Source organism: Lactuca serriola, chromosome 5, assembly GCF_051521515.1.
Source record: "Lactuca serriola cultivar US96UC23 chromosome 5, Lser_US96UC23_V15, whole genome shotgun sequence".
NCBI classification, from domain to species: Eukaryota; Viridiplantae; Streptophyta; class Magnoliopsida; order Asterales; family Asteraceae; genus Lactuca; species Lactuca serriola.
The window spans coordinates 139,866,355-139,938,443 of NC_136412.1; the positions used below are offsets into that span (position 1 = coordinate 139,866,355).

The following is a 72,089-nucleotide window of genomic DNA, read 5'->3' on the forward strand; positions in this document are numbered from 1 at the left end:
TGACCAAAAAAGACTAATTAAATATATGGGTATTGATTATGTAAATCAATGATTCTTATAATGTGGGCCAATGATCAATGATTATTTAGGATGGCCTAAACCAATGTGATAGTCCATGGAGGTTTAACCCATGGAGCCTAAGTAATATGAAAGTTCATTAGGGTTTACAAGTTGTAAACCTAGCATTTGCTACACTATAAAAGCACACCCTAGAACCAAAATCTGTTACACCATCATTCTAAGAGTTTGATATTGATTTTGTGCTAAGTAACTTATTCTCTCAAGCCTCCCCTTGCATTTGGTGTTTGTGACACATTAGAGGCATCACACTAGAGGTGCTCAAGATTTCAAAGGTCAAGAACTACACCCTACATATAAGAGGTAATAATTTAAACTAGTGTTATGTTATATAGATTCAATTGTATACTAGTTAGGATGTATGCTTTGGAAAATTGAAAATGCATGTATAATTAGATAAAACATAGATCTAAAGCATCTAGGGTTGCATGTGTACCATAAGAGTGTTATAGTGCTCAAAACCCAACACTTTTGTCCCTAAAATTCCCACTGTTGTGCATGTTTGATTTTGGACGTTTTGAGTTGTCCTTCTACACCCTAGGAAGTGTCATTAGTTATAAAAATGAGGTCCCAATGGCCAGGAGTGTCTCATACATTTGGAGAAAGGTTCTTAATGGATTAAAACCTTCTATTAAGAACTTTTGGACGTGTAAACTCAAAAAGTTAGAGACTTTATGACTCTAGGGTGCATTTCGACCATGGATCTGTAATACGGGCTTAAGTGCTTAAGCCATTAAGCACTTAATGGAATTTTGGGATATGTGAGGGTATGCCCTGCGTAGGGCGGAGTACACCCTGCATACTCGGTCAGCTACCCTGATGGTGGACAATGTGAGGCTTGCATACGCCATGCATACATCCAGTGTATGCCCAATGTATGTCGTTTGTGGACTTTTGAGTTTGGGCTTCGAGTTTTGAGCCACCTTTTGGGCTTGAAGGTCTTGGGACCTCACTAGGATTTATGAGTAGGAGTGTTTCGGGTCATTCAGAGAGTTGGACAATAGGATAAGGCCCAATTACGAGTTGGGCCCAATTTGGAAAATTAGGCCAATTATGGGTCTTGAAGTAATTTGGTCCTGGATCAAAAATTGGACATTGGGCCTTGGCCCAACCAGGGAAAGGGTAAAGTTGACATTTACCCTAAGTATTGATCCTTAGTCAAGGATGGTAATCCAATTGTTAATTGGATGCTTATTTTGTTGTGATAGTTCAGGATTCTTCGTGAGCCAATAGTCGGAGGTTTTTAGTGTGGCTCGATATTGTGAGGTGAGTTTCTTCATTGTACTTTCGGGTCGAAGGAACCAAGGCCAACTCTTTGGTTTATTAACTTTATATAGTGGATATGTTGCATATGGAATTGATATTAATGCTAGTCATGATATGCTAGTTTGGTAGATCTGTAGGACTACATGTGATAATGTCTGTTTATTTGAATATGTTATTATGTATTATATGTCGACATATTGTGTGGGTTGGATTGAGGTTGTATTGCTACGTGTTATAGCCAACAAACCCTGGAGCATACCAGATATGAGTTGAGGGAAAGGGAGGGCATCCCAGATTCACACTGAGGGCTCACGAGCATTCCAGATTTGAGCTAAGGGTTGGGAAGGGCATGCAAAACTCATACTGAGGCCTTAGTGGTATTCATTCCGAGGACTGATCGGTCCGAGGAGCAAGCCATACATAATCCGTGGACCCATGGGGCAAGTGTCACACCCCAAAACCATGAACGGCGGAAACGTTCTGGGGCAGGGATGTCTTGTTCGGAATCACAACAATGCAAAGTAGTAAACAAGCAACAACATCATCCATTGCATTAATAATATAATTTCATACAAGTGTGTTCTGTCAACTTATATAGACACCAAAAATATACATCAAAATAAAAGTGGAGTCTTGAACAAGCTCCCTCTTCTCAAAAACCTGGCACCGATACCTGTCTACTGGTGACCTGAGAATACAAGTTATTTTGAAAGAGAGGATCAGCTTTAAAGCTGGTGAGATCATAAGTATATTAGTGTATGTATTTGTATGAAAGTATTTGTATGATGTTTTGTAAGATGTTTTGAACTCTCCTAGAAAACCCTATGTTTCCTACTAAAAGTAGTCTTCTACCAAGACATCTAGTGTCTGTGTGTGTGTCTCTTGTAAGAGTATGTATTTTCCCAAGTCTGACTATCATTTATCAAAATATAGTTTTTACATTACCGTGCATCGTGTGAATGTTCACGAAGTGAATGTAATGGGAAAATAATATAGTATTGTAGTATTGTAATAAGTAACTACTGCTATACTAACTACCTTAAACCAATTGTAATTTAAAGTAACATTTGATTGGCCTGTATCCTGCTACCGAATCTAGTAAAACGACGATGTAAGACGCCATAAGCAATGAAATTTGGCACTCGTAGACTTGCAAGTCCCACTGTAGCGAGCAACAAGGTGTAGGATAGTCAATCCAGTATAGATCTATATGCAAACTCATACGCTCCCCAATTAAGGACATTCTGGATACAAAAATGGTCATGGCAGGTAGTGCCATGCCCCGTTTAGTGGCTCACATAACTGCATGAATGTATATGTAATGTATGTGCTAGCTGTATTGTGTGTTCTTTCTCTGTCTAGCCTGTATGTATTGTAATGTTCTGCGTGTACTAGCTGTATTATGTGTTCTCTCTTTATCTAGCAAGTATTGGAATGTACTGTGTGTACTATCTGTATTGACTCATGAATGAACTAACTCTTTGTATGATTCATTGTTCTAGTAATAGTATTAGTGACTTCCTAAACTACGCCTATCGTAGTTTACTAGTGATATGACTTGTACGTATGAACATGAATGTATACCCTTGCTACCCAAGGGTATTGAATTGACTGATAGAACTTTTATGTCTATATATGTATACATAATATATAACTAATATTTAGACGACCTTCGGACGGATAAGCGATGCCTTAAAGCCACATCCAAACAAGGAAAATGAGATAAAGCGATTTAGCCTTCCTAAATCCTTTAAGCATTACTTATATAACTATACATACATAGGCATGCATTTGACAATATAAACGTATAAAAAGAGTTTAAGTAAAAGTATTTGATAGTAAAAGAGTTTGTAAAGTAGTTTGGAGCAAAACAGTTTGATAACACAGTTTGAAAAGTAAGAAAACCACTTGTTTGGTAGTTATTAATCACATGTGATTAATATAATAACTATAATAATTCAACTTGTATTCCCCCCCCCCCCTAAAAGCATTTAAAAACATTTAAAAGATTGATTAAGGGGTATGAACTCACCTGTAGTGAGTGGTATGGATGAACTGATGAAACATGATTGCTAGGTGTCAAGTGAAGTCTTGAACACACACAAGGATCCTAGTTAACATATAATATCACATATATGTATCCAATTAGTCTTTAAACAACAAATCAACAAATTTAAGACATCCTAGGACATGCTAAACACCTTATATAAGTGTTATAAGTCCCAAGGATTGCATCTAAGTGTTGTAGGACATTGCTATTGAGTTTAGGGTTCAAGGGAACCCCCTATATGAGTTTACGGTTTTGTGCCCATAACTCATTGAGTTTACGGTTGTAAACCCATGAGTTTACGGCCGTAAACTCATGCTCCTTTGACCACTTTGTGATTTGAAGCCTCATAAGTCCTTAGAAGCATTTCTACTTGAAGTATAAGCCTAAGGAAGGGATTAGGGCACCATTTCACTCCTAAATGGAGTTTACAGTCCTTAGACCATTTTCCTTTAGGTTTACGATCGTAAACCCATATGGTTTATGTTCTTTTGATGTTTTCAAGTCCTAAACACAACAAGGAAAGGGCCTAGGCTAGTTTCCAAGGCATAGAAGGGACTAGAGCACACCTTGGCACCCTAATTAGGGTTTACGGCCCAAGAACATCTTGGACCGTAAACACCTTGTTCTTGGTGTTTCTTGGGTGATTTCATGACATATGGAAGTGTAACAAGCCTTAAGATACTCTAGGATAGAAGTACTTACAAGATAGAGGCTTGAAAAGGTGCTAAAAGTCCAAGAACACTAGTGTGTGTTCTTGGTGTTATTGGTGAAACTTGAAGATCTAACCTTTTGGAATGATTTCACGGATGGAAGCATGTTAGATCACTAGATTAAGTAATATATCAACCTAATAGATCTAGAAACACTTAAAAGTTGAAGATCTTGAAGAATTGTTGGATGATACTGATGGGTTTTAGCCATAAGAACATCCTATGTGCTCATACAAACCCTAATGCTTGGATCTAGGTTTCTCTATTGTACATGCAATTCATCCAAGACTATAAACCCTAGATCTAGTATATGATAATCAATATAACATATGAATTAGGGTTTACATCATACCTTGATTGTTATGTAGTAATAACAATCTCAAATCCTCCTTGTAATGACTTTAGAAAGCTTAGAGTCACAAATGTCACTCCTATAATGGTTCACAAACACCAAGAGCAAGAAGATGAAGAATAAGGAGAGAGGAGACACCCAAAAACGTGTAGAAACCCTCAGGATTCAGTTGCCCACGTTTTTGGTGCCCAAGGGGTCCTTAAATAGTGAGGCTATTAGGGTTATCTAACAAGGAAACCCTAATTTGGATGCTTAGGCCCTAAGCAACCCATGTACTCCTTTCTTAAAAGCCTTTGGACGATTTCTAATGGGTTTCCCCATAGAATTCGTCCACCCCTTTAATATGGAGTCCATTATCCCAATATTCAACTATCACACAATTGACATTTCTAGTCCCTTAAGTTTAATTAATGTCTTTTAGCCACAAACTTAATTCTTATTAATTCTTGACTAACATTAATTAAACAATATGATTTCTCCTTTAATATATTATTCTTATAATATATTAATAAATCATATTTAATCCTTTCTCTCCATAATTCATCCTATCAAGTTGCTTTGGTGAAGGCCACCCAAAAGGACCATGCACCATCGGGTCAAGTACATACCAAAATAGTTATGGACTTAGACACTAATCCAACAGATACTTGAGAGAAAATTGAGATTTGGATCTTGATTTTGTGAAAAAGGGTAAATAATGACTAAGTGTCACTTATATAGCCCCCGATTTAGGGTTTACGACCGTAAACACCTTTGTTTAGGCCGTAAGCTCCAAACTCTTGGATCTTTGGGGTATTATTGTTGCACAATAAACCCTAAAGCATCCTCTCTCCTGATATCTCCTAAAGTGTTAATCCTAAAATGCTCAAACTTATTCCAAAAAGCATGAAAATTAGCAGCAATAGATCCGACTTCTATTGAATTGAAATGTTTTACAGAATAGAAATTTCGGGTTGTCACATCATCCCCCCGTTAGAAGGAATTTCGTCCCGAAATTAGAGTTTAAGAAATTAAGTAGTTACAAATAACTAAGTAAAAACACGAGGATATTTTAGTTTCATCTGATCCTCACGCTCCCAAATGAATTCCGGTCCTCGCGTGGCATTCCAGCGAACCTTCACTATTGGGATACGGCTTTGCTTCATTTGCTTGACCTCCCGGTTCATGATCTCTACTGGTTCTTTCATGAAGTTGAGGCTCTCGTTGATCTTGATCTCATCGAGTGGGATAACAAGAGTCTCGTCGGACAGACACTTTTTCAAGTTCGAGATGTGGAAGGTAGAATGTACGTTACTGAGTTCGGGTGGTAAGTTAAGGTTGTAAGCTACAGGGCCGATTCTTGCGAGAATCTCGAAAAGGCCCTATGTACCTTGGATTTAGCTTTCCATGCTTTCCGAAGCGTATCAAGCCCTTCCATGGTGAGACCTTCAATAGAACACAGTCGCCCACCTGGAATTCCAACGGTTTCCTTCGCTTATCAGCGTAGCTTTTCTATCGGTCTCTAGAGGCTTTCAATCGTTCACGAATCTGAACGATCTTCTCTATTGTTTCCCGTATGATCTCCGGTCCTGTGAGAGTGTGGTCAGGAACTCGTCCTTTAGCTAACTGGGTATCACCCACCTCAGCCCAGCACAGAGGGGATCTGCACTTTCGGCCATAGAGGGCCTCGAATGGAGCAGCCTTTATGCTCGTGTGATAACTGTTGTTGTAGGAAAATTAGACAAGGGGTAAATGAGTATCCCATGCTATCCCAAAGTCAATCACACAGGCTCGTAATATATCCTCCAAGGTTTGGATAGTTCTCTCACTTTGTCCGTCGGTCTGTGGATGGTAGGCTGTACTCATGTCCAGCCTCATTCCTAAGGAACTTTGTAGCGACTGCCAAAACCTCGAAGTGAACCTACTATCTCTGTTCGAGATAATGGATATGGGAACACCGTGCAGTCGTACAATCTCCCGTATGTAAGTTCTTGTAAGCTTCTCCATCTTGTATGTTTCTTTGATCGGCAGGAAGTGTGCAGACTTAGTCAATCTATCGACGATGACCCATATGGTATCAAGTCCACCCGTTGTCTTGGGCAACTTGGTTATAAAGTCCATAGTGATCCGCTCCCACTTCCATTTCGGTATTTCCGGTTGTTGTAGTAAACCAGAGGGTTTCTGGTATTCAACCTTGACCTTTGCGCAAGTAAGGCATTTACTCACGAAGGTAGCAATCTCTACTTTCATGTTAGGCCACCAGTATAAATTTTTAAGATCCAGATACATCTTATCTGAACCCAGGTGCATGGAATAACGAGTGTTGTGTGCCTCGGTCATGACCAAGTCTCTGAAGCCACCGTGTTTCGGTGTCCAGATCCGATCCATGACGTATAAGGCTCCGCCACCCTTGACTTCCAAATTCTTTTCCATCCCTCTCAGGGATTCACCCGCCATGCTTTTAGGTTTCAAAGCGTCGAGCTAAGCCTCCTTAATTTGCGTGGATAAGTGTGAATGGATAGTCATAGTCAATGATTTGACTTTACGACCAGAATATTCTTTCCGACTAAGGGCGTCTGCTACTACATTGGCTTTACCCGGATGATAACGAATTTCGCATTCGTAATCACTGAGTAGCTCGACCCACCGTCGTTTTCTCATGTTGAGCTACTTCTGGTCGAATATGTGTTGTAAGATTTTGTGGTCTGTAAAGATAGTTCTTTTCGTACCGTACATGTAGTGTCTCCAGATCTTCAGAGCAAACACAACTGCTCCTAATTCAAGATCGTGGGTCGTGTATTTGACCTCATGTGTCTTCAGCTGTCTCGAGGCATAGGCGATGACCTTACCTCGCTGCATCAGAACACATCTGAGCCCTTGATTTGACGCATCACAATAGACAACGAAGTCTTCTATCCCATCAGGGAGGGATAGTATTGGTGCGGTGCACAAGGCTCGTTTGAGCGTTTGGAATGCTCTCTCCTTGTTCTCTTCCCAGTAAAGGCCACGACCTTCTGGGTCAATGTTGTGAGAGGTTTTGCAATGCAGGAGATGTTCTGAATGAACCTGTGATAGTAGCTAGCGAGGCCTAGAAATTGACGAATTTCTATAGGCGTCTTCGGTGCTGACTAGTTCTCAATGGCTTTGATTTTGGAAGGGTCCACGTGTATTCCCTCTTCGCTAACCACGTGCCCTAAGAATTCGACTCTTCGGATACAAAATTCGCATTTCGAGAACTTTGCATAGAGCTTCTCCGAACGTAATGTTTCTAGGACTTGTCGCAGATGTTGGCTATGCTCCTCCTTACTACGAGAGTAGATAAGTATGTCATCGATGAAGACGATGACGAACTGATCCAAGTAATGACGACACACCCTATTCATTAAGTCCATGAATACAGTGGGCGCGTTTGTTAATCCGAACGGCATCACTACGAATTCGTAGTGCCCATAACAAGTTCGGAAGGCTGTCTTCAGAACAACCTCCCCTAGCACTCGTAGTTGGAAATGTTTCAAAATGACTAGAAATGTTTCAAAAAAAGTTAATCATGTGTCAGGAACCAAATTTGAACTGGTGACGCGAGGATTTCCAGTCCTCTGCTCTACCAACTGAGTTATCCCAATTACTTCGAAGCTTATTTTTATACTTTTTGTGCTCCTTAATGACCAAAAAATTGAATCTCTTATAATGATAATTAGCAAATTTATGTCGTTCTTTGCCACTCATTTTTCACAATATTCTTCAGAAAATTCCCTCAATTATTATATCCCTAACTACTCATAGTAAGTTCAATTTTTTCAAATATTAGAGATTTTTATATAATGATAGAAAAGGAGTTCTTTCATCTTAAAATCTGAATAATATTAGCTAGATATGGATAACGGGACATAGCATACATATGGTGAGCTACAACAATGGTTAAGGAGCCTAACATAGCTAGGTAAAGAGATAATTGAGTATGCCATGACGTTGTTAGGATCTCATGTAGGCCTTTATGGCCCTGACCCGTAAATGGACCTTTATGAGCTTCTAAAATATCTTTTTGTCACAACCAGAAATTTTGTGTCTTGTAACCACTACACTCAAGTAGGATGTTGAATCAAAAACATAAAAGCATGTGTGATGCTTATTATATGACTTTAAAAACTTCAATCAAATACACTATACAAGTACTACAAATAGTCAACTAGCAATTGGAAACCCTAGAAGTCCTTGTTTAGGTCCATTTTGGACTAGGACTTCCTTATTGGGTCCAAATGGACCAATAAGCTTCCAATTTGACTATCATGGGCTTAGAACCCTTAATTGGGCTCTAATTGGACCCACATTTATTTATTTCAATATTTTGGGCCATTGTGGGCCTAGAATGAAATGAATTAAAAGCCTTGATCCATAATTAACCTAATCTAGCTTAATGAAGAATAAAAATCACAATTATATTTTAAAGGGCCAATGATCACCCAAACTAACTCTAATATTGGGCCTAGAGGCAAAAAGCCCAAAAATCTTTCCTTCCCTCTCTATTTTCGGCCCAAGCCCAAGGATAAAGGAGGAGTTGACTTTGGATTGCCACCTCATTTTTATTCATTGGATATCCATGCATGGAACTCATACTTCCAAGCACCTATCTCATCAAGGATCACTTATCTTCTTTCTCCCTCTCTCACTTTCGGCCGAAACACACACACACACACACACAAATATCTCACAAATTCTCTCTAGATTACTCAAGAAAACATCCTCCTTCTTCATCAAAAATCTCGAAATTTGGCTAGTGTTTCAAGAGGATTTTCAAGATAATCATCATCATAGGTAAGTTTTTATTTATATCCATGGTTTAGCTTTTTGATTTCTTCAAAATCTCCTCTTAACCCTTTCCATTTCGTGAATCATGCATCTTAGATCCATCTAAGTTGTAAAGCTCCTCAAGTAGCTTGCTAGGGCCAAAAACCTCTTCACATCTCCATCAAAAACCGAAAACTTCAAACAAGGTGAGCTTCATACTCCCAATTTTCTGTTTTATAAGTTTTACGGGGGGGGGGGGGGGGGGGGGGGGGGGTAATACAAGTGAAAGTGTAGATCTATATGTACTTTGTATGCTTTGTATGATTTCTATGCTTATATGTGTGATTTTGTGTGTTTATGATGTTTATCTAGTCATAAACTCTTAAAAATCGAGATGTATTGTATGTTAAATGGTACTAGCATATACTATATTATTACATACAAAGTATCCTAAACAAAATTGCTAAATTGCTTCATAACATCTTCTTTGGGCTAAAAACACATTTTTTGGACACAAAATGCTAAAAAAATAAAGTTAAAGGGCCCAAATTGACAATTTGCGAATTCTGATGGATGAGAAGAGTCAAAACAGTTTCAATATAGTGTTTTCTGGAAATATAAACTTTTGGAGGATTAAAAATATAAATTTCAAGCTTAATGGGCTAAAAATGACAATTTTGGCCCAATAGGGCCCAATATGCGAAATTTTCTGTTTTGAGCGGCTAAAACTGTATTTTTCTGTAAAACAGTGGACTATTAGTGTTCCAAGTCCTTTTCTAAGGTTTAAAATGCTTTCCAAAATTTAAAAGGACCAAAGTTGCAAAAATTTTCCAATTTGGGCCAAAAGTGTAAAAATTGCGAAAAAAGGGGGTTACAACTGTGAAAACTGTATTTTCACGAATTAAAACTGTTTTCAACTAAGAATATGCTGAAAAATGTCAATTGTAATAAGTTTTGGTGTTAAATGACAAGAAAAACTTGTTTAAGGACTAAACCGGAAACTTATTTATTCCAAGGGTTGAAAAAGTAAATTTACCAAACAAAGAGGGGCTGATAACAGAAAATTTTCAATGTTAATGAAATACATCCATTGCGATTAAATAATGGCACTATGGCTATCGACGAATTACAATTCACAACAATACCAAAAATCGTTGTTAAACAATTGATTCGGTCTCGAATCAATAACAACCCGGAACTACTAACACGACGATAACTCGAGTCATACAAGTAACGTTTGCGAATTCAAAATACACGTGAGAGTGCACAGACGTCGACACACCATCTTTGGGCCCCAAAGTGTAAAATCTTGTTTGTTGGGCCTAGCTAGCCCAACGACCTGATCTTTAGGCCCGAAGACTCCAACCTTACGAGTTGTTGGGTCTTACATGATCCAACACAACGTAAAAGGACTTTCAATGGCTTTTTACTATTGGTCCCCAAGGGTCCTTTGGTACTGCTAGTAAAGTCGGTTATTCACATGCGAGTGGGCCAAGGGCCCTTCGTACTCATTCTATCCCCGACCGACTAATGGAGTTATCGAGGTCTTTGTGCCCTCTTTCTCTTCGGATGCGGGTCTACAAGAAGTCAGGGCAGTTGGATTACGTGAATAGTACGGACGACGCCTACGGGATCGTTTGTATAAATTGTAAACTGGTCATTTGCGTAACGCGTGTTTATAATAATTCACAATGCGCAATAATCCGACGTCGCCTGGAATTAATGACTTCACATGCCACGATGGTACACAACTACATGGAATTCAAAGTGTTAGGAAAACATCGGGTTTTCCTAGGGTTTTTCAATGCATACAGTTTCGAAATGTACACAAGTTTTATGAACAATTGTTTTTACAACTATAGAAACAAACAAGCATACTCATGGATCTTCACAAACCTTTTTCAGAAACTCTTTTCAGAAAATATCGGATTTTCTGGTGGATTGCAAATAATACAAAACGTTGATTTTCAAATACCGCTTATGAACTCACCAACATTTCATATGTTGACGTTTTTCAAAATACTTGTATTCTCAGGTAACAAGTAAACCGAAGAAATTTGTATTCAGTGATGGATTGCAGTTTGTTATCTACGATCGAACAATTTATTTTGGGAATGTAATGCTAAACAATGTACTCAGTGTAAATTTTATCGGTTGTACTATATTAATATATGGTGATGAACGATGTTATGTTTCATATATATTCAATGTTATGGTATTCAATTAAGTCACGACAGCCCTCGGACGTTTCCGCCGTCTGGTTCGGGGGCGTGACAGGTTGGTATTAGAGCTTTGTTTAGAGTGAACTAGCATATCTAGCCACACATTGATATGCAACTATAAACCAAAAAGAGGGACTAACATAACTCTGAACAAAACAAGTAAATAAAACACCCTTGCTTGCTTTAGAAATAAGAGCATAACGCCGAACCAAACATGATAATACTAGTATCCCGGTTAATTCCGGACTGTTCTTAGTGGTATCAAGGGGTGGATGTAGCCTGATCAACTACATTCCCTCCAAGGTATAACTAATGCATGTCCCGATGAAATCGTGATATCTAGGGAACCTAAAACTATACCCCTATAGCACCAAAAAGAGAACGTTTGTTTGGCTTATGCAATAGTCGTGGAACCTTAGGAATAATATTAGCGTATTTACACACTCTCGCAGACAGCATGGCTGGTTTTCACCATCCCGGGGATCCCTACTTCCCTAACCAGGGAAACAACGGATGGCTAGAGGAGGAGGAGCCTGAGGAGGAACCTGAGGAAGACCCCGGGGAGGAATCCGACGGGGAACCGGAGGCAGAAGTCGAGGGCGAGCCTGCCGAATCAGAGGAAGACGAAGGGAGCCTCGAGGAGGACACTGATGACAGTGAAGGGGGTGATTCGGACGCAGAGTCCGAAGTCATCGACCCCCCTTACCCGATCAGGGTGCCTGCCTATCGTGTAGGCCCCACTGGTCCTACACCTCCTTGGGGTATTGATCTTTGGAGGTGGAGCAGACAGCAAGGACAGCGACCCCCGTACGGCATGTCACGCGATTTCTTTGACCTGAGAGACGGAGGACCGGCTGATCGAGCCCTTCCAGTCATGGTGAGGCGGTTACGAAACACGGGCGACCTTGCCCAGGACACTACTGATCATGTACGCCAGTTGTGGACTAGGGTTGAGCGTGCGGAGCAGGAGACACGTGACGTCCTTCGGGAGTTTCACATGAGGCAGGTTCGGTGGGAGTCTCGACTTCAGGACGCAGAACGCTTGGTGGCTCGCCTTCAGGGAGCATCCACATCCTCGGAACCACCTCCGGACGCAGCTCATCGCGGTTAGGAATAGACTTATCTTAGTAGATCGTAGGAACTATGCTATGTACCCCGACTCTATGTTTAAGTGACTACACTACTCATAGAGCCGTTATTCTGTCGAACTAGTGTCACCCATGTATGCTCTTACGAGCAAAATTTTCTTGTATCAAATGCGGATAATATTAATAAACTTTTACGTGCTTTGTTATGATATTACAAATTGCTATGTGTTGAGGAATTATGATTGAATGTTCAATGGTAGTAGTGCTTAAGTTCGTACCATGCGCCTAGTCAGTAGGGTCACAACCTCACGGAAACCACATACACTCAACATCTTTCCGTTTCATGACAGAAAGATGCCTCTACGACCTACTCGCGGAAACCCAGGACCAACTCCACCTGAAGTTGACTCAGCCGCGTTTCAGGCAGCTGTATCTGCAGCAGTCACTGCAGCAATGGCGCAAATTCAGCAAGGGAACAACTGAGGAGTCAATGGACAAGGAGCCGGAAGTTCGAACAACGGAATGAATCAAGGACCCACCAAGACATGTACCTACAAGGACTTCACAAACGCCAAACCACGAACTTTTAACGGCACTGGAGGGGTGATCACTCTGAAGCGATGGATCGAGAAGGTAGAATCGGTATTCGAGATATGCGACTGTCCTGAGCAGATGAAAGTAAAGTTCGCAGCCTGCACTTTTGTCGATCAAGCGCTCACCTGGTGGAACGGACATGTGGAAGCCATGACGCTCCCTGTAGCACACTCTATGCCGTGGGCGGAGATGAAAGAAATGTTAATGGCTGAATACTGCCCGCGAGGCGAGATACAGAAGATGGAGCAAGAGCTGTGGAACCTCACAGTGCAGAATGCGAATATCGATGCCTACATATCGAGATTTAGTGAACTATCTCTATTGTGCCCGGGAATGATCACCTCTAAAGGGAAGAAGATTGAGCGATTCATCTGGGGACTAACAGCACCAATTCAAGGGAATGTGATAGCTGCAAACCCCGAAACATTTGATAGTGCGAAAAGATTGGCAAAGAAACTGTATGACCATGACAACAAGAAGGGCGAGAAGCTAGTGGAGGCTGAGAGAAAGAAGGAAGGTGATGGCAAGAAGGGGAAGAACAATAAGAGGAAAGGACGTCAGGGCCCCGAGACCTCTAAAAAGCAGCAGACAGTGGCGGTTAACGCTGTCACCACACCGGTCACAGCCACACTACATGCTCCAACCTCAGCTGCACCAAATGCTCCCAGACCTTATTCTGGTAATCTTCCCAAGTGCAATAAGTGCGGTCTCCATCATAATGGGGAATGCAAGGATTTTCAGTGCACCAGTTGCAACCGAAGGGGACACACTGCAAGGTACTGCAGGACTTACCCTCCCCAGGACCAAAGTCAGGGAAACAACAAAAATAACTATCGCAACAACAACAACATCACCACCGGCGGCAGCAATGCAGGACCTAGCCACACCTGCTATGGGTGTGGAAGGATTGGGCATTTCCGTCGTGACTGCCCTAACAACAACAATTCAGGAAACAGAGGAACAGGAAGGATGCTGACCATGGGTCAGGGAGAGGCGATTCAGGACCCCTCAGTTGTTACCGGTACGTTTCCCCTAAACCACACTTATGCATGCATCTTGTTTGATACCGGAGCGGAGCGAAGCTTCGTAAGCGATAAGTTTAAACATTTATTAAAACAACAACCCCAAAAGCTAAACGAAACCTATACGGTAGAAATGGCCAATGGGAAAACCAAATCCACTGGGGAAATCTACACCGGATGTACCTTAACCCTTAATCAACACGTCTTTCGAATAGATCTAATGCTTGTAGCAATTAGGAGTTTCGTTGTGATCATCGGCATGGATTGGTTAAGCCCCCACCATGCTGAAATTATGTGCCACGAGAAGGCCATTCGTCTTCGTCTCCCAAATCACGAAACCCTAGTAATTTACGGAGACAAACCTAGCATGAACCTTCGCCTCATCTCGTGCATCAAGGCGCAAAAGCACCTACGAAAGAAGGATTCGGCATTTCTGGCTCACATAGTGGATAAAACCAAGGAAGAGACTAACATTCAAGATATTTCGGTAGCGTGTGAATTTCCAGACGTGTTTCCTGAAGATCTTCCAGGAGTACCCCCAGAGAGACAGGTTGAGTTTCGAATCGACCTCGTACCAGGAGCAACTCCTCTTGCTAAATCACCCTATCGGCTGGCTCCTGCTGAGATGCAGGAATTGTCCAGCCAAATCAGTGAACTTCTGGACAAGGGATTTATCCGACCTAGTTACTCGCCATGGGGAGCTCCAGTACTCTTTGTCAAAAAGAAGGACGGATCCTTTAGGATGTGCATCGATTACAGAGAGTTAAATAAACTCACAGTCAAGAACCGCTACCCACTCCCACGAATCGATGATCTATTCGACCAGCTCCAAGGAGCTAGTTATTTTTCTAAAATAGATCTACGGTCCGGATACCACCAACTCAAAGTCCGGGAAGAGGATATTCCAAAAACCGCTTTCCGAACCCGCTATGGACATTATGAATTTGTCGTAATGCCCTTCGGTCTAACAAATGCCCCTGCTGCATTTATGGACCTGATGAACCGGATCTGTCGACCATTCCTAGACAACTTTGTCATTGTTTTCATTGATGACATTCTCGTTTATTCCCGAAGCGAAGAAGAGCATGGCCAACATCTCCGACAAATCCTAGAAACGCTGCGATCAGAGAAGCTATACGCAAAACTCTCCAAGTGTGAGTTTTGGCTCCGGAGTGTGAACTTCCTAGGTCACGTAGTTAGCCAAGAAGGAATTCATGTGGATCCCTCTAAGGTCAAAGCTGTTGAAGGGTGGGCAATCCCGACAACGCCCACAGAAATTCGTCAATTCTTGGGCCTAGCAGGCTACTATAGGAGATTCATTCAAAACTTCTCTAAGATCGCCAAGCCACTTACCTCACTCACGCAAAAGGGCGTACCATTCAAATGGACAGAAAAACAAGAGATTGCGTTTCGGACGTTAAAGCAAGCTCTCTGTAGCGCCCCTGTACTATCTCTACCGGAAGGAACGGAAGATTTTGTAGTCTACTGCGACGCGTCGAATCAGGGCTTAGGTTGCGTTCTCATGCAACGTGGGAGAGTGATAGCCTACGCATCCCGCCAACTAAAGACGCATGAAGTAAACTATACGACCCATGACCTAGAGTTGGGAGCTGTAGTCTTTGCCCTAAAGATTTGGAGGCATTACCTTTACGGTACGAAGTGCACCGTCTTCACGGATCACAAGAGTCTCCAACACATCTTGAACCAGAAGGAGCTGAACATGAGGCAACGAAGATGGGTTGAATCGCTAAACGATTATGAGTGTGAGATCAAGTACCACCCAGGCAAGGCCAACGTGGTAGCTGACGCATTAAGTCGGAAGGAGTACTCTAATCGTCGTGCGAAAACTCTCTCAATAACCATTCAATCTCACCTGGCCACTCAAATTGCAGTGGTCCAGTCAGAGGCCATGAAGACGGAAAATAAAGCAAGTGAAGCACTGCGCGGAATGGAAAAGAACCTTGAGGCAATGGAGAATGGAGTATACTACTTCATGAACAGTATTTGGGTCCCTAAACTCGGAGGGTTTAGAGATGTGGTTATGAAGGAAGCCCACCAGACACGATACTCCATTCATCCCGGTTCAGACAAGATGTACTTAGATATTAAACAACACTATTGGTGGCCTAACATGAAGGCGGAAATTGCGACCTATGTTAGCAAGTGCCTTACGTGTGCCAAGGTGAAGGTGGAGTACCAGAAGCCCTCAGGATTATTACAACAACCTGTAATCCCCGAGTGGAAATGGGAGGGGATTTCTATGGACTTCGTGACCAAACTACCCAAGACGCCGGATGGACTGGACACCATATGGGTAATAGTCGACTGACTGACGAAATCTGCCCATTTCCTGCCTATAAAAGAATCCTACAAGATGGAAAGATTGACACGTTTGTACATTCGAGAGATCGTGAGACTCCACAGAGTACCAACGTCTATTATCTCGGATAGGGACAGTAGATTCACTTCGTGTTTTTGGCAATCTCTCCATAAGGCACTAGGAACTCATCTCGACATGAGCACCGCGTATCATCCGCAAACGGACGGTCAAAGCGAACGAACCATTCAAACACTTGAAGACATGCTTCGCGCATGTGTGATAGACTTTGGGAAGTCATGGGATACCCATTTACCTTTAGTCGAATTCTCGTATAACAACAGTTATCATTCAAGCATTAAAGTCGCTCCTTTCGAAGCACTGTACGGGCGTAAGTGTAGATCACCGTTATGTTGGGCGGAAGTAGGTGACACCCAACTAGCAAAAACACTCACGTCAGATCAGGCGCTTACGGGACCGGAGATCATTCGCGAAACCACAGAAAAGATCGTTCAAATCAGAGCTCGATTGCAAGCATCACGTGACCGACAAAAGAGCTACGCCGACAAACGGCGAAAGCCCTTAGAATTTCAGGTCGGCGATCGAGTACTGTTGAAAGTCTCACCCTGGAAAGGGGTTATACGTTTCGGAAAACGGGGAAAGTTGAACCCGCGATACATTGGACCTTTCGAAATCGTCGCCCGAATAGGTCCGGTAGCCTACAGACTGCAACTACCCGCAGAACTGAACAGTGTACACCCCATATTTCACGTCTCTAATCTAAAGAAGTGTCTATCAGATGAAACACTTGTCATTCCCCTTGACGAGATCGAAATCAACGAGAATCTCCTGTTCGTTGAAGAACCAACTGAAATCATGGACAGGGAGGTGAAGCGTACTAAGCAAAGTCGCATCCCGATCGTGAAAGTACGGTGGAACGCAAAGCGTGGACCAGAATTCACATGGGAACGCGAAGACCAAATGAAGCAAAAGTACCCTCACCTATTCTAGCATTCTCAAATCTAGCTTTCAAACAGAATTTCGGGACGAAATTCCCTCTAACGGGGGGATGATGTCACAACCAGAAATTTTGTGTCTTGTAACCACTACACTCAAGTAGGATGTTGAATCAAAAACATAAAAGCATGTGTGATGCTTATTATATGACTTCAAAAACTTCAATCAAATACACTATACAAGTACTACAAATAGTCAACTAGCAATTGGAAACCCTAGAAGTCCTTGTTTAGGTCCATTTTGGACTAGGACTTCCTTATTGGGTCCAAATGGACCAATAAGCTTCCAATTTGACTATCATGGGCTTAGAACCCTTAATTGGCCTCTAATTGGACCCACATTTATTTATTTCAATATTTTGGGCCATTGTGGGCCTAGAATGAAATGAATTAAAAGCCTTGATCCATAATTAACCTAATCTAGCTTAATGAAGAATAAAAATCACAATTTTATTTTAAAGGGCCAATGATCATCCAAACTAACTCTAATATTGGGCCTAGAGGCAAAAAGCCCAAAAATCTTTCCTTCCCTCTCTATTTTCGGCCCAAGCCCAAGGATAAAGGAGGAGTTGACTTTGGATTGCCACTTCATTTTTATTCATTGGATATCCATGCATGGAACTCATACTTCCAAGCACCTATCTCATCAAGGATCACTTCTCTTCTTTCTCCCTCTCTCACTTTCGGCCGAAACACACACACACACACAAATATCTCACAAATTCTCTCTAGATTACTCAAGAAACCATCCTCCCTCTTCATCAAAAATCTCGAAATTTGGCTAGTGTTTCAAGAGGATTTTCAAGATAATCATCATCCTAGGTAAGTTTTTATTTATATCCATGGTTTAGCTTTTTGATTTCTTCAAAATCTCCTCTTAACCCTTTCCATTTCGTGAATCATGCATCTTAGAGCCATCTAAGTTGTAAAGCTCCTCAAGAAGCTTGCTAGGGCCAAAAACCTCTTCACATCTCCATCAAAAACCGAAAACTTCAAACAAGGTGAGCTTCATACTCCCAATTTTCTGTTTTATAAGTTTTATGGGGGGGAATACAAGTGAAAGTGTAGATCTATATGTACTTTGTATGCTTTGTATGATTTCTATGCTTATATGTGTGATTTTGTGTGTTTATGATGTTTATCTAGTCATAAACTCTTAAAAATCGAGATGTATTGTATGTTAAATGGTACTAGCATATACTATATTATTACATACAAAGTATCCTAAACAAAATTGCTAAATTGCTTCATAGCATCTTCTTTGGGCTAAAAACACATTTTTTGGACACAAAATGCTAAAAAAATAAAGTTAAAGGGCCCAAATTGACAATTTGCGAATTCTGATGGATGAGAAGAGTCAAAACAGTTTCAATATAGTGTTTTCTGGAAATATAAACTTTTGGAGGATTAAAAATATAAATTTCAAGCTTAATGGGCTAAAAATGACAATTTTGGCCCAATAGGGCCCAATATGCGAAATTTTCTGTTTTGAGGGGCTAAAACTGTATTTTTCTGTAAAACAGTGGACTATTAGTGTTCCAAGTCCTTTTCTAAGGTTTAAAATGCTTTCCAAAATTTAAAAGGACCAAAGTTGCAAAAATTTTCCAATTTGGGCCAAAAGTGTAAAAATTGCGAAAAAAGGGGGTTACAACTGTGAAAACTGTATTTTCACGAATTAAAACTGTTTTCAACTAAGAATATGCTGAAAAATGTCAATTGTAATAAGTTTTGGTGTTAAATGACAAGAAAAACTTGTTTAAGGACTAAACCGGAAACTTATTTATTCCAAGGGTTGAAAAAGTAAATTTACCAAACAAAGAGGGGCTGATAACAGAAAATTTTCAATGTTAATGAAATACATCCATTGCGATTAAATAATGGCACTATGGCTATCGACGAATTACAATTCACAACAATACCAAAAATCGTTGTTAAACAATTGATTCGGTCTCGAATCAATAACAACCCGGAACTACTAACACGACGATAACTCGAGTCATACAAGTAACGTTTGGGAATTCAAAATACACGTGAGAGTGCACAGACGTCGACGCACCATCTTTGGGCCCCAAAGTGTAAAATCTTGTTTGTTGGGCCTAGCTAGCCCAATGACCTGATCTTTAGGCCCGAAGACTCCAACCTTACGAGTTGTTGGGTCTTACATGTTCCAACACAACGTAAAAGGACTTTCAATGGCTTTTTACTATTGGTCCCCAAGGGTCCTTTGGTACTGCTAGTAAAGTCGGTTATTCACATGCGAGTGGGCCAAGGGCCCTTCGTACTCATTCTATCCCCGACCGACTAATGGAGTTATTGAGGTCTTCGTGCCCTCTTTCTCTTCGGATGCGGGTCTACAAGAAGTCAGGGCGGTTGGATTATGTGAATAGTACGGACGACGCCTACGGGATCGTTTGTATAAATTGTAAACTGGTCGTTTGCGTAACGCGTGTTTATAATAATTCACAATGCGCAATAATCCGACGTCGCCTGGAATTAATGACTTCACATGCCACGATGGTACACAACTACATGGAATTCAAAGTGTTAGGAAAACATCGGGTTTTCCTAGGGTTTTTCAATGCATACAGTTTCGAAATGTACACAAGTTTTATGAAGAATTGTTTTTACAACTATAGAAACAAACAAGCATACTCATGGATCTTCACAAACCTTTTTCAGAAACTCTTTTTAGAAAATATCGGATTTTCTGGTGGATTGCAAATAATACAAAACGTTGATTTTCAAATACCGCTTATGAACTCACCAACATTTCATATGTTGACGTTTTTCAAAATACTTGTATTCTCAGGTAACAAGTAAACCGAAGAAATTTGTATTCAGTGATGGATTGCAGTTTGTTATCTACGATCGAACAATTTATTTTGGGAATGTAATGCTAAACAATGTACTCGGTGTAAATTTTATCGGTTGTACTATATTAATGCATGGTGATGAACGATGTTATGTTTCATATATATTCAATGTTATGGTATTCAATTAAGTCACGACAGCCCTCGGACGTTTCCGCCGTCTGGTTCGGGGGTGTGACACTTTTAGACCATGACCAATGCCCCAGTTGGCACTTTTTCACTCTTTCATATACTAGGGGATTTCACTTGGAAAAGAAAATGTTCCATACTAATGGATTCACATCCATAACCATGGGTTCTAATGCACGAGATCTTGTAGCACTTACCAATGCACCTTTCCGCACTTGCCACAACGGCCCGTGTCCTAGTAGCCTCTTGACCTCAAGTCAAAAACTTTAGGCCACTTGCCCGAAGCCTCTGAACCCTGAACCTAATACGATTTCCTCTTCCTCTTCCTTTCTCTCTCTCTCTCTCTCTCTCTCTCTCTCTTTCTCTCTCTCTCTATCTGTCTCTGGCCCTCGCTATCATATCATCCAATATCCTTCAACTGAATCGGCTCACAACTGCCTAATATCGCTCCTTAGCATATCATGGTACCTCGCCCTTTTCATCTCCTCGTCCGCCACATACTACGGAACTAATAACTCCCTCTCACGGAACATAGCAGTTATCTCTTCTACCGTCTCAGTAGTCTAGTGAAGGTCCTGGAACTCTCTCACCAACTGCTGGACCTCAATCACAGGTGTGAACTTAGCCAAAAATCTCATCAAAAAATCCTCCAAAGTCATGGGATCAATCTCCTAGCTTCCCAAGGCATGTCAAACCTCCTCCCACCATTCTCGAGCGTTGTATTTCAGAAGACATGATGCAAGTCAGACCTTTGCTTCCTCATGATAATGACTAGAATGGAAGGCATTCCCAACGTCCTCCAGCCAACGCCTGCTCGAAAATTGGTCCTTCTTCCTAAAGAACTTTGGGCATCCACATGCTCGGAACTTAAGGAATGTCAAAGTGCGAGCTCTCATCATCATCATCATCATCATCATCTCAGAACGAAAAGTGCGTAAGTGCTCATCCAAAATCTCCATGATACCCTCCTTAACCGTGTCAGAGATCACAGGAGTCTGCTCAAGAATATTACGGGTAATCTCTGACGAAATGAACTCCCACGTTTGATCATCCAAATTTCCATCTCCATAACCCGAACCTAAACCCTCACCAGTACCAGATCCTCCTCGGGTGACCACCATACTGAAAATAGACCATTCAAACCATCAAAACACACACACACACACATATATATATATATATATATATATATATATATATATATATATATATATATACACATTAAGGGATCTCATAGTCTACAAGCTTCCTGGTATCATCATGGATTTCCTTGAATCGAGTATGTATCCTATGTTTCTAGTAGTACGGGCCCATACTACCTTCCACATCTATTCGTACTTTCCTCAAGGATCGCCCTGAATCCTCCAAGTTACTCCATTATCTACACATACAATCCTCTACAAGACAATGCTCCTAGCACCGAGCCTCTTCCTAGGTTTTTCTAAGGCAACCCCCACACTACTATCGGCCATCAGCTGAAGAACGAACTCCCCTAACACCCTATAATCAACTTACGAATACAATTACATATCACCGACACCAGATAATTCTTCGAATGAAAGGTCTCACACTACAACAGTTAGAATCAAACAAGAGCTGCGCGATATAGTTAAAACCTACCCTTCTGAAATTATTTAGTCTCAGTAATATGTAACCTAGCATATTCGCTTAATATTTCTCTGAAGTTAATGGAACTCCTAAAATAACAAAGCAAGCATCATTTAAGCATCGAGTAATCAGAACAAGCATAACCTAAACATACCATCCTATCACTAACTGATCACTACTAGCATGCAAGTCTACAAGCTCATATAGTAGGCACACAAATGTATCTCTCCTAGATCATTGGCCCTAATCTAGAATGTGATTCACATATTCACAAATCAAAGCATATCATAAAACATGTATCGGTATTTTGGGAAAACTTACTTGAGTTCGGTCGATTACATGCACCACACCCCTTTCTTTTATTAGAAAACTTTTTTTATAGAACATTTCCTTTTCATAAAATCTACCAAATTCTTAGTTTGAGTTCAGACACACCCGAGAGTATGCCTGAATCCCTAAAACCAAGGCTCTGATACCAAATTTTAACGTCCCAAAATTTAAGACTAAAAGTTTCATTTTTATAACAATAAAACCATCATCCAAAATGTTTCATAAAAACCATAATGAAATCAGTCTAGTTACATTAGAATCAAATAAAATGCGGAACAATGTGGTGTGTGAGATGCAATCATACTGAGTTCTTTCCCTTCGATCCGAAAGTACCTGAAACATAAACTAAAAACTATAAGCACGAAGCTTAGTGAGTTCCCCAAAACCAGTTACATTAGAATCAAATAAAATGCGGAACAATGTGGTGTGTGGGATGCAATCATACTGAGTTCTTTCCCTTCGATCCGGAAGTACCTGAAACATAAACTAAAAACTATAAGCACGAAGCTTAGTGAGTTCCCCAAAATACCTGATACCATACATATAAACAGACAATAGGCCATGCCCATCAACCATCAGGCCTTGCTCGGAACAGATCTGTCAATAATATGAGATGGGTCTGCCTCATCACATTCATCAGTCCCCGACCAGTATACATATAGACAAATAAACACATGCAATAATAAGTAAGACAATTAGCATACAATACACTCATCAGGCCCATCAAGTATACATATCACATAAAACACATGCAAGAGTCACACATATAACTAGCATCCTAGCCGTAATAAATCATGGGCCGACATTGGTTCCTTCAACCCGCAAAATGCTAAGAGGAGACTCGCCTTAAACTACTGAAAATCATATAACTGCTCGGAGTGCTAATTAGGAAAGTCCCCGCACTCAATGGACCTAGAAATGATGTGAGAAACCTAGATCTACAAGTTCTCATTTGATCAAAGCTCCTTCCCCCAAGCTCTTCTTCTTCAACTCTCACCAACACACACTAAAAACACACACAAGACGGTCAAATCTCTTCAAGAGGGTCTAAGGTTTTGAAATGGGACTCAACGAGCTATGGAGGCTGAGAAATGAGAGGATCAAGGTTCATTAAGTTGTTTAAATAGGGTCCAAACCCTAAAATTTATGGTGCGTCCCCTGCATGTGTACACCCCGTGTACGAGAAGTACCCCTAGCATACTCCAACTTTTCTAGAAATGGCAAAACTGCCCCCCTAGGGACCAAATCTGTTAAATATTTACATACCAAGGGTTAAAAAAGAATGTAATTTAAATCAGGTGTTACAGGTTGCATTTTATATGTTTGTCAACGACCTTAGAATGATCAAATGCTTTCCTACATGAGAAAATGATTTTATATGGTAATGAAGTATCACATCGTCTATATTTAGTCATTTTTTTTTATAGAATTTACCGTTGTTTTTGTTGTTTAAAAAATAGCATTTTGACCGGAATACAGGCCGGTTTACCTACTAAAAAAGTTTTTACTAAACTTTTATTTGTTGTTCAATAAGTACCATTAAACTCATATTTTTATACACAAAATTTACCATTAAACCAACTTTTTACACATTTAGTCACTTTCATCTTTTCCAACCCTCATCAATTTTCGGTCATCTTCTATGGCGAACACAATTCCAAAGAAGAAAGAAAACACCATTTTACATGTTCATTTTACAAACATTGCAAAGTGCATGCTCTCCTTCTTCATCTCTCTCGTGAAAATGCCCCAAGCCCTCCATTTACTACCACCCGCATCCATCCATCCCGGTGCCACTCGCCTTTCCCTAGTCCTCTGTAACTCCTACTACTTTGTTTAAACCACTCTTACCCCCCCCCCCCCCCCCCCGCCCCCCCACACACACACACACACACCCACCCACCCACACACACACATTCTTTTCCTACGCCCATTCTTCTTAAATTGTGTGCCACCGGCAGTCACCTTCATTAAAGCTGACTGGAGGTTTGAATCGATTTCTAGGTTTGAATGTGAGTTTGAATCGATTCTGAAGTAGGTTAAAGCTGATTGTAGATTAGTATCTTATTGGTCATGGTGGTCAATGGTTGATATGGGTGGTTGTGGTAGAGAATGGCAGTGTTTGTTGTTGGAGGTGGATGGTGGGAATGGGAGGTGGACGGTGGTGGTGAGAGTGGATGGTGGTCGTTGAAGAAGACTGACATAACTTAATGGTAAATCGTGTACACAAAAATTGTAGATTGTGTAAAATACATATAACCTGCAGTATGCATGGTCAGGATGATAAATTTTGACAAGTTCGAGTGAATTTAATGATAAATCGTGTACCAGAAAAATGATTAAAAATATATAAAAATAATAATTCGTTAACATACAATGTCTTTTCCCTTCTTACAAACTACAATTAATAAAGACCATATACTCTCTTACTTAAAAGAAACTTATCAGTATATACAAAATAGAAAAGAAGACAAGTTTCAGCTAGTTAAATCAACGGTCAAGATCTATGGTGCAAGAACCAAAACTTTAACCATGCCCCGACTATTAGCAGCCAACATCGTGGGACTATCACTCTTCCAACATACAGCACTAACAAAATCAGACCTTCCGTCTTCATCACTATCTTCTACATTCAGTGTCCCGAATCGATGCCACGTCAGTGGTTTTGACATCGCCTAAAAACAACCCACAAAACTTCCATTACTCTTCATCATTATAATGTAAAACTTCTATCCCAAAGTAAATGCGACATTTTCTTTACCTTATGATAAACATATACTTCATTAGTTTCACTGCCACAAGCAAGAAAATCACGGTATACAGAAAGCCCCACAAAATTTATATAATTTGCATGACCTTTCAACTTCTGAACCTGGAAATAATACGATTATATAAAAAAGTTAAAATCAAGAAAATGGAGAATATAAAAAAAAAATGAGTAAAAAGTTGCTCACGGGAATGTTTCTTGTCACGTCCCATAAGCATAAGGTACTGTCGGTTGATGCAGATGCCAACTCGTCATTTGACAGAAACTTTACATATGACACGGCTTTTTGGTGGCCAATAAAGATATTAAGAGGATAGCTTATGTTCCTTATATCATAGTAATAAATATAATGGTCTTCTGATCCCACCTGTGGATTCCACAAAAAATGTAATAAAAAGATGATATTTTTTAAGTTTTTTTATGTAAGAAAATAAAATTACCGCAATGTGATTGCTCGACCCTGGATTGTACTTGACACAACATATGTGTGCTCTCATTTTAATGTTGATCACACTTGATTCTTGCTTTGTGCACCAAATTTTAACCTGTGAAAAATAGCAACATACTTTAGATTTCATTACCAAATCAAAGAAATCAGAAATAATTTGCTAATTTCTGTAAAGAGAAAGTAAATTCCCTAAAATGGAAAAGTGACCGAAAGTAGGATGCTATTTTCTGCAATACTACCTTATGGTCATCACCACCAGAAACAAGCATTGACGATTCTAGGTGTGAAAAATCAACACTCCAGGCACGTTTGTTGTGTTCTTTGAACTCCATCACACCCTGGATGTTCCACATGATAAAAACATTATTATATCTTTTTAATACAAGTAATAAAATTTAATTGTAAAATGCATTTAGTTACCTGTCGGGTATTTACATCCCAGATGGTTACTATTCCTTCATAATCACTGCTAGCTATATGGTTCTTTGTATGCTTGTTCCAACTCAAGCAACTAAGTTTTGATCTAGTTGGCATTTCCACTAAAGGGATACGTAATTCTGAGGGTTCATTAACCATCTGAAAGTAAAGGTAGCATATGAGAACGATACTGAGCAATTATTAATATTGAAGGGAAAGAAAATGTAGAAAAAATCTCACCGTTGAAAAGTCAAAAATATTTATACGCCTTGAAGAGCCAGCAGTAGCAAATAGTTTGTCATCATGGTTAAACTCAATGCTGTGGTAAAGTACATATATAATGCAAATTTCAGTACACTTTTCATCCATAAAAGCAATGTACTCGAGCTCGGATTGATAATGTACTTGAGTAGCTTGAGCTCAAGCTTAACTCGAGATAAACTATGTGGATTTCAAATATTTTTCTGAGTCAGTCTCGATTATATTATGAGTTGGCTTGACTTTGTTACACTCCTACTTTATAACCATAGTAGCAATACATTTACATTTATTTATCCAAAATAATAGCCAAGAGGTTCCATTGGTTTTTCATACCTAGGGCGATATAAACTATGTGGATTTCGAATATTTTTCGAGTCAGTCTCGATAATAAAATGATGCCCTATGTTTCTACCATAAGATGAACCAAACACATAAAAAATAAATAAATAAATAAAAACATATATAGAAAAAGTGCAATAAACTTTACGATTAAAGAAAAATTATATTAATACAAATAAAAACTTACAAAAATTTCTAAAAGGATTTTGCATTTGTGATTCCGATTAATAGCACTATACCTAATTAAACTTGTAATATGTACTTTATTTTTTACCCATAATGTAAAAAACATATTGTTATTATTAGTTTTAAATAGGGATAATAACTTAAAAGCGTAATATATTTTTCGATTTTTACATATTTAGTCGCTGAGTTTTTTTTTTCGTCTACATTTACCTCTTCAACTTGTTAAACTATACACATCCAGTCCTTATGACCGGTTACTCCAAATTAGTCGGGAAAAATAATTTATTAGGGTAATATATTTCTCATTTTATATACATTTAGTCCTTAATATTTTTGTACACATTTAGTTCTTAATATATATTTTTTTTCAAAATATGTTATTTTTTGTTTTTGTACCAATTCAGTAGTTATGAATGATTTATTTAGGGTTTTTCTCACGACATCTAGCATGAGACTATCATTGATGCCAGGGACGGATCTCTTTGGGTGCCCATAGTGGCACCGACAACCCCTGCTTTTTTTGTACGCAGTGTAAATTTTTCGATATTTTTCAATTTTTTTCTACTTACCGACAATACCTACTACCAAATCTTGCGTCCGTCCCTGATTGATGAGATGTTTGGGGCTATTGATGCTTATGTTCATCGCGGCCTCTACTGCTTGGTTGCATAGGTCTTGTAGCTTGGCTTAGGTTTTGTATTTCAAACCTCGTAACTTCTACATACAATATCTGATTTTAACGATCTTTATAACTACGTGTTCGTTTTTTAAGTTTGTTATAACTTTCGTTAAGATTATTCCCGTTAAAATATAATATGTTGTTACTTACGATTTTATAAAAAAAACATCCATACATGCATTCATAAAAAACATATGGATATAAAGATCGTAATTAAAAAATATATTATTTTTTAATGAGAGTAATCTAAACGAAAGTTGTAGTAGACTAAAATACAAACGCATAGATATAAAGATTGTTAAAATCCGAAATAGTATGAAAAAGTTATGACGTTCAAAACACATGATCTAAGCAACCAAGTAGTCGAGATCGCGATGGACATAAGCATCAAAAGCCTAAAACACCTCGTTAATGATTGTTCAATGTAAGATGTTGTGAGAAAAACTTAAACAAAACATTCATAAGTATTGAATGGATACAAAAACAAAAATAAATTATTTTGCAAAAAAAAAAAATTAAGGAATATATGTGTACAAAAATATTAAGGACTAAATGTGTACAAAATGAGAAATATATTACCCTATTAAGACATTTTTATCGGTTAACCTGAAATAACCGGTCATAAGGACTGAATGTGTACAGCTTAACAAGTTGAAAGAGTAAATGTGAACAAAAAATAAACTCAGTGACCAAATGTGTAAAATCGTAGAATATATTACCCTTTTACGTCATTATGCCTTTTAAATATATCTAGCTACCATCCTATTCGTATAAAAAACTATAGGTACATCCTTAATATGGATAAAAGGTTAAGTACATTTTGCCGATAATTGGTGTAGAGAGTAAAGTATGTTTTTATTTCCCCACTATTTGCCCATTTTCATTTATTATACATGCCATAGAATTGAGATCTTACCTTGATACAATGCCGGATGAATGAAAATTCTCACCATTTGTAAGTTTTGCAATCACCTTTAATCGACTATATAAAAATAAAATAACCTAAATTAGCAATACTTCCAGAGCTACAACACAAAGATGGAAATGATCATAAATACCCGTATCTTGTAAATGTAGAAACGGACTGATAATCAGACTGGTTTGAACTATAACCTTCCCTTTGCATGATCTCAGCCTTTTTATCATGATTCTGTAAGAGTTTTTGGCATCAATCTCAAATATAGAAAAAACCTTCAACAACTTAATATTGCAAGGAAAGCTACTACATCAATGAATAAAAAACATATTTTATTTTTCCTAGGGTTCTTTAATACATATTTTATTAACAAAACATTCAATATTAAAGAGATACATACACACTTATATATGAATCACCGATTGCAATCCTTCAACATAACCATCACAACACTCATGTTGGAAGCTGTTATATGGTTACCTAATTTGGCTGTTATATAATCAACTTCGATTAACTGACTTAACCGCTATATATTCAACATATGCTAATATTATAGATTACCCTTCAACAAGGTTCGCTACACTTCAACAAGGTCCGCTACTCTTTCACAAGTATTTTTGATGGTCATGGAACTGCAAATGAGCCAACAGGAAATGATTGTTAATTTGTGGAGACTGATTCACCTTTGACCCTCTAGCGGCGAGGCAGACCAAGTATGTGGTCCTGCCCTCGAAACATGAGATTACAAGTTTCTATAGGGAAAAGCATCCAAAAAAGAAGAATCAAGTTAAGTATGATGAAATCTTAGATGAACAGATTGTAAAATCAATCAGTACTCCTAATATATGTGAATGTTCAGGAATTAGTGGAAGTTAAGATGAAACAAGAAGTGGTCGTTGAAGTTACACATGAGTAGGAAACCCCACCTCATAATGTCTAGAGATCCACTACAGAAATAAGAGCCCCACTCAGATATGCTCTTTCAACAAACTACTTGTTAATGACACAGAATGGTGAGCCTTAATGTTTATCCAGAGACCTTGAAATGAAAGACTTAGAAGAAGGATATGGAAGAAGATTTGACCTCGCTTGACAAGAACCATACTTGGTCCTTGGTCAAGTTACCTGAAGGAAAGAAAGCACTTCAAAACAAGTAGGTGTTTCGGGCCACAGATAAGATAAAAGATGGTAGGAGGTACAAGGCTACATTGGTTGTTAAAGGGTTCCAACATAAAATGGAGGTTGACTACGATGAGATCTTCTCTCTAATTGTCAAGATGACTACTATCAAATTGGTCTTATGTATAGTGGTTATAGAAGATCTTCATCTAGAGTAGTTATCTTTGAAAATAGATTTTCAAAAGGGTGACCTAGAAGAAGACACCTACATGATACAACCAGAGGATTTTCTCACAATCAGAAAAGAAAACCCGGTGTGCAAGATGAAGAAATTTTTTTATTGGTTGAAGCAATCTCCAAGGTAGTATAATTGAAATTTGCTAGTTTCATACAAAAGAGTAGGTGAAGGAGATATGATAAGCATATTGTTGTTACCCAAAAAAGGTTGACTCCTTACACATCATTATTTTAATATATGTTCATGACATGTTGATTGTTGGATCAGACATGCACACGAGATCAACAAGTTGAATAAATAGTTGTCATGAGAGTTCGTGATGAAAGAACAAGGTTTTGCTAAGTAGAATGGGCTTGAGCCTATCTAAAGACAGAGTTGTTGATACTTCGAAGAGTTCCCAAACAAAGTACATCAAGAAAGTTTAGAGAACTTCAACATAGTAGATGCTAAACCAAGAAGTACACCATTAGAAAGTCAGTTGAGACTCTTAAATAAATATTCCTCGAAGAAGGAAGAAGACAAAAAAGAGATGGATAAAGTTCCATACACCTCAATAGTTGTTAGCTAAACATGTGTTAAGGTGTGCACTAGATCATATATTGCTTATTTAGTGGGACATATGAGTCATTTTTGTCCAATCCAGGGAGTAAACATCAGGAAGGATTCAAGTGGTTGTTATGTTAACTAAAAAGGACTTTTGAGGCCACCTTATGTTTAAGAAGAAAAGTGGTAGTCTTGGAAGGATTTGTTGATGTTGATTTGGGGGATTGTATGAATTAAGGAAAGAGTATAACCGATAGTGTCCTAATAAGAAAAATAATGAAAGCACAGTGATATATTTGGATAGATTTTTAAAAGTATTATACCTTAAGAAAAAGGCCAAACACATAATGCTAGGAAGGAAAAATGCAAATTGTTATTTCTTGCATATTTTTAAATAAAATGTTTATCCGTTGTTGGAAAAATATAGAAAACATGATTATGCTTTTTACGCTACTTTTCTTAGAATAAGAACAAACATGCTCTATAATATGCTTCCAAATTACACAACTATCATAGGCAAGAATTGAACCACTCAAAAATTTGGGTTGAGGGACATCATGCCCTTTGGTTTATTTATGTTATGATAACAACAAAACAAATTAAGCACTTCAGAAAAACGTCAAACAAACTTCGGTGAAACTTGCAGAATAAAACATTTGAAAAGGTTAAATCAAAACTGAACACAATATTTAATGTAGTTCAATCAAAGTTACATTCCTCCACAGGTGAGTGAGTGAGAGAAAGAGAGATGGGATTTTATTAAACTTTTAGGAACTATTACAAACACTCATTATTGTATCTCACTTTTACTCTCACTGAAAAAACTAGCAACTAACAGTGACGGGGATATGAACCTAATCAATCATGACTCCTAGCAGTATCATATGATCAATAGGAAAGACCCTAACAGTCTAGCATACCAAGACACCAAGTGTCTTATACTACACAAGCATAATAAGGAAGTAACCTAGTCAACTAGCATACTTGTACTCTAACAGTACCACTATCCTACCATGCAAAGGATATATAATAGGATACATGGCATAGTGAGAAACTCACCTGAACTAAAGAAACGGAAAAGCACAACAACACTCTCAAGCCTTGCATTGCTCAAACCCGTGAGCCAACTTCAATAAAAGAGACCGATCCTCAATTAACAACCCAAATCCTCCAAGTTTGACCTTAAGTCAAACTAGTCAAAATTCAACGGTCAAAGGTCAACAGAAGTCAATGGTCAACAAGTCTATGACTCCCACGTCATTGCAAACTCTTAGCCACATTGTGGAAAGCTAAGGACGAAACAATCGAGCATCTGAGAAGCTCCAAGTTGTGGCAAGCTCTTAGCCATGTCGTGGTTTCTAGCAGAATGCCAAAATCTTCATTAAGTGCTTAATCCTTATAGATCTAAGACCATAACTTCAGATCTACTTCTTTTCAATGAATTAATGGATAAAGTTTCCAACTTTCTGCATTAGGACTCCATTCTAAGGCTAGATCCAATCCTAAGTCCATTGAGTCCTTAATGGGGCAAAACTTATGCATGGACACAAGGTGAGTCCAACATGACTCTTTTTCCCATTCAGAACATATTGTGCATAGAGGAGCCGTACCAACCTTTGGAATTCCTCAAACTCCAAGAGCATCTATGAAAAGGACCAAAACACCCAAATATGGCCTCAAACTTGAATCTATAAGGATAAGTGTCAAGGTATGAGCTTTATACCTTCAACAACTTAGAAATCTAAAGAGGATGTTGGATCCAAATTTGTTCCTTGGCCCCTTGCACCAAGATGAACATCTCCTTTCCCCAAAGTTTACTAAAATCCAAATAATAAGCTCTAAATCAAGAAATCAATCCATCAATCAAGAATGGAGGCTAGGATTTTTTTGGAGGGTTGGAGGTTGAAGAGGATGCCCTAAACCTTGAGTTTAAGTGCTTAATAGAGTTGGAATTTGGTGGCCTGAACGAAAGCCTGGAATGAAGTGAAGAAACCCTGAATTGCAATTTCGAAGGGAAAATGTTTAGAGTATGTCGAAGGCCGTTAGGCCGGAAGCCATAAATGACAAACATTTATTCCATGGGGTGTTGAGGGGTAGGCACATAGTATGGGCCTATTTAGTTATTCCAAATTTACTTGTATATGGGTTCAGAGGCCATGTGGTTGCTACGATTTACGGTTATAAGTAGTCGTAATTATGGATTCCAATAACAACTTTTGACACAATCAAGTAATAAAAGAATTCTTTGGTTCCTGTCGTGGATGTACGCCACAAATAAACCAAACCATGTTAAATCTTTGTTTCATTCTATTGTTTTCTTTTGCTTTCTTGCATAACACGTACCCCTGAAGGTAATACATTTGTATCATGAAATGATGAAGAAAGGTGTTACTAAGTTAGGTGATAAGCAGGTAAATTTATACATATTGCCCATTCATGTTTACCTCATTACCTACTTTAAAACACTTTGTTTATGCTTCTATGGTGAGAACAAATGTGTTGTTGTATACAGGCAAATGACCGAATTCACCAAACCTCCGGGTGCCCATGCTCATTTTGGGCTTACCGGTTTGATAGTTGCGGAAGGACAAGACATTTTCCTCTTTATTGACAACGATTTTCATTTTACCTAGGAATCATTAATTTCCATATTTCATGGTTATATCATTACTTTACAACTCTTGTTTCTTGATGAAAGTGAATTGACCAATGTTTGATTGTATACCCAGTAATTCTAAAGTGTATGCTTAAAAATTCATATTTCAGCCAAACTGATGAGGCAAAATTAGGCATTGCTTTAATGTTGTTCTATATGCAGAATAATCAAGAAGTCATTCTTCCGGTTCCTTAATTCAGGTTATTAAGCTTTCTATAACAAGGCAAATGGAAGCGATGTGTATAGCACAGGCATGATCATAAAGCTGGCGAATTCAACAGCTTTCTAAATGTCATTATAGTGTTCATGAAAATCGCAGCAAGTTTAGAATCCTTTTAAAAGACCAATGATGACGGGTTATTGCCAATTAACCAGTCTATTTGTTAAACGTGACAATCATACATGAGTGTAGGATGTAATATTTAATAAAAGTAAGTATTAATTTGTTAAAAGCACACTTATAACCATAGAAATAGAAACCCATGTACAATAAGTTTCTACTAATACCAGCCTTTTTTCACTCTCTGTTTTGTATACATCCACCAAGAAATAAGAAATTCGAGTATGGCCCTTCTTACTATATCTTCTTACCATTTCTTCCTAATTAATTGTTAATGCTTCCGCTACCGCACAACAAACTGATATTAGATTACTTGTGTTAATGTAACATCACAACTAGAAATAATTAAACTGTATCATAACTTCATAATATCTTAGTAACAAATATAAATTGCAAAAAGAAATAAAATAAAATAACACATGACATACTTTTTAAAGAAATCTTCGAGCACCAAGATAATATCAGGTGGTATTCTACACTTGGTATATATAATTGATGATATCAGGTGGTACCATAATTGATGATATATATAATAATCCAACCCAAATTGAACACATGAGCATAAAGGAAAAGCATAACTTACTTGATATTCGAGTGCACTTTCAAGTATTCTAAGGACATCTGCCATCAACGGGCGTTCTTCCAAGTCTCTCTTCAAACACATATACGCTATTGTGATAAAAGCATCTAATGATCTGGGATTCATTCCGTCTTTTATGTTACTATATATAAGATCACTTATCTTGTTTTGAGGGTAGTAGTGTCGCACCAATTCTGTTAGCGACTGATGAATACCATTTTTGTTACTTATAGACAACCTCCCACACAACACTTCAAACAACACTACCCCGAAAGAATAAACGTCTGATTCTTTTGTTAATAAACCTGTTTCAATATAGAGTGGATCACAATAACCAAGAGTGCCTACGACGTTGGTAACAAGAAAGGTGTGTTGTTGATTGGCAGGAGCAAATTTGGACAGACCGAGATCTGAGATCTTGGCATTCCAGCTCTCATCCAGTAGGATGTTCGAACTCTTAATATCACGATGTAACACTCTTTGTTGGGTCCTACCAGGATTATGTAGGTATGCTAGTCCACGAGCTGCCCCAACGCAAATCTGAAGTCTTTGATTCCAAGTTAGATCATCTGTATTGAGATATGAGTCAAGACTTCTCCTAGATGCGTACTCATATACAAGGATCTTTTCGTTACTCTCGTCACAAAACCCTAATAGAGAAACAATATTTTCATGCTTGTAAGTAGAAAGCATAATAATTTCCTTCCAAAACTCAGGGTTTCCTTGTCCAAATTTTGGATCTAATCGCTTTAAAGCAACAACTATCTTCAGCCCTTTGGAATGAACAAGCTCTCCCTTGTATACTTTGCCAAACCCACCTCTACCAATGCAATTTTCAACAGCAAAGTTGTCAGTTGCTAATTTTATAGCTTCTAATTGTATCTTCAGGTGTTCAAACTTATTTATGAGATGCATCATTTTGAGGGTAGAAATTGATATAACTGGAAACAAAGTTGTGAGCTTCAGGGAATAGCTTGAGAGCTTCAAGAAAAAGCTTGATGGTAGAAATAAAATGGATAGAAGCAAACCCTATTAGTCTTTTTTATAATTTCACTCTCTCACCTAATAATTTCTTTTTCTTTTTTCATCTTGAATATTCAAAGTATTATTTTTTCCATTTTGACAACTATGTATTTAATTAGTGGTCCAATAATTGTAATAGGTGGGGTATAAATATAGGAAAGAAACATCAGGGTGGCGACAGGCTCTATAATTGTATCGGTGGGGTATTGTAAACAAATATTCTGCGGCTTAGCTTGTTCACAGAACTTATCTGTTAATTCTCGCTTTAATAATAAAAATAAATAAATAAATAAAACCCTTTATATCAATTTTTTTTTTTGAAACGGCCCAAATTTTATTAAGCACCCCAGATAGCAAGGAGTAAAAGGGGGCAGGAGAACAAAACCATACAGTTGCAATAGAAAAGAAATCACAAAGAAAACAATGGGAAAGAGACCAATCTTCCCACTCACAGCGACCCCCACTTCCCCTGCATTTCACCCGGATGTATACTATGGATTTGATGTTCTCCAGATGAGACCATAACAAATAGCGGTGAATCTCTCCTTTTTCTTGACATTCCTTCCCCAAGTAGCAGCAAACTGAATCAAATTTCCTAACCGTTTGGATCTCGGGACTGTTTATGTTACACCATTGGATATTGAATTCCTGATCATAGTCGCATAGGGACAGATGATTAGAAAATGATCACAACATTCTTCTTCGCTTATACACGAGCTAGAATTGATGGAGCTTAACATCATACCCCTCCGACAGAGAGCAATAGCTAATGGAATTCTCCCTATATTTATTGGAATAAGTAATTTCCCCCAACTGATTTCCGGGTTAGTGTCATTTGCGCTGGGTTTGTTTTCAATTTTGCTTCTTTAACAGCTCCACTGTGTATTCTCCATTCGGTGCTGGTGCACAGTAGATGTGGTCCGCTCCACTTCTTATTGGAATAGCAGTACCAATGTCACGCATTAGGAACTGTACAGCTATCACCAACTGGACATGTATACCACTTCCCTCTATATCCGGTGTCACTGATTCGCTCAGCCATAGATGATTTTTTCTTTTCTAACTCGTATAGTTTTGGATATTTTGGTTTGACTGTGCTATTCTCCAACCATATGTCATTCCAAAATTGTGTACTTTCACTAGACGTGAGAGAATTTTTTTGAAAATATCATTAAATCTAATCCGGAAGTCTTTAATATCTTTTTTGGTTTGCTATATCTGCAATAAAATCTTTATATATTGGTTTCATAATCGATCTAGTCCTTATTCATTTTTTTTATCCAATTAAGACCCAAAAACCGATAATGATATTCAATTTAACCATTTTACTTGGTAAACATGTTATCCAACTTTTAAAAATTACATTTTTGGCCCAATTTTCAAGTTTTATTATAAAATTGGTCTAAAAATTACACTTTTGGCTTATATTTTAAATTTTAATACAAATTTGGTCAAAATTTAACCTTTTAACCCAAATTTTAGAATTTTATTATGAATTCATCCTAACTTTAGTTGTTTTTACAACTTTTTTCTCAAATTTTTGTTTCGAATACGTTTATTCTTTATAAAATCACATTTATATAAAAAAAAACATATTTTCACATAAAAATCTTATATTTACGATATAAAAACTGTTTTTAAAACCCTTTTTTGAGTACGAAATACCTATTTATAAAAATAGGTATTCATTTAGTACATAAATATATACATATCCGTTTTTATAAAAAAAAAAATACACAAACATGTATTTGACAAAAAAAATGTATAGAAACACCTATTTTATTATAAATACATTTATATGCAAACACATATTTATAAAAAAAAATGTAAAAAAACACATATTTCATAGTAAACATATACATTTCATTTGTAAAAGCGCACACACACACACATACACACACACACACACACACATATATATATATATATATATATACATCTATTTTATAATAAATTCATATGTATTCAAAGACGTTTTTATAAAAGAAATGTATACAAACATGATTTTATAAAAATATAGATACAAACCTATTTGAGTGCATATATATATATATATATATATATATATATATATATATATATATATATATATATATATATATATGATGGGTTTTAGCCATAAGAACATCCTATGTGCCCGTACAAACCCTAATGCTTGGATCTAGGTTTCTCTATTGTACATGCAATTCATCGAAGACTTTAAACCCTAGATCTAGCATATGATAATCAATATTAACATAGCAATGGGTTTAAGATATTACCTTGGTTGTTATGTAGCAATAACAATCTCAAATCCTCCTTGTAATGACTTTAGAAAGCTTAGAGTCACAAATGTCACTCCTCTAATGGTTCACAAACACCAAGAGCAAGAAGATGAAGAGGAGAAGAGAAGAGACACCCAAAAACGTGTAGAAACCCTAAGGATTTAGTTGCCCACTTTTTTGTTGCCCAAGGGGTCCTTAAATAGTGAGGCTATTAGGGTTATCTAACAAGGAAACCCTAATTTGGATGCTTAAGCCCTAAGCAACCCATGGACTCCTTCCTTAATTAGCCTTGGATGATTTCTAATAGGTTTCCCCATAGAATTCGTCTAACCTTATATTATAAGGTAATCCATAGCCCAATTGCAATTATCTTATAATTACAATTCCAGTCCCTTAAGTTTAATTAATCTCTTTTAGCCACAAAATTAATTCTTAATTAATTATTGACTAATATTAATTAAACAATATGATTTCTCCTTTAATATATTATTCTCATAATATATTAATAAATCATAATTAATCCTTTCTCTCCATAATTCATCCTATCAAGTTGTTTTGGTGAAGGCAACCCAAAAGGACCATGCACCATCGGGTCAAGTACATACCAAAATAGTTATGGACTTAGACACTAATCCAACAGTCTTCCACTTGGATAAGTCTAATAACTATTCTGCGTATGACTTCAGATCCTGATCTGCAATCGTAGCTTTCCAAAGCCGCTGTCAACTCTGATCTTATCAAATACGCGTGTCCTTTAGATAAGGGATCATATATTCCTCCATTCTATATATCATATAGATATGAGACATGAAATATATAATCATTCTCTCTATACTGTTTCCCGGTTTCCGATTTATGATGACTGAAAACAGACTACAATTGAACACATCAATTTAGTTCCGGCTTGGCCAAGCACTTAGGTGCCATCACTAAATCATCTAGGGGCCCACAGATATCGCTTTCATCCTACTTTGGATAAAAGGAACGGATAAACTTTGACTCAATGTTCGCTTGCACACACTTACCGAATTACACATAACAATATGTTTTATAACACCAAGTTACTGGTGCATTTACATATTATCAATATGCAACCGACTCACAAGATACAACTCACACATCTCGGTTTCAAGAATATAAGATGTTATCGTCTCACCAATCACTCGTGATACAATTCATGAAGTGATCCAAGTGAGCGTGGGTTTAATCCAATGCTCAAATCATATTCATAAGCACTCATGAACATTGCAGCAACCATTTGCTTATGTCCAACACTCTTCAGATAATCTACACACCAATTCATGATAGTCTTCATTCATACCTACTTCCAACATATGAACGAATGTGGCCCGTTCGAATAATTTGACTGTTATGAACCTATTAAATTATTCAGGAAGTCAAAACATGCAAAGTGAAACACAAGAATAATACTAATCCCATATGGCCTCAAGCCTTTGAGTATAAATAAAACACCTTTTATTTATCACCATATCGATTACTCATTATTTTTGTTGTTTCGGGTAATCAACTTCTTACTTGAATTATTATTACACTTGTCCCATGCTCTTAGCATGCACATAATGTTTACCTATGGTTCTTACTTTGTGAAATAGATCAAATGAACACATTTCCAGTCATACTTATTTAACAACTCCTAATCCTTTTTCACAAGTGAAAGAATATCAAATTCTTGCCACTTATAGAATATGCTAGATTATAACATTTTATGCAATGATCCTTTTATAATGTCATACACAAAAGTCACAATGACTATTACCAATTACAAGGTTCTCTATTTGTAATTGTTACAATACAATTCCATAGACGTGATGTCTCTCACTCAATGTACATTCCTTGAACATCCTTTTGCATAAAATTTCTAATCCAAACATAGACTCTCAATAATCAACTCCCAATATGGAAACATTTCCATATTTTCCATATGACAACTCATTCTTAATAGAATCTTATCTATTCATAATAATGTCGATATGGTCCATCCAATACTATATTTCCAAGTAATCACAAGCGACCAATCCTCAGCGAGCTTTGGATCGTCCTTTGGTAGTTGTTTAATTATCTTAGTCAAAACCAATTCTTATCCTTTTTCCCTCTAAATGCGCTAGGCATTTGGAAAATTTCAGAATGGTAAAGTATTATAGCATTTGCAATCGATCCTATACCCGAAGCGTATGGGACACGATGCATAATGTCTTACATAAAGATTTGATGCTTTATCAATCTACTGCCATAATATTTTATGTGCTAGTTCTCACAATTCGAACTATGAAGAGGAATGCCTTAATCATAATTGAAATTTTTATGTGCTACGTTCTCACAATTCGAACTATGAAGAGGAATGCCTTAATCATAATTGAAATTTAAGAACACACTATGTATCCTTGACTAAAATTATTAACATTTCACAACCTAAGCCTTTAGATTTGAAATGAAGCATAATATTCTCTCCCTTAATTATAGAAAAACAACTATTCAACCCTTACAACTTTGCAAAGTATGACTCTTGTTTTCTATAATTAATATTGCTAACTTGCAATACTTGCCTTAATAATCATATAAGCAAAACATTTATGCTCCCACTATCATGATGATTATTATCATATAAGCATAACACTTATGCACCCACTAGCTTTGACATGTATTCAGGAAATAGCTTAACTTCTAGAAAAACAATACCTATTGAATTTCTTAAGTTCATATTTCTAATACACAATGCTTTGATAATCCTTTATCTAAGCTTCTCAAACTCATACACTTTTTCCTTAGATAGCTCACATGTGCGTCTAAGCAATTCAGACTAATTGCCAAATCTCACAATTTGAATCATGGAAAGGGACACCGTATCCATAATCAAATTCAAGAATACAATTTTCACAATCACTATCTTCTTATAATCTCTCTTGGTGAAAGCATTTCCTCACAGTTATTTTCATGAAGGAGGGAATCTTATGACACTTAGATTTTAATGGTGTATGTGTTCCTATCCATGTGAATTTGTCAAAACCAAGGTTTGCGACAAATCCAAACTCGTATGGACCGAACTTCCTCAATCTTGATTTCTTGCCTTATGGTAACACCAGTGCCCACCATGTCTTCCAAGCAGTTAAGCAGCTCACCCTTTCCTATCAATGTACTTTCCATTGATCAAGGTGCTTGCCTTTTATGCGTTCAAATGAGAATTCATAAAATTCACATGTATAATTAACTCGATTGGAACGGCACAGAAACAAGATAGTGTCAACACGATAGGTTGTAAACCTCAACTCGTGTGCTAGTGATGATCGATAAGGTTTATTTTGATTTGTTCTTGAAACCTTTCAAGACCATTAAGACTCCCACTGAGTCCTTGATATATAAGATTCTCTTATCAATAAACATTTCTTGACAAACAAATATTCAAGAGTTAGTGTAGCTTTTATCAAGACGAAACACTTCACAAATTGGTCCTCGTTGGTCTTTGTTTACTCCAAGACATCACAACTTACCAATTTCAAATGTGCAAGAATAACAAAACCTTTTTCCAAATTCTACATTTGATGAATGTTATAAACCTTCTTAAGACTTGTCACTCAATGTCATAATCTTAACTTTAAGACTTGTTTTGGAACGAAGTATGATTGACTTCTTGATTTAACCATTTCTTCAATTCTTGATTCCTCTTCTTAGACATACAATTGTATTAAGACTTACTTAGAGGATCAATTGAGATATGGTTCTTAATCATTAAGACCTATCATAAAACATAATAAAAGGTACTCTCCCTTCTTCTTAGAATAGAGAAACTTTTATCTTTCTGCCTAATTGATTATTCTTATTCGTTCTGCTATTGATTTAAACCTTTTCAACCAAAGCAGAATTACACTTAATCTTATAAGTATAATCATATTTACTAAACCTTTAGTAAATCATGATGAATATCTTTGTTACTCTTGTGGTGGACTTGATCAACACACGGCTTTGTATATTCTATCTCCTAGTCCTTCACTTGACACTTTGTCAACGAATTAGTCTAATTTCCAAATATGAAATTTCTCATTCATCATGCAACCAAGTTGTATGATTCCAAGTCTCTGTCCAACTGAAACTTGGGCGATGAGAAACTCTCCTTATTTGGTAAATTCTTGACATTTCCATAACATAATTAAGAATCACATCCATTTGTTGTAGAACTATGCGAACATCAATTTTTCATAACGATTTCATTGCAAGGAAATAAATAAATAAATAAATAAGTCAAACCAAAATTTATTTTATTCATAAAAGCAGCGGAAAACATTTGTCCTCACAATGCAAAATCAACTGAAAACTATGTAGTCAAAAGAAAAAAAATTCCTAACAACTCTATCATAACTTTCTAAGCTCAAAAACTAATCTTCAAATCCATGCGATCGAGATCCATTTCTTCATGATTAGACTCATCTTGCTCTTTCATCAAGCTTCCTCTCTTTTCACTGATCCTACAAAACAATCAAATGCAATCTTATCACATCATGTATTAAGAATCAACGAATAGGAAGTTAATGGACTTAGATAGTGGATTTTACCTGAAGCACATCCATACTCTTTGACTCTCCCATCTTCTAGAATCTTCAGGCTCTTAAGGCAGACTTGTATCCAACACCCTTTCTCTTGGCAGCAAACGCAGGTCGGTTCTCCTAGAACATCCTTGAAAGCATGGTTGGTTGACTTTCCCAACAAATACGCTCCATTGCTTTGCCAAATCATTTCTGATTCAGCAGCAATGAGCATGTAAGTTAGGTCAATAAGGTTTTCGTCATGATCCATCATATAATACTTTCTTTTGAACTCATTATATGATTCAGGGAGTGACTGCAGAACCCAGTTCACAGCCAACTTATCAGGGAATGACGCACACAACATTATCAACCTATCGATGTGTGATTCCATTCCTAGAACGTGGGCACACACAGGTTTACCATCTTCATGTTTCATTTCCAATAGGACTTTAGTGACATTGAACCTTTCAATTCTTCGATCTTGTGGGTTAGGGAGAATAATTTGAGGAGGTGGAGGAAGTGAAGCATGATCTCTTGTTCCTCGATTGAATCGTGGAATATCATCTTCTTGTGGAATGCTTGTTCCACGGGATTTGGTAAGACCATAGTTCTCGTACTTTGACATCTACAAAATGGGAGAAAAATAAATTCAAGTTAGTTGATTGATTGAGTCCTTAATAAATCACCCAAATGAGATATTAAGGCTAGGACCCAACACAATACGCTACAACCTAGAAAAGGGATGTCGTAATCTAGTTGCAGAATATTTGAAGGTAAGTGAATGACAATTCACTAATTTTCCACCATGAAAAACAAAAAACAGTTGAAGTTTTAAATCTATTGAAAATTCCTAGATCTTTTGAGATTCATTGAACCTTTCAATGGCATGTTTAAATCTCGATATGCCCCTCTAGTTTGTGACTGGGATACCGAGGATCACAAAGCGAGTGTGAACAACCATGCAAATCCACATGGTGCCCCCACATGTTACAGTCACCTATTTGATGTGCCGGTAAACCACACACGCTCCACCAAACTATGACAAACATTGAGTCACCCTTTGCTACCTTTGCTTAGAACCATTTAGTATGCCGGTTAACCACACACGCTCCACTAACGTCTTTGCAAGGGTACAAAGTGTAATTTCATGGAATTGCATCAATTCACTTTTGCCTAAAGTAACTATGATCGGGAATTTGTAAAAACATTTAGTTACTTTTGTACTTCATTATACTTATAATGGAAGGTTTATGTCCTATCATAAACGTTCGGCTAACGACCCTCTACTAGTCAAGAGTGCGGTGGGTAAGAGTGGATACCCATTCAATTGCCATTTTATAGGCAATTTCCTTAAACACCCCTTATAGACCAGCTTCGTGAATGAGGTCTACTAACGGTAAGACTGACTTTTACTCATACATATATATATATATATATATATATATATATATATATATATATATATATATATATATATATATATATATATATATTGTAACGTCCCAAAATTCAAGACTAAAAATTTCTTTTAATAAAACATTACTTTAAGCGAAATAATCATTTCAAATCATAAACCGAGTATTAGTTTCCAAAATACATGTTTGTTATCAGAGTAAACATTCTCAGGCTGTCTAAACTATGGTGTGTGCCATGCGATCACCCCGAACTCTTCCCTCCGCTACCGGAAGTACCAGAAACCAAAACTAAAAACCGTAAGCACGAAGCTTAGTGAGTTCCCCACCTTACCACATACCATGCATAGCTACATACTGCACATACTAGGCCACGCCCGCTATCCTAGGCCTCGCCCACTACCTCGGGCCTCGCCCGCTACAACGGCCCCGCCGCTCCAGGCCCCGCCTAGCTTCGAGCCCCGCTCGGTTACAGATCTGTTTCACTTAGGCCTCGCCTGTCACAGGGCCTCGCCCGCTAACATATAATAGCACATAATCATACTGCACAACATAAGCTAAACATATACAATGGATCATGTCCTAAGGCCTCGCCTATCCTGGCCGTCGCCCTTGTCCTGCTACTAATGAGACATGGAAACCCGTCCATGCTCCTACTGATAGTGAGATACGGGCCCAACCCACACTCACTCCTTCCCTAACTTGGGCCTCGCCCCTGCTCTGCTGCTAATGAGATGTGGAACACCATCCACACATTGCTATTGGTGAGATACGGGACCTCGCCCACACTCACCTCCCTACCAAGCACATACATGTATCACATAGACAACAAGTATAAACTATCATATAACCCAATCCTTGGGCACCCGCCCGCAATTATTAGACCTCGTCCCGAATATCATACTAGCATACTGTGCCTAGGGCTAACCCCCGGGTCTTCTACTCATAGCTACATGGGCCGGCATTGTGGCCTTAGATCCATTCACACCAAAGGGAAACTCACCTGTACTGGCTGAACTGGCTGATGAACCCACTAGCTGCTGGCCGGCAACTCTCTGAACTCCCGCTCCATTCGCTCCCCGAGCTACCAATATCAAAGCAACACTGAGTCAAACTGACCTCCGACCGACAACCAAGTCAACTCTGGTGTAATTCAAAGTCCTGGTCAAAGTCAACCTTCCAGGTCAACCCTACTCGCCGAGTCCACCTACTGACTCGCCGAGTTCATATGCTTCGGGTCCTTCCACTCGCGACACGACTCACCGAGTCAGTCCATGACTCGCCGAGTCCAACGATTTCCGAGTCCTGACCTGCCCAACTCGCTGAGTCTCCACCCGACTCACTGATTTGAGTCTCAACTCGAAGGGTTTAGGGTTCTGCGACCTGACTTGCCGAGTCCAAGAGCAGACTCGCCGACTACAAGGAAATCTTCATCCAACTCGCCGATTTGTTCTTCCAACTCGCCGAGTTCATGCCCAACTTCATCCGACTCGACGAGGTGCTCATCCCACTTGTTGAGTTCCTCCTCATCTTCATGATACTCGCCGAGTCCACTCGAAGGACTCGCCGAGTCCATTCAAATCTACATACATGCAGAGGACTTTGGAGTCATGCATGGACTCCAAACTGTAGATCTATCCTTCCCAAGCTTATTCCTCATGTAAAGTTGCAAACTTTACGTGTAGAGAAGGTGATCTAGACACAATACCCCATAATCTGGGGTTTAAGGCAAGAAGGATCCATAATCAGCTCAAGGGCAGATACTTTATGGGACACTAGACCAAAACAAGCATGGATCTGAGGTAGCAACCTCATATCTGGACTTCTAGCTCGAAATGGTTACTATTATGCCAAGAATGCCCAACACACACATAGATCTAGGTGCAAGGGAGTCCAAGGACTAGCTTATTACCTCCAAAAGCTCAGAAATGTCTTCCCAATCCCGGATCTACAGCCCCCTTTTTGCACCCTCAAGATTCTTCTTCTTTCTCCAAGCTTAATGCACTCTTCAAGGCAATAATTGGCTCAATCAATGGATATGACGGCTAGGGTTTGGTATCCAGGGCTAAAGAGGCAGTAAGGAACCCTAGGAAGAAGATTAAGACGTTTATATAGGCTCCAAGTCCCGAATTTAGGGTTTTCCACGCACAGACCAGACTCGCCGAGTCACCTTGGCCGACTCGCCGAGTCGGTCACTTACTCCTCGACCCGGATCCCGCTCGGACTCGCCGAGTTCCTCCTTGGACTCGCCGAGTCGCCCCTTAAAATTAAGGTTTTCTTTCCTTTCTTGGTCTTCAAAACTTTGGGTGTTACAACTCTCCCCCACTTAAACTAAACTTCATCCTCGAAGTTTGCTATGGCCCACCGACTGCAATCTGCCTGTAATACCCAACCAATTATTCCAACACCAGCTGCCTACCTTCGCTGGTCTTCCGCCCAATCATCCTGACTAGCATCAATCCTTGCGGATAATCATCTCGGGTCAACCCTAGCCCTGAACATTCTGGAAACGCAACTTACTCAACCGTCAATCCTTCTGGTACTCTCCGAGTACTACAACTGAACCTATAGGGGTTCACCCCCCTTCTTCCTTGTGCGATTCTTTGCCTCCCCAAGGCAATGCTCCATAACCAACTATTTCCTTTGCCACTGTGAAGACCCTATCTTCACCAATTCTATTACTCCCGCTACTACCAGTACGGGTCATTATCGCCAGTATCCACTGGGCATTTCTTTCTACTATGTTTTGGTGTCGAGCACCTCACGATCAACTAACTGAATTCCACCATACGCTGCATACTCGCACTGCCACTGACTGGCAATTCTGTTGTTCCTCTTCTGACATTGGACGAACTGAGACCACCCATACTGCTCAATCTATCATGCCATTCAGGCGCTACAATCCTGGGATCCTGGATCCCTTATCTTGACACTAAGGTCCTTACCAGGTCCCACCTGTGCTGCTAAAACTCATGGGCCTCGCCCATGGGTCCCACCCGCCTCTAATCTCCTAGTCGCACTAGTCTAACCACTCTCGCTCGGGCCTCGCCCACGGGTCTCACCCAACCATACTACTAAGCAACCCTGCTCTCAGGTCTCACCTACACTGCTAATCTCATACGGGCCTCGCCCACGGGTCTCACCCAACTATATCCTGGAGCGGCCCCTCCCAAGGTCTCACCTCTCTAAGGCTATATAGGTAACTCCCTATCATTCTCATCCACTACCCATTCCTGATCCCTACCTGATCGCTAGGAGATAAGGGCCTCACCCCAACTCCGCTAATCGAAGCTAATAAGGAATGCTACGGCTTACCCATAGTCTTACACCACCATCCATGGCTGACTGCTAGTGAATGCTACGGCTGCCCCGTAGTCTTACAACACTTCCACCACTGACTGCTAGTACAAAGGCACCCATGTGCCATAAGCTCTCCAGATCCTCATTCTGACTCCCTCGAGTCCTTCAGCGATCCACAATCTGAATTCCCAACTACGCACTAACCATTACCATCACACGCACTAACTGATGGGGAGTTTCTCAAACTCCCAACCCTGAAATCCTCAATCCATCAAACGCTGAACTACTTCCTTTCCTTCTCGGAGGTCGCACACTCATTCTGGGTCTGCGTGCTCCTACCTTTGCACACTCGGAGGATTCTCCCCCACTTCAATCCTGCTTACCCCTTGTTACTCAATACTCAAAAAGAAATCCCAATCCTTGCTACCATTCCATAATCAATCTGCTGAGGAATCCAAGCTTACCATAGCTAGGGATCTAACCAATCCATTTCTATCACTATACAACTCCGATCTAGCGAGACATAACAAGTCATTCCCAAGCATGCTACAATTACTGCATCCTATGTAGCCTTCTCCAATAGGGCACATCTCCTCACTACCACTCGAATACCCAAGGTATGCAGATGAAATATAACTCGATCACAATCAAATGCTTAAAAATAAAATACTCATACCGATAATGATGCAGAACCATAACAATATAATCATGCACAAATAAAAGATCTGAAACAGAAATTGCATACCTGCAACGTCCGATGCTTATCGCGCCTCTAAGGTAGTCATCTGAAAAGCTCTGCCTCCTACCGCAGGCGCCTCTGCATGGCCCTGACGGCCGTCTGTGATCCTCAAAGTTGCAAGGGTAGGTGCCATCACTCGTCCTGCTGAAAACAAACTGGGGCACTAGGCCTTCTTGTGGCCCCGCTGGTTGCAGTGAAAACATAACAGGTCTGATCTCTGTGAGGTGGTAACAGTACAATCCCTGCTGAAATGACCAGTCCGACCGCACTTGAAACAGCCAGACTCACCACCACTACCACTCCTGATGCGCCCCCGTGCGCCCTGCCACACTTCCCGCACCGGCTGCGGTCCTGATAATCCCTCGACCTCGAATCCGATCCCATGGGCCTTTTGCCCGAACCTGTAGCTACCTGAACCTCATCTGGCTTCCTCTTCCGGATCTGCTCCAAATCAATTTCCCTCTCTCTAGCCCGAGAAATCATATCTTCCAGCGTTTTACAGCTGGATCTGCTCACGAACTCCCTGATGTCATCCTTCAACATCTCATGGTATCGGGCCTTCTTCATCTTCTCATCCGCGACATACTGCGGTACAAGAAGAGCCCTTTCCCTGAACTTGGTGGTGATCTCCGCCACAGTCTCAGTGGTCTGCGTCAAATCCTGAAACTCTCGGGCCAACTGCTGCACCTCAATAATTGGCGAGAACTCTGCCCTGAACCTGGCCGAGAAATCGCTCCAAGTCATCGCGTCCAACGCGACATCATCCCCCAAAGCATGACCAATCTCCTCCCACCAATCCCTCGCTCTGTCCTTCAGAAGACAGGAAACGAGTCTGACCTTGTCCCCCTCAGGACACCGGCTCGTACGGAATGCGTTGGCAACATCAGCCAACCATCTGCTGCTAGCGATGGGGTCTATAGCCCCATGATAATCTGGTGCCCCGCACGCCCTGAACTCTCGAAATGTCAAGGTACGCGCTCCCACCAAAGCCATCATGTCGGTACGGAAGGCTCCCAGCCTCTCATCCAAAATCTCCAATATACCCTCTTTGACCGTGCCAAAGATCACAGGAGTCTGAGCTAGAATGTTGCGCGTAACCTCAGCTGATATCAACTCTCTCATCCGCTCCTCGAGCTGCTCGGCCCCTGAACCCGAGCCCGATCCCTCTCTGGTGCCTGATCCGCCCGCTGGTCTCTCTCGCAACGTCACCATGCTGAAAATATACCACAACCACTATCAGAATACTCATCACTGATGTGAGACCAAACACACCCTACCAGGTTCCCGGTCTTGTCTCGGCCTTTCCCGAATCGAGTACGAATCCTCTGCTTTCAGTAGTACAGGCCCATACTACCTTCCACATCTATCCGTACTTTCCTCAGGAATTGCTTTGACTCCACCAGATCCCTTAACTACTACTACTGCTCCCAGCACTATCTCATCCTAGGCTTACCCTAGGGAAACCTTTGACTCAACTCAAACCAGTCCTTAGCTGCTGAAGGTCCCATTGTGATGCCAATTAGCCATCACCTGGATACCATCACATGCGACGAGGCTCAGATAATCCTTCAAGTAAAAGACTCGTTCCTACAACGATTCGACTCAAACAAGATCTGCGCAATAGGACCAAGTCCAACACTCTGAGATTATTCAACCCTGATCACATGTGGCGTGTCGTATCCACCTAATGGCTAACTCCCATCACTCAGAATCCCACAATGCACAAAGCAAGCAGCATTCGGACACGGGAAAATCTAACCATAACATATTCAAACAATCATATCCACATAGCAAGAATCTGAACTAGCATGCAACACAAACTCATAAACTCAGGCATAACCTAAACAGGCTATCCTACTACTGTCTAATCAGCACTATCATGCAACTCAAAAGCACAAATAACAGGCACATAAGGTATCATCCCTAGATCGTTAGTCCTATTCTAGCATACTGTTCTATTATCTGATAATCCTAACATAGATTTGTATGGGTATTTTGGGGTACTTACTTGAGCTCGACTGATTGCATGCACCACACCCCTTTTTCTCTTTTCCAAAGTTCTTTTCCTTTTGAATTATTTTTGCTTTTCTAAAACTGTTTTCTTTCCCCAAAACTCTCTTTTTACAAAACTGTCTTTTCATTTTGAAAACTTCTATACCAATTCCTCGGTTTGAGTTTAGACACACCCGAGAGCATGTCCGAATCCCTCAAACCAAGGCTCTGATACCAACTTTTAACGTCCCAAAATTCAAGACTAAAAATTTATTTAATAAAACATTACTTTAAGCGAAATCGTCAATTCAAATCATAAACATAGTATTAGTTTCCAAAATACATGTTCGTTATCAGAGTAAACATTCCCAGGCTGTCTAAACTATGGTGTGCGCCATGCGATCACCCCGAACTCTTCCCTCCGCTACCGGAAGTACCTGAAACCAAAACTGAAAACCATAAGCATGAAGCTTAGTGAGTTCCCCACCCTACCACATACCATGCATAGCCACATACTGCACATACTGGGCCACGCCCGCTATCTTGGGCCTCGCCCGCTATAACGGCCCCGCCGCTCTAGGCCCCGCCTGTGTTCGAGCCCCGCTCGGTTACAGATCTGTTTCACTTAGGCCTCGCCATTCACAGGGCCTCGCCCGCTAACATATAATAGCACATAATCATACTGCACAACATAAGCTAAACATATACAATGGATCATGTCCTAAGGCCTCGCCTATCCTGGGCCTCGCCCTTGTCCTGCTACTGATGAGACATGGAACCCCGTCCATGCTCCTACTGATAGTGAGATACGGGCCCAGCCCACACTCACTCCTTCCCTAACTTGGGCCTCGCCCCTGCTCTGCTGCTAATGAGATGTGGAACACCATCCACACTGCTATTGGTGAGATACGGGACCTCGCCTACACTCACCTCCGTACCAAGCACATACATGGATCACATAGACAACAAGTATAAACTATCATATAACCCAATCCTTGGGCACCCGCCCGCAATCATTGGACCTCGTCCCGAATATCATACTAGCATACTGTGCCTAGGGCTAACACCCCGGGTCTTCTACTCATAACTACATGGGCCGGCATTGTGGCCTTAGACCCATTCACACTAAAGGGAAACTCACCTGCACTGGCTGAACTGGCTGATGAACCCACTAGCTGCTGCCCGACAACTCTCTGAACTCCCGCTCCACTCGCTCCCCGAGCTACGAATATCAAAGCAACACTTAGTCAAACTGACCCCCGACCGACAACGAAGTCAACTCTGGTCTAATTCAAAGTCCTGGTCAAAGTCAACCTTCCAGGTCAACCCTACTCACCGAGTCCACCTACTGACTCGCCAAGTGCATATGCTTCGGGTCCTTCCACTCACGACACGACTCGCCGACTCAGTCCATGACTCGCTGACTCCAACGATTTCCGAGTCCTGACCTGCCCAACTCGTTGAGTCTCCACCCGACTCACTGATTTGAGTCTCAACTCAAAGGGTTTAGGGTTCCGTGACCTGACTCGCCGAGTCCAAGCGTAGACTCGCCGACTACAAGGAAATCTTCATCCAACTCGCCGAGTTGTTCTTCCAAATCGTCGAGTTCATGCCCAACTTCATCCGACTCGACGAGCTGTTCATCCCACTCGTTGAGTTCCTCCTCATCTTCATGATACTCGCCGAGTCCACTCGAAGGACTCGCCGAGTCCATTCAAATCTACATACATGCAGAGGACTTTGGAGTCATGCATGGACTCCAAACTGTAGATCTATCCTTCCCAAGCTTATTCCTCATGTAAAGTTGCAAACTTTACGTGTAGAGAAGGTGATCTAGGCACAATACCCCATAATCTAGGGTTTAAGGCAAGAAGGCTCCATAATCAGCTCAAGGGCAGATACTTTATGGGACACTAGACCAAAACAAGCATGGATCTGAGGTAGCAACCTCATATCTGGACTTCTAGCTCGAAATGGTTACTATTATGCCAAGAATGCCCAACACACACATAGATCTAGGTGCAAGGGAGTCCAAGAACTAGCTTATTACCTCCAAAAGCTCAGAAATGTCTTCCCAATCCCGGATCTACAACCCCCTTTTTGCACCCTCAAGATTCTTCTTCTTTCTCCAAGCTTAATGCACTATACAAGGCAATAATTGGCTCAATCAATGGATATGACGGCTAGGGTTTGGTATCCAGGGCTAAAAAGGCAGTAAGGAACCCTAGGAAGAAGATTAAGACGTTTATATAGGCTCCAAGTCCCGAATTTAGGGTTTTCCACGCACAGACCAGACTCGCCGAGTCACCTTGGCCGACTCGCCGAGTCGGTCACTTACTCCTCGACCCGGATCCCGCTCGGACTCGCCGAGTTCCTCCTTGGACTCGCCGAGTCGCCCCTTAAAATTAAGGTTTTCTTTCCTTTCTTGGTCTTCAAAACTTTGGGTGTTACAACTCTCCCCCACATAAACTAAACTTCATCCTCGAAGTTTGCTATGGCCCACCGCCTGCGATCTGCCTGTAATACCCAACCAATTATTCCAACACCAGCTGCCTACCTTCGCTGGTCTTCCGCCCAATCATCCTGACTAGCATCAATCCTTGCGGATAATCATCTCGGGTCAACCCTGACCCTGAACATTCTGGAAACGCAACTTACTCAACCGTCAATCCTTCTGGTACTCTCCGAGTACTGCAACTGAACCTATAGGGGTTCACCCCCCCCCCCTTCTTCCTTGTGCGATTTCCTTGCCTCCCCAAGGCAATGCTCCATAACCAACTATTTCCTCTGCCACTGTTAAGACCCTATCTTCACCAATTCTATTACTCCCGCTACTACCAGTACGGGTCATTATCGCCAGTATCCACTGGGCATTTCTTTCTACTATGTTTTGGTGTCGAGCACCTCACGATCAACTAACTGAATTCCACCATACGCTGCATACTCGCACTACCACTGACTGGCAATTCTGCTATTCCTCTTCTGACTTCGGACGAACTGAGACCACCCATACTGCTCAATCTATCATGCCATTCAGGCGCTACAATCCTGGGATCCTCGATCCCCTATCTTGACACTAAGGTCCTTACCAGGTCCCACCTGTGCTGCTAAAACTCACGGGCCTCGCCCACGGGTCCCACCCGCCTCTAATCTCCTAGTCGCACTAGTCTAACCACTCTTGCTCGGGCCTCACCCACGGGTCTCACCCAACCATACTACTAAGCAACCCTACTCTCAGGTATTGCCTACACTGCTAATCTCATACGGGCCTCGCCCACGGGTCTCACCCAACTATATCCTGGAGCGGCCCCTCCCAAGGTCTCACCTCTCTAGGGCTATATAGGTAACTCCCTATCATTCTCATCCACTACCCATTCCTGATCCCTACCTGATCGCTAGGAGATAAGGGCCTCGCCCCAACTCCGCTAATCGAAGCTACTAAGGAATGCTATGGCTTACCTATAGTCTTACACCACCATGCATTGCTGACTGCTAGTGAATGCTACGGCTGCCCCGTAGTCTTACAACACTTCCACCACTGACTGCTAGTACAAAGGCAACCATGTGCCATAAGCTCTCCAGATCCTCATTCCGACTCCCTCGAGTCCTTCGGCGATCCACAATCTGAATTCCCAACTATGCACTAACCATTACCATCACACGCACTAACTGATGGGGAGTTTCTCAAACTACCAACCCTGAAATCCTCAATCCATCAAACGCTGAACTACTTCCTTTCTTTCTCGGAGGTCGCACACTCATTCTGGGTCTGCGTGCTCCTACCTTTGCACACTCGGAGGATTCTCCCTCACTTCGATCCTGCTTACCCCTTGTTACTCAATACTCAAAAAGAAATCCCAATCCTTGCTACCATTCCATAATCAATCTGCAGAGGAATCCAAGCTTACCATAGCTAGGGATCTAACCAATCCATTTCTAACACTATACAACTCCGATCTAGCGAGACATAACAAGTCATTCCCAAGCATGCTACAATTACTGCATCCTATGTAGCCTTCTCCAATAAGGCACATATCCTCACTACCACTCGAATACCCAAGGTATGCAGATGGCATATAACTCGATCACAATCAAATGCTCAAAAATAAAATACTCATACCGATAATGATGCAGAACCATAACAATATAATCATGCACAAATAAAAGATCTGAAACAGAAATCGCATACCTGCAACGTCCGATGCTGATCGCGCCTCTAAGGTAGTCATCTAAAATGCTCTGCCTCCTACCGCAGGCGCCTCTGCATGGCCCTGACAGCCGTCTGTGATCCTCAAAGTTGCAGGGGTAGGTGCCATCACTCGTCCTGCTGAAAACAAACTGGGGCACTAGGCCTTCTTGTGGCCCCGCTGGTTGCAGTGAAAACATAACAGGTCTGATCTCTGTGAGGTGCTAACAGTACAATCCCTGCTGAAATGACCAGTCTGACCGCACTTGAAACAGCCAGACTCACCACCACTACCACTCCTGATGCGCCCCTGTGCGCCCTGCCACACTTCCCGCACCGGCTGCGGTCCTGATAATCCCTCGACCTCGAATCCGATCCCATGGGCCTTTTGCCCGAACCTGTAGCTACCTGAACCTCATCCGGCTTCCTCTTCCAGATCTGCTCCAAATCAATTTCCCTCTCTCTAGCCCGAGAAATCATATCTTCCAGCGTTTCACAGCTGGATCTGCTCACGAACTCTCTGATGTCATCCTTCAACATCTCATGGTATCGGGCCTTCTTCATCTCCTCATCTGTGACATACTGCGGTACAAGAAGAGCCCTTTCCCTGAACTTGGCGGTGATCTCCGCCACAGTCTCAGTGGTCTGCGTCAAATCCTGAAACTCTCGGGCCAACTGCTGCACCTCAATAATCGGCGAGAACTCTGCCCTCAACCTGGCTAAGAAATCGCTCCAAGTCATCGCGTCCAACGCGGCATCATCCCCCAAAGCATGACTAATCTCCTCGCACCAATCCCTCGCTCTGTCCTTCAGAAGACAGGAAGCGAGTCTGACCTTGTCCCCCTCAAGACACCGGCTCGTACGGAATGCGTTGGCAACATCAGCCAACCATCTGCTGCTAGCGATGGGGTCTCTAGCCCCATGATAATCTAGTGCCCCGCATGCCCTGAACTCTCGAAATGTCAAGGTACGCGCTCCCACCAAAGCCATCATGTCGGTACGGAAGGCTGCCAGCCTCTCATCCAAAATCTTCAATATACCCTCTTTGACCGTGCCAAAGATCACAGGAGTCTGAGCTAGAATGTTACGCGTAACCTCAGCTGATATCAACTCCTTCATCCGCTCCTCGAGCTGCTCGGCCCCTGAACCCGAGCCCGATCCCTCTCCGGTGCCTGATCCGCCCGCTGGTCTCTCTCGCAACGTCACCATGCTGAAAATATACCACAACCACTATCAGAATACTCATCACTGATGCGAGACCAAACACACCCTACCAGGTTCCCGGTCTTGTCTCGACCTTTCCCGAATCGAGTACGAATCCTCTGCTTTCAGTAGTACGGGTCCATACTACCTTCCACATCTATCCGTACTTTCCTCAGGAATTGCTTTGACTCCACCAGGTCCCTTAACCACTACTACTGCTCCCAGCACTATCTCATCCTAGGCTTACCCTAGGGAAACCTTTGACTCAACTCAAACTAGTCCTCAGCTGCCGAAGGTGCCATTGTGATGCCAATTAGCCATCACCTGGATACCATCACATGCGACGAGGCTCAGATAATCCTTCAAGTAAAAGACTCGTTCCTACAACGATTGGACTCAAACAAGATCTGCGCAATAGGACCAAGTCCAACACTCTGAGATTATTCAACCCTGATCACATGTGGCGTGTCGTATCCACCTAATGGCTAACTCCCATCACTCATAATCCCACAATGCACAAAGAAAGCAGCATTCGGACAAGGGAAAATCTAACCATAACATACTCAAACAATCATATCCACATAGCAAGAATCTGAACTAGCATGCAACACAAACTCATAAACTCAGGCATAACCTAAACAGGCTATCCTACTACTGTCTAATCAACACTATCATGCAGCTCAAAAGCACAAATAACAGGCACATAAGGCATCATCCCTAGATGCTTAGTCCTATTCTAGCATACTGTTCTATTATCTGATAATCATAACATAGACTTGTATGGGTATTTTGGGGTACTTACTTGAGCTCGACTGATTGCATGCACCACACCCCTTTTTCTCTTTTCCAAAGTTCTTTTCTTTCTGAATTATTTTTGCTTTCATAAAACTGTTTTCTTTCCCCAAAACTCTCTTTTTACAAAACTATCTTTTCATTTTGAAAACTTCTATACCAATTCCTCGGTTTGAGTTCAGACACACCCGAGAGCATGTCCGAATCCCTCAAACCAAGGCTCTGATACCAACTTGTAACGTCCCAAAATTCAAGACTAAAAATTTCTTTTAATAAAACATTACTTTAAGCAAAATCGTCATTTCAAATCATAAACAGAGTATTAGTTTCCAAAATACATGTTCGTTATCAGAGTAAACATTCCCAGACTGTCTAAACTATGGTGTGTGCCATGCAATCACCCCGAACTCTTCCCTCCACTACCGGAAGTACCTGAAACCAAAACTGAAAACCGTAAGCATGAAGCTTAGTGAGTTCTCCACCCTACCACATACCATGCATAGCCACATACTGCACATACTGGGCCACGCCCGCTATCCTGGGCCTTGCCCGCTACAACGGCCCCGCCGCTCTAGGCCCCGCCTGGCTTCAAGCCCCGCTCAGTTACAGATCTGTTTCACTTAAGCCTCGCCTGTCACAGGGCCTCGCCCGCTAACATATAATAGCACATAATCATATTGCACAACATAAGGTAAACATATACAATGGATCATGTCCTAAGGCCTCGCCTATCCTGGGCCTCGCCCTTGTCCTGCTACTGATGAGACATGGAACCCCATCCATGCTCCTACTGATAGTGAGATACAGGCCCAACCCGCACTCACTCCTTCCCTAACTTGGGCCTCGCCCCTGCTCTGCTGCTAATGAGATGTGGAACACCATCCACACTGCTATTGGTGAGATACGGGACCTCGCCCACACTCACCTCCCTACCAAGCACATACATGTATCACATAGACAACAAGTATAAACTATCATATAACCCAATCCTTAGGCACCCGCCCGCAATCATTGGACCTCGTCCCGAATATCATACTAGCATACTGTGCCTAGGGCTAACCCCCCGGGTCTTCTACTCATAGCTACATGGGCCGGCATTGTGGCCTTAGACCCATTCACACCAAAGGGAAACTCACCTGCACTGGCTGAACTGGCTGATGAACCCACTAGCTGCTGCCCGACAACTCTCTGAACTCCAGCTCCACTCGCTCCCCGAGCTACCAATATCAAAGCAACACTGAGTCAAACTGACCCCCGACCGACAACCAAGTCAACTCTGGTCTAATTCAAAGTCCTGGTCAAAGTCAACCTTCCAGGTCAACCCTACTCGCCGAGTCCACCTACTGACTCGCCGAGTTCATATGCTTCGGGTCCTTCCACTCGCGACACGACTCGCCGAGTCCAACGATTTCCGAGTTCTGACCTGCCCAACTCGCTGAGTCTCCACCCGACTCACTGATTTGAGTCTCAACTCGCAGGGTTTAGGGTTCCGCGACCTGACTCACCGAGTCCAAGAGCAGACTCGCCGACTACAAGGAAATCTTCATCCAACTCGCCGAATTTTTCTTCCAACTCGCCGAGTTCATGCCCAACTTCATCCGACTCGACGAGTTGTTCATCCCACTCGTCGAGTTCCTCCTCATCTTCACGATACTCGTCGAGTCCACTCGAAGGACTCGCCGAGTCCATTCAAATCTACATACATGCAGAGGACTTTGGAGTCATGCATGGACTCCAAACTGTAGATCTATCCTTCCCAAGCTTATTCCTCATGTAAAGTTGCAAACTTTACGTGTAGAGAAGGTGATCTAGGCACAATACCCCATAATCTAGGGTTTAAGGCAAGAAGGCTCCATAATCAGCTCAAGGGCAGATACTTTATGGGACACTAGACCAAAACAAGCATAGATCTGAGGTAGCAACCTCAGATTTGGACTTCTAACTCGAAATGGTTACTATTATGCCAAGAATGCCCAACACACACATAGATCTAGGTGCAAGGGAGTCCAAGGACTAGCTTATTACCTCCAAAAGCTCAGAAATGTCCTCCCAATCCCGGATCTACAGCCCCCTTTTTACACCCTCAAGATTCTTCTTCTTTCTCCAAGCTTAATGCACTCTTCAAGGCAATAATTGGCTCAATCAATGGATATGACGGCTAGGGTTTGGTATCCAGGGATAAAGAGGCAGTAAGGAACCCTAGGAAGAAGATTAAGACGTTTATATAGGCTCCAAGTCCCGAATTTAGGGTTTTCCACGCACAGACCAGACTCGCTGAGTCACCTTGGCCGACTCTCCGAGTCGGTCACTTACTCCTCGACCCGGATCCCGCTCGGACTCGCCGAGTTCCTCCTTGGACTTGCCGAGTTGCCCCTTAAAATTAAGGTTTTCTTTCCTTTCTTGGCCTTCAAAACTTTAGGTGTTACATATATATATATATATATATATATATATATATATATATATATATATATATATATATATATATATATATATATAATGTTAGACTTTTAATGTTATATGTAGTATAGGGTGTATTTTACACATTTAAAATACTAGGTGGTCAAATTTAACAATTATACTTTTAATTCAATTAGATTGTGAACCAAAACTTTATGGATTTATTAAACCTCTTTTAATTATACACCTTAATTAATTAATAAAACCATAAGGGTGTGATTTGAACTTTTCAAAACAATACTAGGGTTTTAGAATTTAACATTCCTAAATTAAACTTTTAATCAACTTTTAAATTCCAAAACTTGAGGGCAAGTCTTGAAACTTTTCAAAACACAAGGATCAAATAGCAAATAACTTAAATTAAACAATTAATCTAATTATTATCTAATTTGACCTAAAATCAATTTCTTGCAAGATAAGTTACCCAATTAATACAAATAATCAAGCTTTAATCAAATAAGGAAGTTATTATCTAATCAATTGGTAATTATCTTTTGTTTAATCAAGGACACACTCAAAATATGATTAAAATTCGAATTTTAATCACCCAAAACAGTTAAGGCAAGTATCCATGACCAAAACAACAAGAAATCCCGAACATGCCTCATTCTGACGCTCGAACTCGCCGAGTTCCTTTATGGACTCGCCATGTAGGAGCCAACTTGTCGAGTCCACATTGGAAATCGCCGAGTTCAGCATGCAGGGAGGCTAAAAAACGATTTTACAGCTTGAACAAACATGCAAGGCATCAATACAATAGAAACCAATCAAGGCTCTGATACCACTTATGGGTTTTAGCCATAAGAACATCCTATGTGTTCATACAAACCCTAATGCTTAGATCTAGGTTTCTCTATTGTACATGCAATTCATCCAAGACTTTAAACCCTAGATCTAGCATATGCTAATCAATATTAACATAACAATGGGTTTAAGATATTACCTTGATTGTTATGTAGCAATAACAATCTCAAATCCTCCTTGTAATGACTTTAGAAAGCTTAAAGTCACAAATGTCACTCCTCTAATGGTTCACAAACACCAAGAGCAAGAGGATGAAGAGGAGAAGAGAAGAGACACCCAAAAACTTGTAGAAACCCTAAGGATTCAGTTGCCCACGTTTTTGGTGCCCAAGGGGTCCTTAAATAGTGAGGCTATTAGGGTTATCTAACAAGGAAACCCTAATTTGGATGCTTAAGCCCTAAGAAACCCATAGACTCCTTCCTTAATAAGCCTTGGACGATTTCTAATGGGTTTCTCCATAGAATTCGTCCAACCTTATATTATAAGGTAATCCATGGCCCAATTGCAATTATCTTATAATTACAATTCCAGTCCCTTAAGTTTAATTAATCTCTTTTAGCCACAAAATTAATTCTTAATTAATTATTGACTAATATTAATTAAACAATATGATTTCTCCTTTAATATATTATTCTCATAATATATTAATAAATCATAATTAATCCTTTCTCTCCATAATTTATCCTATCAAGTTGCTTTTGTGAAGGCAACCCAAAAGGACCATGCACCATCAGGTCAAGTACATACCAAAATAGTTATAGACATAGACACTAATCCAACAATATATATATATATATATATATATATATATATATATATATATATATATATATATATTCACATTTACTATAAAATAGGTGTTTTTGTTTTGAATTTTTTATAAATATGTGCTTGCATTAAAATGTATTTAGAATAAAATAGGTGTTAGTAAACTTTTTTTTTAAATACGTGTTTGTATATATTTTTTTAATGAAAAAAGATTTTTATATATTTATGTATTTAATAAATACATATTATTATAAATAGGCATTTCTTATACAAAAATGTTTTTTAACAGTAGTTTTTATATAGAAAATATAAGATTTTTTATGTGAAAATATGTTTTTTTTATAAATATCATTTGATAAAGAAAAAACATATTCGAAACAAAATTTTGAGAATAAAGTTGTAAAAACAAGTAAAGTTAAAATGAATTCATAACAAAATTCTAAAATTTGAGCCAAGAGGGTAAATTTTTGACCAAATTGTAGTAAAATTTAAAATTTGGGCAAAAAGTGAAAAATTTGGACCAAATTTGTTACTAATTTTGAAATCTGAGCCAAAAATGTAATTTTTGAAAGTTGGATAACTTGTTTACCGGGTGGAAGGGTTAAATTAAATACGACTACTGATTTTTGGAACTTAATTGAATAAAAAAAGATATAAGAACTAAATCAATTATAAGACCAATATGTAAGGATTTTATTGTAGTTCTTCCTACACTAAACTCCAACAACTTTTGTTTTTGACAAGTAAACAATTGGTTTGTTACTAAGTGTAACACCCAAAAATATGGTATATCTTGAACCTTAAAGAAGTATATTTTTTGCGTAAACGGTCCCTTAAGTACGCTTGGTGTACTTAAGTGTACTCTTAGCCTACTATGCTTTGGTGGTCGCGGAGAAGTAGTGGTACGTTGGGCGTGCCTAGATTTACGTGGGGCGTACACGCTAGGTGTTCCAACCCTAATTCCTGGACTTGAGGCCTATATAAACGACTTTAAGTCCCTTGGACTTAACCCTAGAGAGCCTCCACAGCCTTAGAACGTCCTTGCACTCCAAAGAACCTTGTGAGACCATTTTTGATCTTTAAAAAGTGCATTTGTGGCCTTTTAGTGTTCATTGCAAGAGGAAGAAGTGGGCAAGCAAGCTTGGATCAAGTGGGTGTTTTTAGATTAGTGTCTAAGTTCATAACTATTTTGGTATGTACTTGACCCGATTATGAGCATGGTCCTTTTGGGTTGCCTTCACCATAGCAATATGTAGGATGAATTAAGGAGAGAAAGGTGTAATTATGATTTATTAATATATTATGAGAATAATATATTAAAGGAGAAATCATATTGTTTAATTAATATTAGTCAAGAATTAATTAAGAATTAATTTTGTGGCTAAAAGAGATTAATTAAACTTAGGGGACTGGAATTGTAATTATAAGATAATTGCAATTGGGCTATGGATCACCTTGGAGTAATAGGTTGGACGAATTCTATGGGGAAGACCATTAGAAATCGTCCAAGGCATGTTCCAGAAGGGGTCCATGGGCTACTTAGGACTTAAGTAGTCAAATTAGGGTTTCCTTGTTTGATTATCCTAATAGCCTAAGTATATAAGGAACCCTTAGGCACGAAAAACGTGGCTAACACTTGGATTCGGATTTCTAGCCGTTTTTGGTGCCTCCTCTCTCCTCCCTCTTCATTTAAGTTGCTTAGTAGTGTTTGTGATTCCATTAGAGGTGCAACAATTGAGGCACTAAGCTTTCTGAAGCCAAGGATTGATTGTTATTGCTATATAAAAATCAAAGGTAAGATTTACACCCTGATTTCAGTTATAGTTTATTAGATCTAGCGTTTATGGCTTTGGATGATCAATTGCATGTTCATTAGACAAACTAGACCCAAAGCTATTAGGGTTTGCATGTACACCATAGGAATGATGTATTGCTCGATACCCATAAGGTGCTTCAAGATCATGCATCATATTCATCTTGCAAAGCTTCTGGAGGTAAAAAGCTTACACCTTTCCATTTTAATCTTTAGATCAAGCTAGGGTTTTGGTAGTTTGTCCCTTTGATGAACTTTGAACCTCTTTTGTTGAGACAAGCAACACATATGACAAGAAAGGCAGATCTGAGGTCCCTTAATCATTTAGAAGCATAAAAATGGGATCTTGATGGAAGTATTGGCCTTGTGCATGGGTTAAAGACTTTGGGAAGGTCTTAATGATGGTTTTGGGAGTGTAAGGGACATGCAAAAACATAAAGTTAGCAACTTTATGCCTTAGGACGTATTAAACAACTCAGATCTAGCTTTTGGACATAAAAGAATTTGATATTAAGAACTTAATGGAGAAAGTGCTTAACGTGGATGTACGTTGGGCGTACTTAGTGTACGCCACGCATAGTCCTCGAGACCCTAGTACGTCGCGCGTACCAGAATGGTACGCTGAGCGTATGCTTTGCAGATTGGGCCATTTCTATTTTGGGCTGACAAATTTTTAGGCCTCATTTCGATCATTGGGCTGACTACATTCAGGGAATTATGGGCTATCTTATCATATTTTGGCCATGGACTTTTTGGTTGGGCCTTAATGGGGCAAGAGGCCCATTGGTAATTTCGGACATGAATTTTGGGCCCATTAGGAAGGATGGAATAATTAGGCCTCATGGATAGGCTTGGGGTTTGGGTTTTCCCTTTGAATAATCTAAGGTCCTAACATTAATTGATATTATCACTCAGCCCGAGAGATTTCGGACGGTTAGGAGATCAGCTTTGGCATTTGGCAGACGGAGGTGAGTCTCCTCACCATACCAATGGGTCTAAGGCACCAAGGCCGTCCCATTATGTGTTAGCCATTCGCTGAATTTATATGTTTTATGATTGTGCTTGCATGATAGACCTCAGGGGGTTCCCAGGGCACTTAGGTGTAAGACCTTGGAGGGTTTCCTTGGCATCCTAGGTTGAAGACCTCAGGGGGTTCACGAGGCACTTAGGTGTAAGACCTAGGAGGGTTTCCTTGGCATCCTAAGTCAAGGTCCTCGGGGGGTTCCCGATGCATTGGGCTAAGACCATGTGAGATTCCCATGGCACCCGTAGTAAGACCCTGGTGGGTTTCCAGGGCTTCCTTATGTGACTAGCATGCATGGTTTATATGTCCTGTATAGCTGATTAGCTAGTATGATATGTTATATGTGTTCGTATATGGGTGTGCTCTCGGGAACTCACTAAGCTTCCAAGCTTACCGTTTGTGGATTTGTTTTAGGTACATCCGAGCCCAAGGGCAAGGGCAAGGCGTAATGGCACGGCGTGCACTCTATCTCTCTTTTATTACTACATTTTGGGACGCTCTGATAATTTAAACATGATGTAATAAAATATGGATTCGAAAACAATTATGATGGATATTCATGGTTTATGCAAGTATGCTATTAATTAAAAATGAAAAAAATTCTTTATACAATTGGGTCGTTACAAGTTGGTATCAGAGCCTTGGTTTGAGAGATTCGGGCACAGTCTCGGGTGTGTCAGGACTCAAACTAAGGAAATGGTAAAAAAAATTTCAAAAGATAAAATAAGAGTTTTAAAAAGAAATGGAAAGATGAGAGTGCAACGCGCGTGATCAGCCGAGCCAAGTAAGTGATTCCCTAGTATGCTAGCCATGTTATGCTACTATTTGAGTTTTGTGATTATATGGAATTTGTTATGTGTATGCTTTTAAATTTATATACGGTGTGACATCCTCACTTTCACGGCCAGAAAAGACCAATTTTGTTTATACTTTATAAAAATCAGAGTACTTCTTTTAATAAAAATGTTGCGGAATTTGTTCCCAGAAAAACATGATAAATACGTTATTAAGACATTTTAGAAGAAACGTATTTTATTCATTTTAAAACGTTTGGGATGTCATCGTTAATACGGAAACATAAGCATAAACAGAACTTACATTCATTTACTCTAGTGATCTACATCTCTTTTAAATCCCTCAGTGTAATGTGACTTCATATCAACACCTGTGATATAAATAAACTGAGTGGGTCAGGTTGGGAAACCTGGTGAGTACATAGGGTTTTCAACCCACAATAATATAGTTATTATTTTTAAACATCAAACAATCAACCCAATTACCCATTCCCGTTATCCTCACATTACGTCCCTAAAACATCTAACACAAGGGACCTAGTCTATGGACTATCATTGGAATGGACACTACTGCTAAGGGGATTCCTTGGCAATGAAAGTCCTAAGGGCAACCATGTGGGGGATGGAGTACACCTGGTGAGCACACAGTTCACACAGTTCGAATAAACACACAGTTCGAATAAACACTTACAGGTTGCGAGCCTGCTAGTGTTCCACTGGACTGTCTAGAATAGTCCGTGGTCGTCATATATACTCCGCTAGATGACTGGATCATCAATAACATCTATAATGAGGCCTCTCATTATTTCATTTTATCACACAGCAACTAATACATCTACCCATGTTTTACCCCAACATTTTTGTAGATATAAAATACATATACAGTTTAAATTATTAAAAACATGTATAAAAATGTTCATCCAGCATAGATAGCAAGTATTCAAATAATATGCACACACAACACGTAATTTATATAAAATACTTCATATCTATGTGTAAGTTGAAAGTAACTATGCACTCACTTGAAAGGTGGTGACTCAGCACTCTGACAGCGCTTCGATACTCTCAAAACAATTTTCCTTTGATAAAACATAGTACCAATACCACTAGGGTTTAGTCTAACGAAACCGTGACAAATTAATTAGTCTGACTATTATTAAGCGTTAATAACACTCAATATAACTCATAATAATAGCCCAAATAATTATTTTAAGGACCTAATAACATTCCTATAATTATTTGAAAGCTATATAAAAAAATTGCGTAAGCATAGCACAGTTACAACGAATTTTATCGAAAGTCGGAACTTAATTGGAGCAGCGTTTTGAAACCGAAAGACTCTTTTTCTCGGGACTCCGGGAGCCTCGGGGCTTCCTTTAGGTGCTAGGTATTTTACCTAGGGCTTAGGGCGGGGTTTGGAACTCTAGAGAGAGAAAGAAACTAGAGAGAGAAGTGATTTTTGCTGTGAGAAATCGGCTGGCCTTGCAGGGTTTTTATAGGCACGAGCCTCCTCGGAACGTTGGGCATACCCTCGGTGGTACGTTGCGCGTAGGGGCAGGTGTCTCGCTTCGGGTGGGGCGATGTGGGCATTCTTCGAACCGCACAAGAGAGGAGAACGTTGGGCGTTCCGAGCTGCATACGCTAGGCATATGTGAGGGCTACGTGTCGGAATCCGAAGACCAGACCGTGATCCGCAAGCTACGGCCCTCATCGAGCCACGTCATCACCTATTGCACCAGCTTCGCAAATTCGAGTTACAACTTCAAAAATTCGTAACTTTCGCGTACGACCTCCGTTTTCGACGTTTTTTTATCCACGCGAAGGTGGGATCGTACTCTACAACTTTCGTTTAGACTCCGTCGGCTAATTTTGACTCGATTTTAAATTTTATATTATTAATAGGCCGAGACAGGATTGGTCCGTTAAATCCTCATAACTTCTTCATCCGATGTCCGTTTTCGCCCATCTTTCTCTCGTTACGCTACTCTTAGCGAGATCTTCGATTCTCGTTTAGGCCGTGTCGGCTAAAAACCGCTCGATCTAACATTCGATTTCGGGTTGTACACTACTAATCCGAAACTTCGAAAAATCATAACTTCTTCATACGAAGTCAAATTTGGGCGTTCTTTTTATCGGTGTTCTTAGTTTAACATACTCTACGACTTTCGTTTATATTGCCAAGGCTAAAACTCGCTTTATCGTAAATTCACTATTTATGCTTCCCGGTGCCGTGCCGGTTCTGACGCGAAACTTCGACGGGTCATAACTTCTTCGTTATAACTCGGATTTCGGCGTTCTTTATATGTACAAAAACCTTGTGACATATTCTACAACTTGGTTAAGATTATTTATTCTAAATAATCTTTTTGTCGAAAAGTCATTTTCGACCCCTATTGCCTCTAATTGACTAGCCCGGATCTGTGAGCGTTACAATTATCTCCCCTTAGGATGATTACGTCCCAGAATCATTAACGAAACAGAGCTCGTATAATGACTCCATACGTCATCTCTTCATCCTAGGTAATAATTATAACATCTATATTCCTTCAAGTCTATCTCTTAGATTTATTGACTGTAAGCAGTACTCGATGGTGCACCTGCTCTCTACCCCAGTCTAGACTCCAAATTATGACCTTCAAGTCACAACCTCGATCCTCACTGGATACGAACTTGAGATAAGTTCTTTTATTACTACTATGGATCGATGTGTCATATTCTAATGACCTATCATCGTGTGATGCACGTTTAGACTCAGGTCTCTTAGAGTTAAATTCTAAAACAGACTATGCCTTCCTTTGTGACAACCCAACTCTCTCCGTTACACTTCCCCGTTACCGTTAACGGAATATTCCAGTTTAAAAAAGTTCCGTTAATTAGAGGTCATCAATTAAATAAACATTTCATTTGTTTATATTTAATACGCCGTTAAGTCGTGATAAATGGGAATAAAAACACATAACACACATTTCCATCTATTTGGAAAATGTTAAGTTTTATTATTACGACCACTAAATCGGGTGCGACCTAAAGCCCCGTCTAACGGCAGTATTGGGTAGAATTCCACTGAGCTCCAACTCCCACCCATATATATAGGGGAGTAAACTCCATTTGGAGCTTTTCCACCCTCTCTCTCTATACTCTCTCTCTAGACTCGTTTTCGCCCCAAATCCGCAACCAAACGCTTCCAAATTGTAAGTCGACTTACCCTAGCTTATTCTAAACATATTGATTTGTGTTTATAGCTAAAAATTCAGACTTAGAAGCTGTTAGAATGGAGTTTACGGCCTAAGCTCCTCCTTAGGCCGTAAACCCCAAAATAAAGGCCAAAATGTCCCCCAAAAGTCCCTATAGGCTTGGAAATAAATTAAGGGATTTACCCAGGAGTGTTTGATCATGAAAACACAATGATTTATGGCATAAAAGAGAGTTTACGGCCCAAGCACATGCTTAGACCGTAAACCCCTCAAAACCATGTCAAAAAGCCCCAAAAACACTCCCAAACCACCCTAGGGCTTCATACATAAATTAGGGGCTTATCATTTCGGGTTTAAACCATTTAAACACAATGAAATGAAAGGGAAAAAGGAGTTTACGGCCCAGGTATATACCAAGGCCGTAAACACCCCTAAATGTGCCAAAAATGTGGTTTTTGCCCCCCAAATGGCCTTAGACTATTTCTATAAAATGCTAGGAAGGTTTTAAGGGCTTAAAACTTCATTAGATCCATGGTATGAGAGTTTACGGCCGTAAACTCCCTTGGGAGTTGTCCCTAGGCCGTAAACTCCAATATGATGCCCTTAGAAGCCTTAAACCCACTCATGTCTTTTTGGAAATGTACTTAGAAAAATCCCATGAACAAGCTAGAAGCCTTAAACACCCTAGAACCCTCCACCATCAGTTTACGGCTGTAAACTCATGGTGAGTAGTCCCTGGGCTGTAAACATTGTATAAAGGGTTTACTCTCGGAGAGTAAACTCCATTCCTTAGCCATACATACCTTTAGACGCTACCCGGAACACCCAAACACGTATCCAAAGTGTTTTCCGCTCGTTTGAGCGTGTATATTTGTTTAATTAGTATTAAATATACTAATTGTATGTGAACATATGTTATCATATGTTAAATAGGTCATTTTGTGTGCTCGAGTCCTTGCGTGACACCGAACACCCAACCGACACCTTCGTCGGACCTACTTACACCAGGTGAGTTCATACCCCTGAATGAACCTTTTAAATGTTTTTACATGTTTTATAGGGGGGAATACAAGTTAAACATGCTAGTTATCATATCAATCACATGTGATTGATAACCCGCATGCACAAGATTTTACGACACTGTACACTGTTTTACCGAGTAGGATACTATAATGACTTTCAAAAAGGTTTTCAAACAGTTTCAAACTCATACTTATGTTGTTTTATCTAAATTCATTTTAAACTGGTTTATAAAGGTTCCAAAGATTTTAAAGGCTTTCAAACTTATTTTACCAAGAACACCAAATGCGATTTTCCTTTCACGATGTATACTTTTACTTGTTTGTTACTGCTGCTTCGTTTTTACTTATTTAAAACTCCTACTTGATAACGAAATTCTTTCGTGATACACTTATACCTGATGGACGCTTATACTTATTCACACTCTTACTTAGTGATACGATTCTACTTCACTTATACTTGATATCGCCTCTACTTCACTTATACTCGATACGCTCCTACTTCACTTGATGTCGTCTCTACTTCGTGATACACTTATACTTGTTCGACACTTCTACTTCACTTGCGACCGCTCCTACTTCACTTGTTAGACACTCCTACTTCACAAGAATCACTTCTACTTGATACACACTCAGTCGTAGTTAGGTGTATGTTTGTGCTTATATAGGTACATATAAGTAATGATTGAAAGACTTAGGAAGGCTCGTCCGCCCTATTTCCTTTTCTTCGTTGAGATGTGGTCTGGTGGGATCGGATGGCCATCCGAAGGTCGTTTGATTCATTAGTTATATATTATATATATGAGTATGGACACATAGGAATTCTCTAGTCAGTTCAGTTAAGAGTCTCTATCTCTAGTCTACACTTACATTAGAAACCCACTATTGGGAAGTCTCTATCTCTAGTTCAGCACTTACACACTACCCACTATTTGGAAGTCTCTACCCACTATTTGGGATGCATCTTCAGGACATGGCCTTCTCCGTCGTCTAGTTGGTAACCAGAATCTCCTGTAGGGAGAGCGGACATTGTGTGTATAGATCTATACGGGATTGACAACCCCGCACCCAGACTGCTAGCTACAGTCCCGGCCTACCAAGCCAACAGGTGACAAATGTCACATATTTTAGACGCTTGTAGGGCGTCTGGTACTCTAGTCAGTATGGTTACGAGTATCCTGGGTTACCTTATAATTCTTTGGCCTTAAGATAACGGTATTTCGCCAGCAATTTACACTGTATGCTGGTAATTCATTTTCAGAGTCACACTGTTTTGACCTTACAAGACGTATCTTTCATTTGATACTGTCTGGGGACTGTTTTCTTTGTTGTTGACCTTACAAGACGTATCTTTCATTTGATACTGTCTGGGGTCTGTATCCACTGTATTCACTATATTCATTTTACCCACTGTATTCACTGTTTTAGACCTTACTAGACGTATCATTCAGTTGGTGCTGTATGGGGTTTGTGTTCACTGTAATAGACCTTACTAGTTGTACCTTTCATTTGGTACCACCTGGGGTCTATGTCTCTTTCTGTTAGACTGAGCCAGGTGTGTCGTTCGTTCGATACTCTCTTGGAGTCTATGATTCCTTGCCTTAGTCAGCAGTCCTCACTGCTGAGGCATATGTTATTCCCTGATGTCGTTTGCTTTCCTCAATAATCAAATTCAATATTTTGATAATCATAGCAAATTAGGGAAAACTCCTTTTTACCACATAACACTGACCAGTCTTGGTAGAAGGCTACTTTATTTAAAGAAAATATAGGATTTTCTGGAAAGAACTCTAATACATAGTAAACACTTAAACTATTACTTCATAAAGTTATTTGACAAAATGACACTAAATACTTATGAACTCACCAGTATTGTAAAAATACTGATACTCGCTTTTCAAATAACTTGTATTCTCAGGTTAGCATTAGACAGGTACAACTCGGAGCTGTTGATGAAGATAGCTTAGTACCACGTTGTATTTATTCTATTACTTGTGTTACTTTGGTCTATTGTAATGTAACCATGTAAAACTATTACTATAATGCAATGTTTTGTTGTACTTTGATTACTATATGCATTTGTTGTGATACTTGACATGACGTCATCCACCCCAGAATGTTTCCTCTGTTCCGGTTTCGGGGTGTGACAGATTGGTATCAGAGCATTGTTTATAGTGAGCTAAGTATATCAATTCATAAAAGATATACAACCTATAAACACAAAGGGATAAAACACTCTGACCAAGAATTATACTTTAAAATATAACCATATTTTACCAAAGTATAATAACATCCAGAATCTAAATACTCGAACAAAAGTATCACAAGAAGAACAATAATAAAAGTCTTCGGATGTTGAGCACTACAGTCAAACCTGGGCAGTTATGTAATCGTAAGCTGGGATAAATGTAACCTGATCAACTACATTTATCCAAGATGCGATGAACGTGTGCTTGGGAGTGATAGTGGTGTACAACAGGTCTGAAACTTACCAACTAGGAATGCTAGAGCCAAACATAAAGTTAAAATACTATAGGAGTATTTTAGAACACTAAAAGATCTACACTAATCCCAGAATCATAATTAGAAGATAAGACTCAAACAAGAATTGAAATACCATAGGGGTATTTTAGAATACATAAACAACCTTGCATGAATAACCAAAAAGATCCTTATTGATATACCTACGACTACAGAGGGTGTACTCCCAAGGTTATATATAATAAGGATCCCATAGGCTAAGAATGTGTGGTTTTGCTCTATTTCCTTTTCCTCGTTGGGATGTGGATCTAGAGTAGTATTATATATTCGATGGCCTATCGGATCTAAGTTATATATGATTTGTATACCCTGTGTAATCGTAGCAGGACTTGATATGGATCATACAGTGAAATGTTAATAATCTCTTAGGATTCTTTAGACATTTCCATTCTCGCACAAACCCTGTAGAAAACCCTACCCACTTTAGTGCTTGACAGAAGAGTTGATTCCGACCCTGAAGAGGTTCATTGAGAAGATTTCCTGTTCAGAAATAAATGAACTGGGTCGAGACTATTGAATGCACCAAGTGCCCATATTCTTTTAGGGGCATTGGTGAGAAATTTGCCTAAACTTCTGAGATCCCCAGTTGCCCTTTTATGAAGTGGTGACACCCATTGTCGGATTCGGAAGTGAGGTAAAGTAGAAATTCAATATGTCCATACGAGAAGAGAACCCTAGGAAACTACACAAAGGAAACCAACGCCAATTCCAGTCAAAGATACGAGGCAGGCCGAGGGTGCCAGTACATGGAACCTGAGAATTGTCTTTTCCTCGTGTTCGTCACGCTAATACACCCATAAAATAATACAATTTAGTGAGTTAGTGGTTACACTACTCACGTTATGTGTTAGGTAAATCGTCGTTTCCCGTTGCTAGATACACGAGTAGGGCAGATCCCCGCATCTCTATTTAGAGAATTTTAGCCATCTGCACTTGTGAGCCTCTTTTTCTGCAGTTTCGTTCCGAACTGTTCTCAAATCTCTCCAGGCTGGAGAGTGAAACCTTTCCCAGTATAAAGGTAACTTAGTAGGAACGACTCGCATCTTATGGCCTTTTTCCGATACTCATACACCCATTTCGATTACCAGGACTACATCATAGGGATGTAGGTCGACACTCAGACGACCAGTACCCAAGGCACGGGAAAAATTTATGCCTAATACGTTCGGGACAGAAATGTCCAGGGTTAACCATCGTCTCTCATTACCTTGTATTCCTTTCCGTGTAGGAAAACCATGCCACCGAAGAAGCAAAACCAATCCACAAGCAAGAAACCTGCTCTCTTATTCGATGAAGCTACGTTCCAAGCTGCAGTCTCAGCAGCCGTAGCAGCTGTCATGGCTCACCTGAATGCTAACACCGCCAATGTTAGCAAAGGCCCTGTCGGGATTTCCAATCCTGGCGATGGACAGCAGCAACCAACACTTTCATACCCAATCGCCCAAGAACAATCACTGAACCCACTACAGAGAAAACTCAAGATAGAGGAGGGAAGCACCTCGGCTCAAGGACCTTCCGAAGGGCAACGAGCTGAGGCAGTCTATACCCCTGTCAATCCTTCCCTCCCAACCTCAAGAAGGCCATACCTAGGAGACCTTCCCCACTGCAGCAAGTGTAGCTACCATCATCATGGTGTCTGCCGAGAGCTCTATTGTGCTAGTTGCCACATGTTGGGGCATACTGCTCGCGCCTGCAGAACCCCGGTTGAGTTCATTACATCAACCACCAATGAGGCGACCCGTGCAGTTTGCCACCTATGTGGTAAAATGGGACACTTCAAGAAGGACTGCCCAACCGCAGGGAAAGACAAAGACACAGAAGGGGCCTGACTCTACTGCTTAGGAAGGAGCGTCAAGGAACTCGTTAGATTTAGGTACGTCTCTCGATCTCGGGTAACTAAACTAAAAACAATAAAGACTAATTCAAATGTAGATATCTCCCCAATAAGGCGAAAGTCGCAGCACTGTTTTAAAATTTTAAAAAAATTCATTAGGTAAAACTATAATGGCTAAACATATACGTTATGGCCATGTATATTTAAGATGGACAGACCTAGAGTGAGCGAATGCCGCCTCATTTCCTGTTCCTCGTTTGGTTGTGGATTTAGGGCGGGGTCGCTCAGTCAACAGTCCTCCCCACCTTAAATATACATGACTAGTATATGTGAGGCGATTATAGAAATGTCTTGTGAGGATTCATTCATGAAAAGATACTTTATTCGGAAACACTTAGAACTCTCTATAGTTCCGCGTCGACTCTATCGGTCCAAGTATCCGCGGTAGTGATACATAGGACGAAACCCGAGACGCCTAGAACTT

At 40.0% G+C, this 72,089-nt stretch overlaps 1 protein-coding gene and 1 long non-coding RNA gene across 2 annotated transcripts; both read right to left on the reverse strand.

Annotated features, from left to right (window-relative positions):
• Positions 1-24,741: 24,741 nt before the first annotated feature.
• On the reverse strand, positions 24,742-34,928 carry LOC145053030 (E3 ubiquitin-protein ligase COP1-like). Its single transcript, XM_079000985.1, has 10 exons — positions 33,909-34,928; positions 28,572-28,663; positions 28,430-28,495; positions 26,289-26,367; positions 26,052-26,207; positions 25,871-25,969; positions 25,624-25,728; positions 25,371-25,550; positions 25,178-25,288; positions 24,742-25,091 (listed from the first exon to the last, which is right to left on the reverse strand). The coding sequence occupies exons 1-10, from the start codon at positions 34,821-34,823 to the stop codon at positions 24,921-24,923; spliced, it is 1,974 nt and encodes a 657-aa protein (XP_078857111.1). The 5' UTR covers positions 34,824-34,928; the 3' UTR covers positions 24,742-24,920.
• On the reverse strand, positions 33,428-33,902 carry LOC145053031 (uncharacterized). The gene is made up of 2 exons (XR_013684325.1): positions 33,754-33,902; positions 33,428-33,623 (listed from the first exon to the last, which is right to left on the reverse strand). It is a non-coding gene; the product is annotated as an uncharacterized LOC145053031 (long non-coding RNA).
• Positions 34,929-72,089: the final 37,161 nt, after the last annotated feature.

What these genes read in the sequence shown, in the direction of transcription:
- LOC145053030 (XM_079000985.1), bottom strand. Translation starts at nt 34,823, where the DNA reads ATGATGCATCTCATAAATAAGTTTGAACACCTGAAGATACAATTAGAA. An exon ending in AAAGTGCACTCGAATATCAA is followed by an intron (nt 28,664 to 33,908) that starts GTAAGTTATGCT and finishes AAACTCTTACAG; the next exon opens with AATCATGATAAAAAGGCTGA. An exon ending in GGGATGTAAATACCCGACAG is followed by an intron (nt 25,970 to 26,051) that starts GTAACTAAATGC and finishes TGGAACATCCAG; the next exon opens with GGTGTGATGGAGTTCAAAGA.